Source organism: Rattus rattus, chromosome 1, assembly GCF_011064425.1.
Source record: "Rattus rattus isolate New Zealand chromosome 1, Rrattus_CSIRO_v1, whole genome shotgun sequence".
NCBI lineage: Eukaryota > Metazoa > Chordata > Mammalia > Rodentia > Muridae > Rattus > Rattus rattus.
Window position 1 is genome coordinate 161,483,383 of NC_046154.1, and position 72,089 is coordinate 161,555,471.

General features: G+C 37.1%; 2 protein-coding genes and 1 pseudogene across 2 annotated transcripts; 2 read left to right on the plus strand and 1 right to left on the minus strand.

Annotated features, from left to right (window-relative positions):
- Positions 1 to 20,137: 20,137 nt before the first annotated feature.
- On the minus strand, positions 20,138 to 23,598 carry LOC116910175 (annotated as a pseudogene).
- A 7,335-nt stretch (positions 23,599 to 30,933) lies between these two features.
- On the plus strand, positions 30,934 to 31,829 carry LOC116910254 (olfactory receptor 6C76-like; the record flags this gene model as incomplete). The annotated part of the gene is given in 2 exon segments (XM_032914163.1): positions 30,934 to 31,027; positions 31,030 to 31,829. Coding segments are annotated over 2 exon segments (894 nt in total), but the record flags the coding sequence as incomplete, so codon positions are not given.
- Positions 31,830 to 66,860: 35,031 nt separating this feature from the next.
- LOC116889947 (olfactory receptor 10P1-like) lies at positions 66,861 to 67,784 on the plus strand. The gene has a single exon (XM_032890753.1). It carries the CDS (start codon positions 66,861 to 66,863, stop codon positions 67,782 to 67,784), a length of 924 nt encoding a protein of 307 aa, XP_032746644.1.
- Positions 67,785 to 72,089: the final 4,305 nt, after the last annotated feature.

Sequence of the window (72,089 nt, forward strand, 5' to 3'; positions counted from 1 at the left end):
GTTCCCACAACTGATATAGCAGCTGGATACACAGTTAAACTCAAGAAATCAATAGCCTTCCTTCAAAGAAATGATATCCAGCCTGAGAAAGAAATTAGGGAAACAATGCCCCTTACAATAGCCACAAATAATATAAAATATCTTGGTGTAACTCTAACCAAGTCAGTGACAAGAACTTTAAGACCTATGTGACAAGAACCTTAAGTCTTTCAAGAAAGAAATTGAAGAAGCTATCAAACGATGGAAAAAATCTCTCATGATTATGGATTGGTAAAAGTAACATAGTGAAAAGGATCATCTTACCAAGAACAATCTAAACATTCAATGCAATTCCCATAATTCCAACACAATTATTTTTATGTTTTCATTTTCTTTTTTCTGTTATTGAATATTTTCTTTATTTACATGTCAAAACCTTTCCCAGTTTCCCTTCTGGCAACCCCCTATCCCATCAGTCATCCCTCTGTTTCTATGAGCGTGCTCTCCCACCTACCCATTCTTGCACTCCCTCCCTTCTCCATGCCCTGGCATTCCCCTGTACTGGGGCATCAAGCTTTCACAGGACCAAGGGCCTCTCTTCCCATTGATGCCCGAAAAGGCCATTCTCTGCTACATATGCACTTGGAGCTATTGTTTGTTCTATGAGTTCTCTTTTGTTGGTGGTTTAGTCCCTAGGAGCTCTGGGGTGTCAGGTTGATTGGTATTGTTCTTCCTATGGATTGCAAACCCTTCATCTCCTTCAGTCCTTTATCTAATCCTCCATTGGGGATTCCGTTCTCAGTCCAATGGTTGACTGTGATCATCCACTTCTGTATTTATCAGACTCTGGCAGAACCTTTCAGGTGACAACTATATCAGGCTCCTGTCAGCATGCACTTCCTGACATCCACAATAGCTTTTGGTTTGGTAATGGTATGTGGGGTATATCTCCAGGTGGGACAGTCTCTGGGTGGCCTTTCCTTCAATTTCTGCTCTATATTTTGTCTGTATTTTATGCTGTGAGTATTTTGTTTCCCCTTCTGAGGACTGAAGCATCCACACTTTGATCTTCTGTCTTCTTGAGCTTCATGTGGTCTGTAAATTGTATCTTGGGTATTCCAAGCTTTTGGGCTAATATCCACTTATCAGTGATTGCATACCATGTGTGTTCCTTTGTAATTGGGTTATCTCACTCAGGATGATATTTTCTAGTTCCATCCATTTGCCTAAGAATTTCACGAAGTCGTGTTTTAATAGCTGACTAGTACTCCACTGCGGAAATGTATCATATTTTCTTTGTCCATTCCTCTGTTGAAGGATATTTTGGTTCTTTCCAGCTTCTGACTATTATGAATTTGACTGTTATGTGTCCTTGTTATATGTTGGAGCATCTTTTAGGTATATGCGCAGGAGTGGTAGAGCTATGTGCTCAGGTACTGTGTCCAATTTTCTGAAAAACTGCCAGACTGATTATTTACAACCTTTGAAAGAAAATACTCAAATCCACATTAAAAAATAAGACCAAGTATTTCTAAAACAATCCTCATCAACTAAAAATCTTCTGGAGGTATCACCTGTACTTGATTTCAAGCTGTACTAAAGAGTAATAGTAATAAAGAAGAGCATGGTATTACCATAAAATAAGCAGGTTGATCAATGTAATCAAATTCAAGTCCTAGAAGTAAACACACAAACTTATGGAGACTTTATTTTTAACAAAGAAGCTGAAAGTCTACAAAGATGAATCTTCAAGAAAGCTACCATGATGTGGATCAAGAGGAACACTTTTTCATTATTGGTGGGAGTGCAAACTTATAGGACTTGTGCAAGTATTTGGGATTTGGAGATTTATCTGAAAATTGGAAATATTTTTACCTCAAGACCCAGTTATTCCACTCCTGAACATATACCTTAAAGATTCTTCACCACACCAAACAGATATTTGCTATGTTCATAGTAGCTTTATTTATAATATCCACAAAGTGGAAATAACATAGATGTCCTTCAATGGAAGAATGGATAAAGAGAATGTGGTACACTTGTAAAATGGGATCCTACTCAGTTATTTATAACAAAAATGTCACGAAATTTGCAGGCAAATGAATGGAAATAGAAAAGGTTCTGAGTGAGGTAACTCAGAACCGTAAACACATGGTATGTACTCACTTATAAGTGATATTAGCCAAAAACTACAGAATAACTATGCTATCATCCATAGATCAAAAGAAGATAAGTAACAAGTGGTTTCCAAAGGGTGATGCTTGAATCTCATTGAGAAGGGGAAAAAGAATAGACATAGGGAGTGGACAGCGGAAGGGAGATGGGAAGTAGTATTGGGAATAGTAAAGGAGGGATCAAATATAGGAAGGAGAGTGTACAGGAACAAAAAACTTGAGTACATGGGGATACATTTCTGGGATAAGCTGTGGGAATGGAAACTGTCAGCAATCTATGAGGTTAACTCTAGCTAGGATTCCTAACAAAGAGGAATATGGAGCCTGAAATGGTCATCTGTTAGAACCAGAATAGTCTTCCAAAAGAGGGATGTGTATACCAACTCAGTCAATAAGCCTTAAACCTACAATTTCTCCTGCCAACAAGATACACAGGAGTAAAGGTAGATCAAAAATCTAGGTAATGGCCAACCAATGACTGGCCCATCTTGATATCTATGGCATAAGAGAATGCTCCCCCTCAGCACTATTAATGATATTCTATATTTCCAGAAAATCACCTATCATAATTGTCACCTAAGAGGCTCCTCTAAGCAACTGATGGAAACAAATTCATAGAACCACAGAAAAATATTAGGCAATGTTCACATAATATTGTGGAAGTGGGGGATGAAGGATTGAAGAAGCAAAAGAGATCAAAAACACCACCAGAAATCATATAAATTCAACTAACCTAGGCTGATAAAGGTCCACAGAGATTGAACCACCAACAAAAGAGCATGCATGGGAAAAATATAGGCACTAGTTTATCAGTTGTGAAGCTGCAACTTCATACGGAACACCTGACAGCAGGACCTGTATCTACTGTTGCCCAACTTTGTATCCATTTCTTCTTTCTCTGCTGTAATGTCTAGCCACAGTAGGAGATGTGTCTAATCCTATTGCAACTTGATATGCCAAAATGGACTGATATACATAGCATGCCTTCCTTTTTCTCATCCTTTTCTGAGTAGAATGGGAGGATAGGAAGATTGCAGGGATATGAGGTGAGAGGGAGAGAGTGGAAGGAGAAAAAGCTACTATCAGAATGTAAAGTTAATTCTCAAAAAAAATAATGATAGTCATAATAAAATTATCTTTATAAGGCAATTAAAATCTTGGTGTTTCATGAGAAAAAAGCAATAGAACAAAAATTACTCTGATTTTGACATCCCACATTTAGTTAAATTTTCATCATAATGATATTGAAAATTACACATTGTTTATTTTTGTGTTTTTCTCAATATTTATTAGAATAATATCCTTTATTCCATATATTATTAAAAATGGCAGATTTTCCTCTTTATTTAAGCAGTATAGAATTTTATTTAGCATCGGTACCTCATTTTTATTAATCTATTGATGGGCATTTAGTTTTATATATTGTACAGTGCTTATGATGATGAAAAGAACATGGGCATGCAGAAATGTCTTAAATAACTATAGAATATTTCGAGTATGTATTTCCGTGGATCTAGAAAATGTTTTATAAAAGTTTGCGTAATTAATGTAGAAGTAAGCATAACATTTGATTTTTATACAGAACTCAAATCATTAGAAATTACTACTAAGAATTTAATTTCTACATGAGCCAAATAGCAAAAATTCATTGATGTTTTGACAATATCTTTAATATAGTAATTGTTCTGACTCTACAATTTTTCCTTTTGACTGATATCTAATGAGAGAGTACATTTCCTGTGCTGTTTTAATCTCTAGAAAACCTGTATAGCTTTATATTCCTATTAATTTATTTTACCTCAGCTTCTTCAACCGTCTCCAGTTTATGAAATTTTCACAATCGTTGAGATATTTCTTCATGAATTCATAGTGGATAGTAAGTTAGTCCAATATCTCAGATTCTTTTCTTCATTTGTGTTCTGCTTCCTTCTGCTCTTCTTCCTTTGCTTCATAACTTCTTCTCATATTTATGATATCATATGTGGCCAGTAACCAATGGCGATTATGCATGCTATGTTTTTCGTTTCGTAATCTTGATAAGAGATGAGAAATGTTTGTACCTCTAATAACTTTCTATCACAATCCTCAAACCTGCTAGTCAAGAGAAGGATGACTCCTTCTGAAAATTGGGGCCTTGGCATTAGGAATCTATATTAATTTCTCAAGACATTTTTTCAATTGCTTTCACTCTTTTATAAGTGCAATCAGAAATACTTTGTCTTAGGTCCAAGTATGATTAATCTTTTCAAATATGCTATAAGAAAAATTAGTCTCTTAATTATATTTTGTAAATAATGTATTCTATTTTCTCTAATTCAAGCTTGAAAATGATTGCTTATAAATATAGTTTCAGCACAATTGGAATTTTTATTTCTTATGAAATACACTCTGGAAGAAATCTATATTTTAAAGTTGGAGGATTCATGGATATTACAATGAAGACTTTAGATTATCAAAGATAGACAAATACCTATCTAGTAAGCACCTCTACACAAGTGCAGAAGAAATAACTAGCTGATAATGAGATGGGCTTCAATAGGTTGAGAAATCCTGTTAGACAAGATCATTTGGGAGTTTAGAACAAATATGAAAATTCTGCCATTAGCCTTTCATGTGCTGTCTTAACTTATAGTAGAATTGCATATTTAAAAACCACATTTCTTGTCTGATGAGAAATATCTTTTCCCTTTTGAACCTGAATATGAAAAATGAGTGTTCTGATCAATCAATTCAGTTTAGATATTCTTTCAATGTTGAGGATTTCAAGTTTACTTGTGCTTAGTAGCCATGAGTGACAATATCATAAATATTTTGGAGTTTTCGTGAAGGAAACTTTACATTTTACATTTTACATTTGTATACAAACTGTCATTGTAGGTCACTTCTGTTTGCCTCTAGATTTATCTCTTCTGTGAGGGTACTTATAAATTTATTACAGGATTTTTCTGGGAAATCTGTGATGTTATTGGTACAGATTAAATAATTAGGACAGGTAATATGAACAAGACATGACCATATTCTTCTGGACAATGCATGTATAATTTATTTCCCATGAATCCTATTCTTTCATTCTTAATTTTTGTGGAGAATAAAATGACATGATAATATATATTTCCTTGTCTAACAATGTTGATCTTCAATTTTTCTACCTCTGAATTTTAAAGGAGAAATATGACTACTATAGAGGCTAAGAAAATAGAATGCTAGATGGAGAAAAAAAACAAAGTAATCAAACTAATGCATACTTACTTTTGTGGAAGGCAATCATGACTTTAGTTCATCTATAATCTTGGTTTTTCCATAGGTAAAACTGAAAATATGATCAACTGTGTGCACAAATCTTATGACAATATACATAGCTGTAGAGAATTATTTTGCAGAAGATAATGCTCTTTTTAGTGAACAGGTTCATATTAAAGACTCTATTCTACTCTAAACTCAGTTACCAATTTATTACAACTTAAAACATAAATAAAGAAATATAAAAGATTTTCAGAGTTTTTTGGAAGATAATTTCGAACTTCTCTGTACAAAGATAATTTTAAAATGTGAAGAAAGGTGGTTGTTTTAGTATTCCCATCTTTTATGGGTATATAGATGATAAAGATTAGTATCCTCTGTGGCCAAACACAAACAATTTTAATGAATGGAAAAGTCACTAAATTTTGGCAGACTATCAAATAGCAGCAAGCTTGGAATTTGTGTTGGGATTTATGTCCTTGGGGACAATAAGATGCAACAGTTTTATTAGTCACATTCTAGGAACAAATCAATAATTGACTGACAAGTAGCTATTCAGAATTTTCAAAAAATTCTTTTTAATTTAACTTATAGGTAATAAAAGATAAAGATGTTTATATCTATGTTTTGATTTTAAAGTATAAGTATATTAATAGACATTATCTAAGTGCAAATACCTTTCAATGTTAAAAGTATAAAGTGGTATCATACTTTTTATTAAAATACTCTCCTTATTGGGATATTTCTCTTTTCCTTTCCTGATCCCTACATGAAACAAAAAGAGATGAACATTGAAAAAATATCTGTATATCTTGATTGGAGAAGACAGAAAGGAATATGCAAGGGTGGAGGATGAAAATAATCAAATTGCATTATATATTTTTTCAAAGAAGAGATTTAATTGATAAAAGGAGATATCTATGTTACTCATAATTTGGATAAAAATTCAGCTATCAATGTCACTTTTTCCAATCCAAGGAAACAGATAGAAAGAAGAGTTCATAAAAACTGCTCAAATAAATTTATGAAATTATTTTTGAAAACATAGAAATAAAGAAAAAATTCAAGCATGTGACTTTATATAATTACTGTTCAAGAGGACAACTGGAAGCTATTGAAATTTGCAGAAAAATGTGTGTGTGTGTGTGTGTGTGATTGTGTGTGTGTTTGTGTGCACCCCACCCCCTGCCTCCATGAAGATACTCCCTTACCTACTCACCCACCCCATCTTCCCTACCTGCCATGGCATTCCCCTACACTGGGGCATAAAGCCTTCACAGGACCAAGGGCCTCTCCTCCCAATGATACCCAACAAGTCCATCTGCTGGTATATATGCAATTGGAGCCATCAGTTGCTTCATGCCTACCCTTTGGTTGGTGGTTGAGCCACCGGGAGCTCTGGGATGTCTGGTTGGTTGATAGTGTTGTATTTCCTGTGGGGATCAAACCTGCTTAGTTTTCTTTGTCCTTTCTCTAACTTCACCATTTGGGACCCTGTTCTCAGTCCAATGGGTGGCTTAGAGCATCTGCCTCTGTATCTGTGAGGCTTCAGAAGAGGTTTCCTGTCAGCATGTACCTCTGGCATTCCCAGTAGTGAATGGGTTTGATGAATGCATGTGGAATAGATCATCATGTGTAGTTCTTTCTGGATAGCCTTTCCTTTTGACTCTGTTCAACACTTTGTCTCCTTTTTTTTTAGCCTGTTAATTTTTTGTTCCCCCTTTTAAGTACTGGACCATCCACACTTTGTCTTTCTTCTTCTTGATTTTCCTGTAATCTGTAACTGTATCTTGGGTACTCCTGGACTTTGGGCTAATATCTACTTTTTAGTAAGTACATACTACGTGTATTCCATGATTTTCCCATTGGCATGTATAAAGTGGCCTTCTTTGACATTTTGGATAACTTTTGATTGAAAGTTTATTTTATTAAATATTTGGATGCCTACTCCAGAATGTTTCTTGGAACCATTTGCTTGGTAAAATTTTTTTTCCAGACTCTTACCCTGAGGTAGTTTATATCTTTGTCACTGAGGTGCATTTCCTGTATGCAGCAAAATGCTGGGTCCTGTTTAAATATACAGTATGTTATTCTATTTCTTTTCATTGTTGAATAGAATCCCTTGATGTTACAAGATATTATGGGCTCCCCATCCCATGACTCGCTGCTCCCAAATTCTGTGGGGAAGAGAGTTGAACACACAGAAATGTGGAACATCCTGAGACCACAGGACAAACGGCAACTTCTGGCCAACATTGCTCACATCCCTGGTCCAAGAGGAAACTGCCTAGTCCCTCTGGATGCAGGAATATAGGAACAGTCAGAAGCAGGTACCTGTGGTTTGGTCTGTGCCACCCCCCAAAAAAAACTGAACTGGTAAAACAGCTCCCTACACCCAAACCCCATTGGCGAGAAACTCAGACACTCAGAAGTGTGGAAACTGCTGAGAAATCAGAGGAGACTACCCTCTGCCTACATTCCCAACCCAAGAGGGAATCATCTAGAGCCATCTGTGTCTCCTGGGCACAATGACCCAGGAGCAGTCAGGGCCAGTACCATTCTGATTCCTGCCTGTGCTGAGAGCTGAAAGACTGTCACCAGGAGCACCAACACACCTGAGAGCAGAGAACTCTGTTCCAGAAATGGCTAAAAGAAAACAGGATAACAGGTGTACAGGAATGATGACACAGAGGCCTACAAGAGGGTCAAGCCACTGTCAAAAACAGCAAGAAAAGCTAACACCAGGGACAATGTGATGGTGAGAGGCAAGGGCAGGAACCTAAGCAACAGAAAGCAAGATTACTTGGCATCATCAGAGCCCAGGTTACCCACCAAAGCAAACACTGTGTATCTAAACACACCAGAAAAGCAATATTTAGAGTTAAAATCACATTATATGATAATAATGGAGGACTATAAGAAGGACATAAATAACTACCTTAAAGAAATGCAGGACAACATGAGTTAAAAAGATGGAAGTTCTTAAAGCAGAAACACAAAAATCGCCTAAAGAATTACAAGAAAACACAACCAAACTGGTGAAGGAATTGAACAAAACCATGCAGGATTTCAAAAGGAAAATAGAAACAATAAAGATAGCACAAAAGAAGACAACACTGGAGATAGAAAATCTAGGGAAGAGATCAGTAGTCATAGATGCAAATATCACCAGCAGAATACAGGGGATCAAAAAGAGAATCATAAGAGCAGATGATACCATAGAAAACATTAACAAACTCATAAAAGATAACATCAAATGCAAAAACCTCCTGGCCCAAAACATCCAGGAAATCCAGGACACAATGAAAAGATTAAACCCTAAGAATTGTAAGTAGAGAAGAACGTGAAGACTCCTAACTTAAAGGACCAATACATATCTTCAACAAAATTATAGAAGAAAGCTTCCCTAACCTAAAAAAAGAGATACCCATAGGCATACAAGAAGCCTACAGAACTCCAAATAGATTGGACCAGAAGAGAAATTCCTCCTGTCACATAATAATCAAAATACCAAATGCCCAAAACAAGGAAAGAATATTAAAAGCAGTAAGGAAAAAAGCTCAAGTGACATATGAAGACAGACATATAAGAATTATAACAGACTTTTCACCTTAGATTATGAAAGCCAGAAGATCCTAGACAGAAGTCATACAAATCAAAAGAGAACAAAAAGGCCAGCCCATGCTACTATATGCAGCAATACTCTCAATTAACATATATGGAGAAAAATATATTCCACAACAAAACCAGATTTACACACTATCTTTCTACAAATCCAGCCCTATAAGGGATAATAGATAGAGAACTCCAACACAAGGAGGTAAACTACCCAGCAAGGAAGTTATCTCCTTGCAACGAACCCAAAGGGAGAGAGACACAGAAGCATAATTCCACCTCTAAATATGAAAATAAGAGGAAGCAACAATCACTATTCTTTAATATCACAGCATCAATGGACTCAAGCCCCAAGTTTAACAGATTGGATATGTAAAAAGAACAAAGCATTTTGCTTCATAAAGGAAACACAACTCAGAGACAAGGACAGACACTACCTCAGAGTAAGACTGGAATACAAATTTTGAAGCAAATGGTCTGAAGAAACAAGCTGGAGTATCCATTCTAATATCGAATAAAATTAACTTTCAACCAAAAGTCATCAAAAAGAATAAGGAAAGACACTTCATATTCATCAAAGGAAAAATCCACCAAGATAAACTCTCAATTCTAAATATCTATGCTCTAAATGCAAGGGCACCAACATTTATAAAAGAAATCTTACTAAAACACATATAACACATTGCATCTCACACAGTAATAGTAGAAGATTTCAACACCCCACTCTCATCAGTGGACAGATCATGGAAACAGAAAGTAAACAGAGACATAGAGAAACTAACAGCAGCTATGAACCAAATGGATTTAACAGATATTTATAGAACATTCCATCCTAAAACAAAATAATACACCTTCTTCTCAGCACCTCATGGTACCTTCACCAAAACTGACCATATAATGGGTCACAAAACAGGCTTCAACAGATACAGGGAAATAGAAATAATCCCATGCATCCTATCAGATCACCATGGACTAAGGCTGGTCTCCAATAACAACAATAATGACAGAACGTTCCCATATACATGGAAGATGAACAATGCTCTACTCAATGATAACCTGGTCAAGGAAGACATAAAGAAATTAAAGACTTCTTAGAATTTAATGAAAATGAAGGTACAATATATCCACTTATGGGACACAGTGAATGCAGTACTAAGAAGAAAATTCATACTTCTGAGTGCCTGCAAGAAGAAACAGGAGAGAACATACATCAGCACATTCACAGGACACATAAAAGCCCTAGAACAGAAAGAAACAAATACACCCAAGAGGAGTAGAAGGCAGGAAATAATTAAACTTGAAATCAACCAAGTAGAAACAAAAAGAACTATACAAAGAATCAACAAAACCAGGACCAGTTTTTTTGAAAAAAAAATCGAGACAGATAAACCCTGAGCCAGATTAACCAAAGGGTACAGAGAGTGTATCCAAATTAACAAATCAGAAATGAAAAGGAGACATAATGACAGAATCTGTGGAAATTAAAAAATTGTCGGGTGCCAATACAAATGCCTGTATTCACCAAAACAGGAAAATCTGGAGGAAATGGACAATTTTTCAAAACAAATAACAGATACCAAAGTTAAATCAGGGACAAATAAGCCATCTAAACTTGACCATAACTCCTAAAGAAATCTAAGCAGTTACTAAAAATAAAAAAAAAAAAAAAAAAAAAAAAAAAAAAAAGAGCCCAGGACCAGATGGGTTTAGTGAAGAATTCTATCACACCTTCATAGAAGATCTTATAACAATACTGTCCAAATATTTCCACAAAATAGAAACAGACGGAGCATTATCAAATTCCTTCTATGAAGCCACAGTTACTCTTATAATTAAACGACACAAAGACCCAACAAAGAAAGATAACTTCAGACAAATTGCCACTATGAATATAGATACAAAAAGACTCAGTAAAATTCTTGCAAACCGAATCCAAGAACACATCAAAATGATCATCTATCATGATAAAACAAGCTTTATCCCACGGATGAAGGAATGGTATAATATATAGAAATCCATCAATCTTATCCACTGTATAAACTAAGTCAAAGATAAAAGCCATATGATCATTTCATTAGATGCTGAGAAAGCATCTGACTACTTCGTGATAAAAGTCCTGTAAAGATCAGGAAATCAAGGAATATACTGCAAACCAGTAGCTAACATCAAACTAAGTGGAAAGAAACATGAAGAAATCCCACTAAAATCAGGGACTAAGCAAGGCTTCCCCCTCTCTCCATACTTATTCAATATATTACTCGAAGTCCTAACCAGTGCAAAGTGATATAAATTGGAAAGGAAGACATCAAAATATTATTTGCAGATGATATGATAGTATATATAAGTGATCATAAAAGTTCCACCAGAGAGCTACTAAACCTGATAAACAACTTCAGCAAAGAGGCTTGATAGAAAATTAACTCAAACAAATAATTAGCCTTCCTCTACTCAAAGGATAAACAGGGTAAAAAAAGAAATAGACAACCTACAAATTGTTTCCAAATAATATAAAATACCTTGGTGTGGCTTTAACCAAGCAAGTAAAAAGTCTGTATGACATGATGTCTCTGAAGAAAGAAATTGTAGAACATCTCAGAAGATGGAAAGATCTCCCATGCTCACGGTTTGGCAGGATTGATATCGTCAAAATGTCCCTTTTGCTAAAAGCAACCTACAGATTCTATGCAATTTCCATCAAAATGTCAACTCAGTTCGTCATAGGGATAGAAAAATCAAATGGCAAATTCATTTAGAATAACAAAACAACAACAACAGCAACAAAAAAAATTAAAAACAGGATAGCAAACACTATACTCAACAATAAAGGAACTTCTGGGAAAATCACCATCCCTGAACTCAAGAAGTATTAAAGAGCAATAGTGATAAAAACTGTGTGGTATTGGTACAGAAAAAGGCAGATAGATCAGTAGAATAGAATTGAAGTCTCAGAAATGTGCCCACAAAACTATAGTCACTTGATCTTAGTCAACAGAACCAAAACCATCCAATGGAGAAAAGGTAGCATTTCCAAGAAATGGTGCTGGTTCAACTAAAGTTTAGCATGTAGAAGAAAGCAAATCAACCTATTCTCATCACCCTGTAAAAGCTTAAGTACAAGTGGATCAAGGAACTCCACATCAAACCACATACACTCAATCTAATAGAAGAAAAAGTGGAGAAGAATATCGAACCCATGGGAACTGGGAAAAAATTCCTGAACACACCACCAATGGCTTAAGCTTTAAGATCAAGAATTTACAAATGGGACCTCATAAAATTGCAAAGCTTCTGTAAGGTAAAGAACATTGTCATTAGAAGAAAACAGCAACCAGAGATTAGGAAAAGATCTTTACCATACCTACATCCAGTAGAGGGCTATTATCTAAAATATAAAAAGAACTCAAGAAGTTAAGCTCCAGAGATCCAAATAACCCTATTACAAATGGTGTAGAGAACAAAACAAAGAATTCACAGCTGAGGAATATCGAATGCCTGAGAAGCACCTAAAGATATGTTAACTTCCTTAGTCATCTGGGAAATGCAAATCAAACCAACCATGAGATTCCACCTTACACCACTCAGAATGGCTAAAATAAAAAATTCTGGTGACAGTAGATGCAGAAGAGGATGTGGAGAAAGAGGAACATTCCTCCATTGATGGTTTCAATTGCAAACTGGTACAACCACTATGGAAATCAATATGGAGGTTTCTCAGAAAATTGTACATTCTACTACATGGGTACTCAGCTATAACACTCCTGGGCATATACCCAAAAGATGCTCCCACATGCAATGAAGACACATATTCTACTATGTTTATACCAGCCTTATTTATAATAGCCAGAAGCTGGAAAGAACCCAGATACCCTTCAACAGAGGAATAGATACAGAAAATATGGTACATCTACACAATGGAGTACTACAAAGCTATCTAAAACAATGACTCCATGAAATTCATAGACAAATGGAATGAACTAGAAAATATCATCCTGAGTGAGGTAACCATTCACCCAAAACATACATGGTATGCACTCATTGATAAGTGTATATTAACCCGAAAGCACTAATTACCCAAGATATAATCGACAGACCACATGCAGCTCAGAAAGAAGATGACAAAAATGCAGATTCTTCACTCTTTCTTAAAAGCGGATCAAAAATATTCATAGGAGATGATACAGAGGCAAAGTTTAAAACAAAGACTGAAGGAACAACCATTCAGAGCCTGCGCCACATGTGGCATATGAGAACGGAACCCCTGCTGGAGGAATTAGAGAAAGGATTGAAAGAGCTAAAGGAGCTTTCAACCCCATAAGAAAAACAATCCCAACAAACCAGAGCTTCCATTGACTAAACCACTACCCAAAGGCTACACATGGACTGATCTAGGGCTGCACTGTATATGTAGCAGAGGATGTCCTTGTTGGGCACCAGTGGAAGGGGATGCCCTTGGTTCTTCCAAGGTTGGAACATCAGTGTAGCGGAAATGTTGGGGGGATATTAAGGGGTTGAAGGGGGAAACACCCTTGGGATAGTGGGCTTCTGGACAGGAAACTGGCCAAGGGAATAATATTTGAAATGTAATAAAAGAAATATATTCAATTAAGAAAAAAGAAGCAGCACAAAGAACTTGAAAATTCCTTTCATTTTTTTCCCCAGTAGGCTACCAGTTAACAGTTTATAGACTTGATAACTGACAAGTGCCTTCAGGCAGAAATAAAAGCATGACTTATTCCGTGTAGGGCACTGAAGCTTTATTTGCACTACCTCGTCAGAAAGATAAAGTTTCTCTGGTGCTGATTGAAATTCCATTTCTTCTAGTTGCAATGCTCTAGTCAGGCAAATATTGACTGGTCATCTTCTCCATTCGTCGAACCCTCGCAGAGCAAAAACTCATAGGTACATAAATTTGAGATGACTTGCCTTCCCCACCTACTGCCTCCTTGATATCCCCTCATCTATTAATCCACTATTGACATTCTAGCTCCAAGACCTATTTAATAACCTCAATTCTGTCATAACCTCTGTATATCAGTTGAATGTCAATGGGGGCATAGGCTTATAAATTGTTTGTGTTCACTTGAAATTGATTTAAACAAGGACTGACCCTGAGCTTCAACTTCATAGATAGCAATGAATAGCCTAGTAAGAGCATCAGTGGAAGGGGAAGCCCTTGTTCCTGTCAAGACTGAACCCATAGTGAACATGATTGTTGGAGGGAGGGCAGTAATGGGGGGAGGATGGAGAGGGGAACACCCATATAGAAGGGGAGGAGGAGGGGTTGGGGGATGATGGCCTGGAAACTGGGAAATGGAATATTAATTGAAATGTAAATAAGAAATACTCAAATTAATAAAGATGGAGGAAAAAAGTAAAAATAATAAAGTTATGCAAATGTTTGGAATCTAAAAAAATATATACACTGTAAAGAAAAAAAACCTCTTAAAATTTGAATCTGCTTATTTTAAAGACTATAGTAGTCCAAAAATGATTCTTTCTGCCATGAATCTACAAGGAACACCTTTTAATCATATAAAAATTCATCATGAAATAAACATTTTACATATTTTTATTAAAACATACAGATTATGGAAAACTGTTGCTTTCTGTTATTTTTGTTGTTAGAGTGTGGAATTGTTTGTGTTGCTCTTTTATATTGGGCTCATTGCAAGTAGATCACTTTCTTGCTTTTTCTAGGGTGTAGTTTTCCTCCTAGTGCTTGAGTTTACAATCTATTATCCTTTGTAGGACTGGATTTTTAGAGAGATATTGTGTGAATTTGGCTTTTTCATGGAATATCTTCATTTCTCCATCTATGTTAATTGAGAGTTTTACAGGATTCAGTAACCTGGGCTAGCATTTGTGCTCTCTTAGGGTCTATAGGACATCTTCCCAGAATCTTCTGGCTTTCATAATCTCTGGTGAGAAGTCTGGTGTAATTTTGATAGGTTTGCCTTTATATGTGACTTGATCTTTTTCCCTTACTACTCTTAATAACCTTACTTTGTTTTCTATATTGGTGATTTGATTATTAAGTGACAGAAGGTGTTTTTCTCTGGTACAGTCTATTTGGAGTTCTGTAGGCTTCTTGTATATTCATGGGTATCTTATTTATTTAGGTTAGGGAAGTTTTCTTCTATGATTTTGTTGAAGATATTTACTGGTCTTTTGAGCTGGGAGTCTTCACTCTCTTTTATACCTATTTTCCTTAGGTTTGTTCTTCTCATTGTGTACTGGATTTTCGGGCTGTTTTGAGTTAGGAGATCTTTGCATTTTGCATTTTCTTTGAATGTTGTGTCAATGTCTTTTACAGTATCTTCTGCACCTGAGATTCTCTCTTTTTATCTATTGTATTCTGTTGGTGATGCTTGTATCTGTAACTCCTGATCTCTTCCCTAGGTTTTCTATCTTCTAGATTATCTCCCTTTGTGATTTCTTTATTTTTTATTTCCATTTTTAGATCCTAGATGGTTTTGTTCAATTCCTTCTTCCCCTGTTTTGTTGTGTTTTCCTCTACGTCTTTAAGGGATTTTCATGTTTCCTCTTTAAGGGCTTCTACTTTTTTACCTGTGTTGTCCTGTATTTCTTTAAGGTAGTTATTTATGTCCTTCTTAAAGTCTTCTATTATCATCATGAGATGTGATTTGAAGTCCACATATTGCTTTTCCATTGTGTTGGGATTTCCAGAACTTGGTGTAGTATGATAACTGGTTCTGATAATGACAAATAGTCTTGTTTCTGTTGCTTATGTTCTTACATTTCCCTTTCCCCATTTGATTATCTCTAGTGTTACTGACCCTTGCTGTCTCTGACTGCAGCCTGTCCCTCCTGGTATCCTGGTTGTGTCAGAACACCACAGAGCTGTCTCTCTGATCCTATGATTCTGGGATCCTGTTATCCTGAGATCCATGTTGTGTCCGATCCCTTGGGATATTTGTATCTACTACATGTCCTTTTTGTATAAATGACATTTTATTTTTTGAAAACTATACTTTGTCAAAATGTATATCTACATAGAAAGAAAGAGCAAAAACTGGAGAATATGTGTCTCTTACCAATATTTACCAGAATCTGTTATATAATTGATCATTTTTTCAATAAGATTACCCATAATGTTATTTATTCATATAACATGCAGTTGCTCGGTTACTTTGAACAGATTCATTGGAAAGAGTTCACTCTTTAATTGTTTCTGGATTGATCTTCTCAAACTCATTATAGCTCTTAATTCACTTGAAATATTTCATGTATTTAAGAACATAGAAAAAAATTAGAGCCAGCTGAGTGCAATAAGAGATGAGGAAAGAAGATGCTCGATGAAAGATGATCAAACCTCTTTACAAGTCAGAGATGTAAACACTTGTGTAATTTGTGGTTTTGGAAACAATATTCATATGTTAGAGGAGAAAATGAAATAGATAAACATAAGTTTAAAATGACCCAGGTTGAATTCCTATTTCCAAACTGAAATACCCTACATCTGAACCTTCCCACCACGCTGGGCAAGTAACTCTCTCAAAGAAGAATTCCTAGCTCTGTGAAGTCTGTAATTCCAGGGAGAATTTCCTCATCCTGCCACCTCTCCCTCACCTTCACCAGACCTGTAGATCCCAAACCATATATGTAAGATTCACTTCTCCCACCCTTCTTCCCTGTTCTCTGAGCCCTCTGGGCCAAGCCAAGCTGCCCAGATAGCTTTCTTTCCCAGGTGGACCTCCATTTTCTCATCATCTCTCCTCTACTTTCATCAGATCTGTGATTTCTGAAACAAACACATAAATTACCCCCTACACACACACACACACACACACACACACACACACACACACACACACACACATCGACCTTGCTCTCTGAGCCTTCTAGGCCAAGACATACTGCCCTAAACAACCTGCTATCCAAGAGAAGCTCCATCTGCCTCAAGATCAAATAGTACGGGATGCAGAGATATTTCAATACATGAAAATTTATCAACATGAATCTCCATATAAACAACATGAAAGGAAAACATCATGTGATCATTCTTTCATCTCATTAGATACTGAAGAAGCCTTTGACAAAATCCAACACCTCTTCATGTGAAAAGTAGTAGAGAGATCAGGAATACAAGGCCCAAACCAAACATAATCAAAGCATTATACAGCAAGTCAGTAGTCAACATCAAACTAAATGTAGATAAATATAAAGCAATTCCATTAAAATCAGGGACAAGACAAAGCTGTCCATTCCTTCACTAACTACTCAAGATAGTAGTTGAAATTCAAGCCAGACCAATAAGACCATTGCAGGAGATCAAGGGGATACAAACTAGAATGAAAGAGGTCAAAGTATCACTATTTGCCAAGGATATGATTATATTTCTTTTTCAAAAAATTCTACCAAAGAAATCCTACAGCTGTTAATCGCCTTCAGGAAAGTGGTTGGATACCAAATTAACTCTCTCCTGAGATGACACAAGGCAGGCCAACTAGAAGAATGAATCCCACAGGCAGGCTTTGGGGATAGCCTCCACTCATGTTTTTCCAACTGCACATAAAGACCAAGCTGTACATCCTTTTCACATGTTTGGAAAGCCCAGGTCCAGACATGTATGTTATTTGATTGGTGTTTCAGTCTCTGATAGCCTAAATGTCCAGGATAGTTGATTCTGTTAGTCTTTTTGTGGAGTGTCTATTCTCTTCACTGTCTGTAATCCTTCTCCCAAATCTTTCATAGGAGTTCCCAACCTCCACCCGATGATTGATTAAAGGTTGGACCTACAAGTAAGGCTGCACGTAGAAGGGCTCTCAGTAAGACAGTTACTGTGTGTGCTGCACCCCATTATGCTTCCCACATATCGACTAAACACATTAAGAATGGATCTGGGTATGACAGAATCTGTGTGCTGTACCCAAGTATGCTTATTATGAAATTGACTAAATACATGAATTCACAGAATAATGAGATTACCAGAAATAAGGCTGGGTATTGACAAAATGCTAGAGTCAAGTTATCTGTATGCAGAAGTTCACTAACTTAGGCAGAAGGCAAAGACATTTTTATCTCTGTAAACCACAGGCTTTTAGTTTGAACACTAAAGAAAAATTATATTGGTAAGCTTTAGGAGTAAGGGGCATGTCCATGAGCAAAGATAGTAAACTCAGGCTTCAAGGAAAATATCCATCTACAATATAATCAAAGTACTATTAAAGTATTTCTATGTTGATAGCTCACATAATTGAGTTTTTGAGAAAGAATTCAATTGTTGTAACACAGAGACTCATGGAAGAGGCTCAAAATACTTACTATGGTATTTTATAGGAACAAAACCCTAGCTAACTTTGGTATTTGATTTGCCTTCAATCCAATGATTTTGAACCTTTTAGGAAGAAATGGGATGTGAACCATACCTTCCACATCTCTCTAGCAGTTCTAGGTAGCAGTTCCTGAAGTTCGTATTTTGCCAAAAGAACTCAATTCAGCTATGTATGTTCTTTTCTTAAGGCCTAAATATACTTGCAAATAGATTTGAAAAGTATTTGAGAAAGTCTATATATTCTGTTCACCTAGACCTCTCTCTGACAGTGAAACTCAAACTTCATCAATATTTTGTGTAAAATAAGGAATTCCTCTGTTTAGTCATCAAAAAAGGAACTATATGTTGCCTACCAATTCCCATTAAGTCCTATAAGTCTTGAACCACATTCTAGATGTTCTTAAAAAAGCCAATTTAACCAAGCTACATATTCATAGTTCAAAACCAGCCTCTATTCTTTTGATGACCTCTTAACTGCACTTCTTTCTGCCAAATTTCTCCAGAATCCCCTATCTCACCCTCTCCTGCTGTTTATTTGAGGGTTCTCCCCCACTCACCCACAAACTCAACACCTCCCCGCCCTGGCATTCCCCTACCCTGGGACATGGAGCCTTCACAGGACCCAGGGTCTCCCCTCACACTGATATCTGACAAGGCCATCCTCTGCTTCATATGCCACTTGAGCCAAGGATAATTTCATGTGTACTCTGAATGGTCATTTTAGTCCCTGGTAGCTCTGGGGGACAGGAGTATATTTAGTTGATATTGATATTCTTCCTATAGGTTGCAAACCCCTTCAGCTCCCTCAGGCCTTTCTCTAACTCCTTCATTGGGAACCACATTCTCAGTCCAATGGTTGGCTGTGAGCATCTGCCTCTTTATTCGTCAGGCTCTGGCAGAGACTTTCAGGAGACAGGTATATCAGGTTCCTGTCAGCAAGCACTTCTTGGCTTTTGCAAAAGTATCTGGGTTTGGTGACAGTAGGTGGGATGGATCCCCATGTGGGGAAGTCTCTGGATGGCATTTCCTTCAGTCTCTCCTCCATAATTTCTCCCCATATTCCCTCCTAGGAGTATTTTGTTCCCCCTCTGAGAAGGACTGAAGCATCCACACTTTGCTCTTTCTTCTTCTGGAGCTTAATGAGATCTGTGGACTGTATCTTGGGTATTCTGAGCTTTAGGGCTAATATCCATTTATCAATAAGTGCATACCATGTTTTTTGTTTTTGTTTTTGTTTTTGTTTTTTTTGTGACTGAGTTACTTTCTTATCAGTTGTTCCATCCTGCAGGACAGTCAACAAGGGTGCAGAGGGTACCTGGAGTGGGGGACAAGAGATGCAAAGAAGGATGCCAAGACAAGATCTGATCAAGGTGACAATTTTATTGTTTCCAAGGCTGAACTTATAACATAACAGGGGTAACAGAGAGGGGGGAATTGGGAAACATTTACTTAGGCCAAAGACAGTATTCATGTGGTCAGCTGATGTCAACAGGATGTTGGTTTTTTCACATCATTGGGCATCCTGACGTCGGATGTATTTCTCAGCAAGGTCATAACTTTGTCTTATCATTAGTCACCTTGACCAGCAGATTTGTGTTAATCTTCTGCAGCTGGCTGGGGATTTTCCATGAACCCAGTCATACTTAACTCTAACCATAATATTAACATCAATAATGAGGGTTTTAAAGACATTGCTCCTAACAGGTTACCTCACTCAGGTTGATATTTTCTAGTTCCATTAATTGCCTAAGAATTTCATGAAGTCATTATTTTTATTTTTTCTTTTATTAATAATAGATTTATTTATGCAAGAATAGAATCATCATTGCTAAACTCAGTAGGGGATGTTAAATTTTTTGCCCAATTTTCCTTCCTGGATAAGTCTTTCCTTTCTGTCCCTGTCTGTTTTGAAAACATAATTACAGAAAATGAAAGGCCCAAGACCTGCCACAGCTCCTCAAAGTGAGCTCTTGGGAGTGGGTCTGAAACTAGGATAAATATTTGTTGATCTTGCGAATGAATCAGAGCAGGATTTTCGATGTGCGTTTGGTGTTCCGGATCGTTGTTCTGAAGCATGTATTCCCTTTAAGCTGGGCCCTTATGCTCAAGCGCTCGAACTGAGCCTTTCCTGCCAGGATTGAGGGTACTGGTGAGAGTGGCTAGGGGTGGAGGCTTTTACTTGGAGCCCGATATCTTGGTTGTCCTGTGCTCTTCTTAACAATTTTATAAATGATTACTGTGTTCCCTGTTTTACAAAGATGGCAGAGTCCACAGCCCCAGGCCTGCCCAGTAGAGTGGCAACATCAGGAATCAACTCTGTTACATTTAATCCCAGAATCCCGGGTCTTTAACACACAGACATGTGATAACAGATCTGGCTCTGGGTTTGGAATTTCTGTAGCTATTTCTGTTGCCATAGCAGCATGTTCATGCTTTCTTTGGGCTTTAGTCTAAATATTTTTGAAGAGCAACTGTTTAATTTTAAAATTAGCTTGGTTCCCTAGAGATAAGCTCTTTTTTTTTTATCTTTATGAACTTGAATATTTCTTATTTACTCTTCGATTGTTAATCCCCTTCCCGGTTTCCTGGCCAACATCCCCCTAACCCTCCTCCTCCCCTTCTAGATGGGCTTCCCCTCCCCATCCTCCACCCATTACCACCCTTCCCCCAACAAGAACGTTCACTGGGGGTTTAGTCTTGGGAAGACCAAGGGGTTCCCCATCCACTGGTGCTCTTACTAGGCTATTCATTTCTACCTATGATGTTGGAGCCCAGCGTCAGTCCATGTATAGACTTTGGGTATTGGCTTAGTCTCTGGAAGCTCTGGTTGGTTGGCATTGTTGTTCATATGTGGTCTCGAGCCCCTTCAAGCTCTTCCAGTTCTTTTCTGATTCCTTCAATGGGGATCCCATTCTCAGTTCAGTGGTTTGCTGCTGGCATATGCCTATGTATTTGCTGTATTCTGGCTGTGTCTCTAAGGAGAGATCTACATCAAGTTCTTGTTGGCCTACACTTCTTTGCTTCAACCATCTTATCCAGTTTGGTGGATGTATATGTATTGGTCACATGTGGGACAGGTTCCAAATGGGTATTCCTTCTGCCTCTGTTCTACACTTTAACTACCTATTCCCTCCCAAGGGTATTTTTGTTCCCCTTCTAAAGAAGAACTGAAGCATTTGCATTTTGGTCATCCTTGAGTTTCATGTGTTCTGTGCATCTAGGGTAATTCAAGCATTTGGGCTAATAGCAATTTATCAATGAGTGCATACCTTGTGTTTTTCTGTGATTGGGTTACCTCACTCAGGATGATATTTTCCAGTTCCATCCATTTGCCTATGAATTTCATAAAGTCATTTTTTGATAGATAAGTAATATTCAATTGTGTAGATGTACCGCATTTTCTGTATCCATTCCTCTGTTGAAGGGCATCTGGGTTCTTTCCAGCTTCAGGCTATTATAAATAAGGCTGATATGAACATAGTGGAACACATGTCTTTGGTATATGTTAGGGCATCTTTTGCGGATATGCCCAAGAGAGGTATAGCTCGGTCCTCAGGTAGTTCAATGTCCAATTTTCTGAGGAGCCTCCAGACTGATTTCCAGAATGGTTGTACCAGTATTCTATTCCACCAACAATGGAGGAGTGTTCCTCTTTCTCCACAACCTTGCCAGCATTTGATGTCACCTGATTTTTGATCTTAGCTATTCTCACTGGTGTGAGGTGAAATCTCAGGGGTGTTTTGATTTGCATTTCCCTTATGACTAAAGATGTTGAACATTTCTTTAGGTGTTTCTTGGCCATTCGGCATTCCTCAGCTGTGAATTCTTTGTTTAGCACTCCATGCTTCAAGGCAGTGCTGAATGACATGTGTTGTTTTTTCTCCTGTAAGTGGGGTGGCATGTAGAATGCCAGAACATGTGTCTATAGATACATGCACATTCTGTAATTTTCCAAAAGTAGAATTATGAGTCGCATCCATTTGCCAGATTTGCAATGGCTGTATTCCTCTCGGGTTGACCCCGATGTGAGGAACTGGGAGGAACTGGCAGCACTGTTGGCATTGGGTGACTATATCACGTGCCTCTTTTCTAGTTATAGAGAACGGGGTAAAGTTTCTGAGGTGACATGGAAATTGCCATGAAAAGGCTTTAAGGGATAACTCTAAAGGAGAGGCCAGGGCCACAGCTATCATTTTGTGGCTTTGTCAGCCAAATCATTCTCTGAACTCATTGGGCCAGGAGTGCAGAATGGGCCCGTATATGAGTAATGTATACAGGGAATCTTCTATTTAATAGGATAATTTGGATTTTTCGGAAAATATCTGCCACCTTACTAGTGGTTTTAATTATACCGGCGGTTTCAAGAATACTAACAGCATTAACCACATAGGAGGAATCTGAAACAATATTTAGAGGAACCTGGAATTTTTCAATGACCTCCATGACCACTAGGCATTCCCTGAATGATTTTTGTAAGTTGATTATCAATCCCTCCTCTCCTGGACAGTGCCTTCTAGGCTCTAATAGCCATGCTGGAGACCTGAGCATAGGCGCCCCAGTGGTAAGCAGACTGATCAGCTGCAAAGCGGCCCTGTCCTGTTAAGAGTTCGAAAGTCCATTCTTGTTGCTCAGGTATTAAGGCCGTAGCATTCGCTCTGGCCTGTGTTTGGGCTGCCTCATACCAGAGCGCTTTCCATTCCATGTATTGGCCCATGCTGGCAAGGGCTGCCTTTAGCAATCATCTGCCAATCAGCTGGTGTCAATGCTGTCATGGCCAACCTGTCGAGTTGTGTTAGAGTAAAGTTGGCCGTGACTCCATACTTTCTAACTGATTCCGCTAATTCCTTAATCTGATTATATTCAACAGGGGCATGGACCCGTCCTCCCTCAGAGTCTCAAAGATAGGAAATGTCATACTCAGCTTTCTTCTCACCTTCTCGGGACTAGTGAGAAGGCGTGAGCGTGTCTCATATGGAGGGGGCGCCACAGGTGGCAGCCGTGCTAGAAGGCTTCTATTACTTCCCTACATTCATCGGGGTAATATCTTTCCTCCTCATCTAGCTCAGCCTCCTCCTCTGAGTCTAAGGTTTTATTTTCAGAGCTTTCAGAACTGTCGGGTTCAGCGCTTCTAGCTCTTTCACAGGGTATAGGCTGGCTCCCCCTCCTGGTTTATGTGTAGGGAGGAAGTGCTGGAATCTGAAAATTTCAACGCTCCCTTGTCTTCTACTTACCGGGGGGGCACTTTTCTTTCTTAGGACGCGTCTTTTTCTTGCCTCCCAACCTCTCACTTCGCATCCTTTCTGACAGACTTTCTCGGACTACCTCGAGTGGCCTGTCCTTCTATTACTGCTGCCTTACATGTTTCATCCTTATACAATTCTTAACCAGCTTTCATATAGCTTTGGTCCCTAGGCATAGATCCTCTTCCGCTAATTTTCTGTCAAGGTCTTTTCCAAGTTTGTTCCATGAGGCAATAAATTCTGAGGCCTGAACAGGCAAACCAAGGCGCCACCCTCTCCACCTCCTTCACAAAGTTTTTAAGTGTTCCTCCTCCAATTTTGATGTCCTCTGCTTTAACACTGTTTCCAAGGCCATGACCACAGACTGTGAGGATCCCATGATGGGCCAGGAACGCAGTTTTTATCTCGGGTCCGTCTGACAAGGCGTGAGGTGAAAGGGTAGAGACAGACACGCTGTTCTCTTATGTGCGGGAGTCTTACACGCCCCTCCCAGACCCTGCCGCTTATCTATGTCGGCCTTATCGCTCCTTGCTCCTCAACAGTCAAATCCGGTAAAAAGGGAGCTGCGCCGGGGTTCAGTTATATCGAGACTGAGACTGCCCCTTCAGCTGCTGTGATCGTCCTTTAACAATGCTAAAACAGTGAAAACAGAACATAAAGAGTAGGGTGGCTCAGGACAAATACTATAGCCCCCAACAAATCCTTCCCAAGGCGGTGACAACCCCAGACCAAAGTCTGAGAGGGCTGCCCACTCCTAACGTATCTACCTGTAGTTCTGAATCCTCCTTGTCGCCAAGGGATCTCGAAGGTGCTGACGATGGCGAGGTCTTTCCATTTTTGGCACCAGATGTCCCGCCTACGCGTCGCCAGCAGGAGCAGCTCACACACAGGATCCTTCTACAGAAAAAGCTTTACTGCGTCTTGAGAGGGAGAGCATAACCTTCAATGCGGAGGCGCTTTGAAAGGAATAACTTGTCCCTTATATGGAAACTATCCTCGCCTAGGACGTGTCACTCTTCTGACTGTCGCTGCCAATTATGCCAGATGATTTACCATAACGTCGTGTCCCTATTAGTAGGGAAGTTACCAGGCGCCTCGTATTGCCCTTTTACTAGGTGCGTTCTGGCAGATGCTGGTGCCATCTTGTAATAGAGTATGTAAGGACAGCTCCTCGGACAGCTCCTCACATCTGTGAGGACAGCTCCTCGGACAGCTCCTCCAAGGACATTTGGATTTTTTCCAACTTCTGGATATTAAAAATTTAGCTGTTATGGACATAATGGAGCTTGTGTCCTTGTTGTATATTGGAGCGTGTTTTGGGAATATGCCCAGAAGTGTTATAGCTGGCTCCTCATGTTGTGCTATCTCCACTTTTCTGAGGAATCTCCAGACTGATTTCCAAAGTCGTTGTACTAGGTTGAAATCATTTGAACAATGGAGAAGTTTTTTTCTTTCTGCACAGTCTTGCCTATATCTGCTGTTACCTGAGTTTTTTATCTTAGCCATTCTGAGTGGTGTGATGTGGATTCTCAGGCTTGTTTTGATTTGCATTTCCCCAATGACTTAGACTGGTGAACATTTCTTTAGGTGGTTCATGGCCATTAATTATTCCTCATTTGATAATTCTTTTCTTAGCTCTGTATCCAATTTTAATAGAATTATTTGTTTCTCCTTGGGTCTAACTTCTTGTGTTCTTTTTATATATTTGATATTAGCCCTCTATTAGATGTACAATTGGTAAAGTTTTTTTCCTAATCTGTCAGTTGTCATTTTTTCCCATTGACAGTGCCATTTGTAATATAGAAGCTTTCCAATTTTATTAGGTCCCATTTGTCTATTTTTGATCTGAGAGCATAAGTCATTGCTGTTCTGATCAGAAAATTTTTCTCTCTGCACAAGAATTCGAGGTTCTTCCCCATCTAAACAGTCCCATATCCCCTAACGTAATAGAAGTAATCACTAAAAGACTTTCAAACAAAAAAAGCCCAAGACCAGATGGGTTTTGTGAAGAATTCTATCAATACTTCAAAGAGGGCTACCCAATACTGATACTCTTTAAATTATTCCACAAAATAGAAACCAAAGGAACACTTCATTCTTTGAAACAACAATTATACTTATACCTAAATCACACAAAGACCCACTAAAGAAAGAGGACTTCAGACCAATTTCCCCTATGAATATCAAAGCAAAAATACTTGATAAAATTCTTGCAAACTGAATCCAAGGACATATCAAAATGATCATCCATCACGCCCAAGTAGGCTTTTCCCCAGGAATGCACAGGTTCCAATATATAGAAATCCATCCACATAATCCCATGCTCAAAGAAAAAATATCATTTGATCATCTCACTAGATGTGGAGGAAGCAGTTGACAAAGTTCAACACTCCTTCATAATAAAAGTCTTGGAAAGATCAGGAATTCAAGGCCTATACCAAAATATAGTAAAAGCAATAATACAGCAAGCATGTAGCCAACATCAAACCAAATGGAGAGAAACCTGAAGCAATCACAATAAAATCAGGGACTAGACATCTCTGCCTACTCTCTCCCTACCTATTCAATACAGTACTTGAAATCCTAGCTCAAGAAATTAGACGACAAAAAGAGGTCAAAGTAATACAAGCTAGAAAGGAAGAAGTCCTATCGCTATTCACAGATGATATGATAGTATAATTATGTGAACCCCCAAAGTTCCAACAGAGAGCTCTGAAACCTGGTAAACAACTTCAGCAAAGTGGCTTGATATACAATTAACTCAAACAAATCAGTAGTCTTCTTCTACTCAAGGAATAAACAGGCTGAGACTGTTACTAGGGAAAAGACATATTTCACAACAGTCACAAATAATATAAAATACCTTGGTGTGACGTTAACGAAGTAAATGAAGGATCTGTATGACAAGAACTTCAAGTCTCTGAAGAAAGAAATTGAAGATCTCAGAACATGGAAAGATCTCCCATGCTCATGGATTGGAAAGATTAATATAGTAAAAATGGCCATCTTTTCTAAAGCAAACTGCAGATTCAATGTCATACCCATCAAAATTCCAACTCAATTTTTCATAGAGTTAGAAAGAGCAATTCTCATATTTATTTGGAATAAGAAAAACCCAGGAGAGCAAATTCTATCCTCAACAATAAGAGATCTTCTGAGGAATCACCATCCCTGACCTCAAGCTGTATTACATAGGGTTAGTGATTTAAAAATCTACATGGTATTGGCACAGAGATAGGCAGGTAGATCAATGGAATAGAATTAAAGACCCAGAAATAAACGCACATACCTATGGTCACTTTATCTTTGACAAAGAAGCTAAAATATTCCAGTGGAAAAAGATAGCATTTTCAATAAATTGTGCTAGTTCGACTGGTCGTCAGCATGTAGTAGAATGCAAGTCAATCCATTCTTACTGCCTTATACAAAGGTGAAATTCAAGTGTATCAAGGACTTCCACATAAAACCAGATACACTGAAACTAATAGAAGCCTTATATATTTAAAGATTTGAAATGTTTTCATGTAACTCTGCATGATATTTAAACTTCCTTACTCCAAATAGGTAATGGTGTATCATTGTTCTATATACATGTATATGAAAAACTTATGCCAAAATACTTCAGCATGACAAATTTATAGACTTTTGAAAATTAGAAAAATGTTTTCAAAATCAAATATACCTGAGCAAATTTTGTAAGGAGGGGATTGCATGTCAAAAATAGTATTCATCATAACCAAGATAGCTTTATCCCTGAAACACAGCGATGTTTCAACATGAGCAATTAATGAACTAAATCATTTTTTTTTCAAAACTCAGTTTTGTAGGAATTTTCCATGTAATTTTTGTAAGACATGAGCAGGCTTTCCTGTCTCTGGTACTAGCTCTAAAAATATTGTAGGGCATTGGGTGTTTCTATTACAACACATATTGTAACCCAGTGCACTCTTCCTCCCTCCTTCCCCCCTGTCTCTCTCTGTCTCTGTCCCTCTTTCTCTCTGTCTCTCTCTGTATCTCTCTCTGTCTCTGTCTGTCTGTCTGTCTGACTGTCTCTCTCTCTCTCTCTCTCTCTCTCTCTCTCTGTCACACACACACACACACACACACACACACACACACACACACACACCAGCTCTCTCCTTTACTCTCTCTCTCTTCTCCCTCTCTCTCTCTCTCTCTCTCTCTCTCTCTCTCTCTCTCTCTCTCTCTCTCTCCCTTCCTCCCTCCTTCAGTCTTTCCCCTTGCCTGCATACACACATGAAAATTGATATATATATATATATATTGTTCTATTTTAAAACACAAGTCCTTAAGAGAATCAAAGGGGTTTTGTAGAAATCACATTATCTTGGGAAAGACAGGACCCTCAGAGACATTACCTAAGGAGACAACACTGCTGAATGTGCAGCACACAGGCACACATATATATTCATAACCGTACTCAACCATGTAGACCTTCACATTATTATATGGAAGGCTTTGTAATGCATGCCTCCTCTATCTCCTTTCTAATAGGCAATAAATATGCAATGTTTGGATGCAAATCACATATTAAACTTAGTTAATAGAAAAATTACTTCTCTGTGTGTGCTTTTCATGAACTCATTTAATATGCCTTCAGTGTTTTTGCAAATCTTTATATTTTAATATTTTTCAAATTTATTCAATTTATTCAATTTCAATTTCAAATTTACTTCGATACGTAGTTTCCTTGAGGATATCCTTATGAAAATAATGAGCAATATCCTCTCCATTGTGAAGAAAACTCAGCTTAAGTTATGCATAAGTGGAGTCAGTGGCTTTTAGTGAATATAAATTTAAATAAATTTCAAATTTAGCATCTATGCCAAATATACTAAAGTTAAAAAAATCTACTGCCTCACAGCAATACATTATCTAAAGGGAAAAAATACAGAGGACTCTAATGGAAATAACAGCAAACTGTTTTTTTCTAATATAAATTACAGAATCAGTAAGAAAATGTCTTTGAATATTAATTTTGAGAGCTGTAAAAATATTACCTCTAGTTCTTGACATTCCTATTAACTATACTTAACTAAATTATCCAGTATGCTTTTATTATCAAAGAAAATAATTAAATTTCAAACTTCATGTCCCAGTGGAAAATTACTCTTGCTATTTTGTGCTTTTTAAATGTTTATATAAAATTAGACTAGATTACATTTTTGTATGAAAATATTGACTATATGAAATACAAATATAACTGTTGTTTTTCAGTATTATTTGCATTCTACATTTTTCCAACAATTAATGATTCCACAGACTATTTCTGTAATTCAACTCATTATTCAGCTTAGCTTAGGTCACACTCATCAACCCTATCTCTCTCCAGAGACAATTTATCACTTCTTTGCTAAAAAAGTCCCTTGTGTCTGTTTCAAGGAGGAGGTAAAAACATAGAACAGAAAAGAATATTTAGGCACACCATTTTCTAACAATGGTGTAAAAAGTAGAATTTAGAATTACAGGCCATTGTTCTTTCTTAAGAGTAACCGGAAGACAAAGGGTGAAAATGTTATTTGTCAAATTTCATAATATCCATTGTAAGTACTTTGTTCTTTTTTGGAATTTTAGAAAACATGAGATTCTAGGTACTGGCTGTTATGGTTACAACTAAGAATTTTAGGCGATATTCTATCTCAACAACTTCTACTTATTGGCCACATAGCCCTTCATCTCCCAGGATGCTGATTTTTGATTCTCACTCATCTTTTATGTGTTTTTCCTGATTTACCAATGAAGTTTTATCTAGGTAGCACACCAAATATACAGCTTTATTGCCTCTTAACTGTATGTATTGCTCAAATATCTTGATAATGTAGCTAGCTTCTTCCCTTTCTTTTACTTCATGTATTCCCCTTTCTCCTCCATATCTTCTTCCTCCCCCAAACTTTTTGAGAATCTTAGCTACAGTTCAATATATAATAACTTCTTCTACATTGAATTCCTGTTCTGTTTGTCAATTTACCTGTTTGTTTTCAACAACCTTTGGATTTACTGTTAAATTGTAAGTTGTAGCCCGAGACATTTCTACTCAATGTGAATGAAATAAATACATAAATAATAAAACAAGAATATTTTGTTTTGAGAGTTTTATAAATAGTGTGCACTCTACGGGAGGTGTCCACTGAAATTTTTGTTATTTTTTCTTTTTATTTTTCTTGAGCTGAGGACCAATACCAGGGCCTTGCGCTTGCTAGGCAAGCAATCTAGCACTGAGCTAAATTCCCAACCCCTGAAATTTTTGATGTTCACTGGAACCCAAGTATTTCTCAAGTTTCTTAAACCGCAATTTTAAGAATGGATTCCCTTGGACAATTTGGGTTTTTGCAGTTTCCACCAAAAACCAAGAATATATCACCGATCAGAATCTACTTCAGAGATATTCATTGGCTTCACCCTATAGCATGTTCCTATTACTGTATATAGCTTAATTACCTCCCCAAATTTCAGCTACACATGGTATGAGTTTGTTATGTATGAAAAGCACATAAGGGAGACATAGGTAATAAGTCTGAACAATGATCCAAAATGAGGTAATATAAAAAATTGGTTAAAAATCCACTAAGAATTTGGGTTTGAGCTCTTCAGCTACAACAACTTTGCATTATATAAATTAGTCTCTGATCTTTATTCTTTTTTCATTTTCTAATTATTCATTGCCTAAGTTCTCTATCTGGTTGTTAAAATCTCATATACATAGAGGAAAACTATTATTTAATTTAATAGAGAAACACTAAGAATGCTTTTAAACTTTGAAGATTTCTGAGTTTGTTCCATTAGGGATATAGAAATGTTGGTTTTGATAACCCTGATCTACTTATTAAAATATTAATTGCTCAGAAATTCAAGAATAGTTTAAAACATTTTCTAAAATTGACAAACAAATGTTTGTCTCAAATGCATTCCTTTATTGAAGTAGTTTTGAGAATAAAATTATATTTTTAATTTTAAATATTTTATTTATTTTTCAAATGTTTGCTCATATACCATAGAAAAAGACCTGTCTGAGAATTATCTTCATCTCCCAATGTACTAACAATAACTATCAGATGACTACCTTAACACTAATTATCTGTAGATCCAAGGCAATCACCAGATACATTATTGTCTTGTGACAGTTAATGTTCACTTTTATAACAGTATAATTTAATGAATAAGTTCATGTTTCAGTTACTACATTGCTACAAGTTTGTATGATATGATGAAACAAACACATATATGAGCAAATATAATTCAAACTTATCTGGACTCTCTAATTCATTTCACAATTATAGACCTGACAGAACACAAAAAGAAGTGAAAAATCGAACATCTGTAAGTGAGTTTATCCTTCTATAACTCTTCTTCAATAATTCTTAAATAATCTTTGGGATTAACAAATGACCCAAAGGTAAACATTTTAATTTTTATATTTTTATTTCTCACTTATATTTTGAGCATTACTCAAAATCTGACCATTATTACACTCAGATAGATTCACACCTCAAGATGCCCATGTACTTCTTCCTTCGAAATTTCTCTTTCCTAGAAATCACATTTACAACAGTATCCATCCGTCGGTTCCCTGTGAGCATTGTAACAGGGGATATGACCATCTCCTATAACTCTTGTATGGCTCAGGTGTTCTTCTTCATACTCCTGGGTTTGACAGAATTTTTTCTTCTGACTGCTATGTCCTATGACCGATATGTGGCTATATGTAAGCCCTTGCATTATGCCACAATAATAAACAGCAGAGTCTGCATTCGGCTCACAGTTAGCTCTTGGCTGGCTGGATTTCTCATCATCTCTCCACCTGTGATCATGGGCCTTCAACTGGATTTCTGTGACTCCAACATCATTAACCATTTCACCTGTGACTCTTCCCCCGTGCTGCTCATTTCTTGCACAGACACAGCCTTTCTGGAACTTTTGGCATTCTTCCTAGCAGTACTCACCCTCATGGTAACCTTCTCATTATTGATTCTCTTCTACATGTTCATCCTTAGGACAATTCTAAGAATCCCCTCTGCAAAGCAAAGGAAAAAGGCCTTTTCTACCTGTTCTTCACACATGATTGTTGTGTCCATTTCCTATGGAAGCTGTATAATCATGTATGTCAAAACTTCAGTAAAGAAAGGCGTGGCTTTGACTAAGGGTATAGCAGAGCTCAACACCTCTGTTGCCCCGATGCTGAGTCCTTTTATCTACTCCCTTAGAAACAAACAAGTAAAAGAATACTTTAAGACCTTGGTCAAAAAATGCATTTCAAATAATAATTAATGGTAATGAAATTCACTGTTTCATTTTTCATAAAGTTATATGCCATGTTTATTTGCATTATTGTATTTTCCATCTACTTTTGTATTCAACTTAGAAAATGTTTTCATATTTTGATTTCAGTTAAAATTTTCTGAGTGTGGCTGATTTGTTGTCACCAAAATGAGAATGACATTTTAAAAGAATGAATTTATTTTCAAAGTATTTATCAATTGAGCAACAAACAAATGCTAATAAAAGAGCAACATGCAACTCTGAAAAATACTTCCTACTGTATAAGTACATTTAATTGAGATCTTCAGTGAGCCAATGTCCCCCATGTCTACTGTGCAGCTACTTCTTGCTGTATTTCCTAAAACCTATTTACATTAGGGGCCTGTGCAGTGAAGTGTATAAGTTTTATGTCTATCTTGTGTTTTCTGTCTTTTTTTATCATAACAAATGGGATTTAATTGAGTTTAGTGACAATTTCTAAAAGTTGCTCTCAAAATTAATGTTACTTACATCAGGGTCCTAAACCCTGATCATTAATCTACTGAATAATTCTGTTGATTTGTTAATGCTTAACTTTGAGCTTACCTAAAGTTTCTTTGGAAAAAGATGCTAGCCATTCATAGATTCATCTATAGATTTCTCTAACAGTAAAAGAAATATATGTTCTATGACACAGGTAGTTCTCAGAATTTCTTTCATACTCATAATAACTTAAGTTGTTTTCCAAAATTTATATTGTTTAATTTTTTAAATATTGACACTTTATAGACTTTAGAGTATATGGGGCTAGAAATATTTGCTATATAAGCAGACATACACCATGTTAAGAAAGGTTGTTAAGAGAGAGAGAGAGAGAGAGAGAGAGAGAGAGAGAGAGAGAGTGTGTGTAAAACCAAGTTGCTCAATCTATATAATATTACATCTATAGGTTGTGTCAATAATAAGTGAAAATAAGTATAAACTACTCACCTGGTAGTTACCTGGAGTGATGTATGCAATATCAGTTGATGTACAAAGGCAAGAAATTCACAACTATTTTCATAGCAAGAGTTTAGCTGCTTTTCCTCTTCTGCTTGTTTCTAAACCTTTTTGAAAATTAGATTGTAGAGTTTATAACATTTGTTCAGAGCCAGGCATAGTGGCATTGCTTTTTATTCCAGTATCCAGAAAGTAGAGGCAGGTAGATCTCTGTAAGTTGGACATCAGAGTGGTCTATCTACACAGTGTGTTCCAAGACAGTCAGAGCTACATAATAGAGCTACTCTATCATAAACACAGAAACACACACACACACACACACACACACACACACACACACACACACACACACATCAAACACCACAGGTCTATCAACTCTAGTTACATGGTTTGTTCAGTTTGATGACTGATCCATTGAATCCCATGATCTAGTATATCTGTTTATATCATGTAAAAATATTTAGTTTGATAATGGACAAAGTGGACATCATGTTCTCCAAGTTAACATTTTCTTCAGCTCCAGTTGATTTTAGTTTCTTTAAGATTCAACTTAATTTAAAAATTAAAAAGACTTGCATCAAGAAAATGAAAAGCAGCAATTAGTAGCAAAGATCTAAGAGAAAGGATTTTTATATATTTCATGGAAATGTAAATTTGTTCTACTACTATAAGCATTAATATGGACATTCACATTTGAGCTAGCATAGGATTCAGATATAAAGGTTCCATTTCATCCCCAGAGTTAACCCTGTGACACAGCTATTCACAAACAAATCCCACATGGAGAAAGCTGGTTGCTTACAAGTCCTGTCATTTCTAAGGTCACAGGTGAGACCACAACTATTGCTAAAATAACTTGCCAAGTTTGGAATTTCAAATTTCAGTCCTATGCTGTTTTTCTGAGCATAGGTGTAATTACTTTAGTTTGTTATTTTTACAGTATTAAGAATTTAACCCAGGGTCTCATACATTCTAGGCAAGCACTCTATGTCAGAACTATGACCTAGCCTGTAGAGGTTCTGGCTACTAACATAAACACACATACACACACACACACACACCCGCACACATTTACACACACACAGGTACATAAAAAATACCACAGAAGAAGAATATTATCATCTTGAAGGAGGTAACCCAATCACAAAAAAATATACATGGTATGCACTCACTGAGAAGTGGATGTTAGCTCAAAAGCTTGAATTACCCAAGATAAAATTCACAGACCACATGAAGCTCAAGAAAAAGGATGACCGAAACATGGGAGCCATACTCCTCCTTAAATCGGGGAACAAAAAATCTTCATAGGAGGGGATATAGAGGCAAAGTTTAGAGCAAAGACCGAAGGAATGGCCATTCAGAGCCTGCCCCACATGGGTATATATAATGGGTATATATATGTATATATATATATGTATGTATATATATATATATATATATATATATATATATATATATATATATATATATCCACCAAAACTGGATAAGATTGATGAAGCTGAGAAATGCATGCTGACAGGAGCTGACTGTAGAAATATCCTGAGCATGTCAAATACAGAGGAGAATTCTAGTAGCACACCATTGAACTAAGAAAGGGATCACTGTTGAAGGAGTTAGAGAAAGAATTGAAAGAGTTGAAGATGGCCTGCAACTCCATAAGAACAACAACAACACCCAACCAGAGCTTCCAGGGACTAAACCACTACTCAAAGACTGTACATGGGATCCATTGCTCCATCAGTATACGTAGCAGAGGATGGCCTTGTGGAGCACCTGTGGAAGGAGAAGCCCTTGATCCTGCCAAGGCTGGACCCCCAGTGTAGGAGATTGTTGGAGGGCAGTAATGGGGGTTGGATGTGGAGGGATACACCCTTATAAAAGAAGGGGAGGGGGAGGGAATAAGGGGCTTATGCATGGGAAACTGGGAAAGGGAATAACATTTGAAATGTAAATATAAAATATCCAATAAAAGAAAACAATACGATTATGTCACTTGCAGCAAATAAATAGACGAATATAAATATATAATAAGTAGATAAGTGATAGATAGATAGATAGATAGATAGATAGATAGATAGATAGATAGATAGATAGAAAGATAGATAGATGTTAGATAAAATGCATTGGAAATCATCATGCTTAAAGAAAATATGATAGACTCAGAAAGACAAATATAATGTGGTTTTGCTCCTATGGTAGGTGCATATTTAAATATATGCTTATGCCATTAAAGTAGAAATGGGTTACTATGGATAGAACTGGGGCTAACAGGAAGAATAGGAATACTGTAATGATAAAGAGGTTGACTTTGAACAAAATATTTGGTACAAATGTGTGACATTCCTGATGAAACCCATTATTTTGTATATATGTTATAAAAATTAATTTGGATTTGTTTAATTTTAATGAAAATGCTTTAAAGTAAATAAATAAAGCTCTTTCATATGAACACACACACAAACATGCACACACACACACACACACACACACACACACACACACCATACACACACTATTTGACTGTTAATTTGTTTGGTTGTTAGCTAGAGAAATGCTCCGCTGGTCTTTTTGGTGGTTCTTGAAATTTATACTTCCAACCTGAGTTGTAAGCATGAACCAGCCTGATTCCATAATATAAGTCATAAGAGTTAGACCTTTTTGTTGAGATATTTACACCTTTGAAGGTGAAATTTTATATTCATATGCCACTGAATATTTGGAATAATTGGAATAGTATTTTGAAAGGGAATACATTTATCTGGACTGCAGCAAGATTCATAAGTCATTCACACACTGGAGGGAGCATTTCTGAGAAATCTGCAATTTGAGCCAGTATAGGATTCAGATATACAATCCCTGGGTACTCACCGGAAAGAACCCAAATGAGCATACAACAGAGATCCCAGCATATCTATGGAGTACTGTCATTTGCAAGGTGACAAACACAGCCTAAATGTTCTTCAACAGATAAATGAAGGAAAATGTGTCATACATACATGATGGAGTATTTTTTAGCCAGAAATATTTATTAAAATATTTTATGAAAAATTGGTAGAACTAGATGTCCTCAAATTAAGTGAAATTAGCTAGGGGTTCAGAAAGACAGAAACCCCATGTTTCCTCTCATATACAGATTCTGGTTTTGTTTAGGAAGGAGAATAAAGATGGAGATGGAGAAGGATGATCCAGATCCAAGTGGTCTTAAATTGCCAAGGTAGTTGGGATGGTTTTTTCTAGGAAAATTTATCTTATCTACGTGGGAGGTTTATATCCTTATGAAGTGGTTGTGAGTTTATAGTGTGGATATATCATGGATCAAGTATTTAACATATAAATTTGATTGTTGGGTTGCAGTTTGTTGAGTCTTGTTTTTAACGAGCTGTTGGGAGTTTATACCATAAATATTAGGGGGCAGATGTGGGGAATGTAAACTTAGCAGCAGCAAAGTTATGAGAGGGTAGCTGCCGCTGGGACCACAGGGTAGATGTTAGAAATGTGAGCAGAGTCCACAGTAAGAAAATCATGAGATAGACGGTCTCTGTATGAAACTGTCATGGCATCCACCAACCTGCCTTGCAAACTAGAAGGGTAGTGAGATTGCTGTCTGGGTCAGAGAGTACTTGGGGGTAATGTGAGGCACTGAGATAAATTAGAGCTAGTTCCAATGGCCCACTGAAGCCAGAACTAGCGAGAGCGAGACAACCAGACTATGCATGGGAAACATTCTGCACTTTTTTGTTATTATCACAATATCCTTTATTACAGATAACCAGCAAAGTAAGTGTGGGCTATACTTGAAAAAATGAAGCTGAGTACCTTTGCAGTTTCATCTACGCTGGTACTTAATTTTCTAAATTATGAACCGTCTCTTTGTTTCATTATGCTGTGGATATATTTTGTCAATTTTACCCTCAGAGCTTCTGCCTGGATAGTCCTTAATTTTTCACAGAATATACATGCACACACACCACACACACACACACACACACACACACACACACACACACACACACACATATATATATATATGTATATATATATATATATATATATATATATATTACACCAACTTCATGAGAGACTATTTTCCATCAGTAAGATAAAAGAAAGAACTTTAAAACCCCAAAATTAATAATTTCCATATGGTTTCAACAAAAAGTATGACAGATAACTTTAAAAATGTGAATAAAATATGTTTTAATCTATAAAATACAGGTTGATTATTTGCAGTCCAAACAATTTTAGCTACAAGCTTGCAAGTCAAACAGATAACTAGTTTACCACTTTGTCTTTATAATAACATGCAGATTTTACATTTTCTCATCACTTATTCTATCTTAAATTAAGACACATTTGCACAATCTCCCTCTTCTTGTTGAAGACATCTACTAAAATAGTGTACCCAGTGTAAAAACGCTATCCATGTACTTGAAATGCTGTTAGTAGCTGCCATTCATTTTATCTTCAGATGTATCTGAAACCAGAGACAAGCCCTGCCAACTACAGCATAGATTACAGAATTTATTTTCTGGACTTACAGATGACTGAGAGTGATGATCTGTGAGGTTCTCCTTTTTTATTGTCATATACCTCCCGAATATAAATGTTAACATGACCATTATTACATAGACACTATCAAACATTCACGAAAAACTCCCATGTATTTCATCTTGGGAATTTCTCTTTTTTAGAAGTCTAATTTCTAAATCCTAAGTTCTATGATTTCTGATCTACATACAGACAGGAATACAATTATTTGCTATACTTGCATGTTACTTTTTTTTAAATTTCTCATTATAGGAATGACATATAATTTTCTACTGACTATAATGTCCAAGGATTACTATATGGCCATCTGCAAATCTCAGTGCTACACAGGTATCATCTCAATAATATGTACAATCATTTTACATTAGCCTCCTGGTCCTCTGTACTTTCTCATTGATTTTTCCCTCACTGATCATCTACCTCCAGCTAGATGTTCTGTTAGTGAAACATCACTTTCCACTTGACCCATGACTCTTCTTCCATGTTGTAGATTCTTTGCACAGTTACGAAGACTCTAGAGCTGATGGCACTTTCCTTAGAAATATTTACTCTTTTACTCTCATAGTAATGTTGGCCTCTATAATTCTCCCATTCCTACTCATCCTTAAAACAATTCTGAAGATGCCCTGTGCAGAGCAACAAAAAATAACTTTTTCCAATTTGATTTTCACATGATTGTGATTTTCTGTTTTACAGAGGCTGCATTTGCATATATGTGAAAACATCTGTGAAATGTTGCTCTGCTGCTCCCATGCCAAGTCCCTTCAGTTATTTCTTGAGGAAACAGCATGTCAATCAGACACTTAACAACTTCATTAAACTGTGGTCATCTCCCACACACTAATTATTCTAAAATATGTGGTTGGAGTCACAGATGTGTCATAAATAGAAATTCATTCTAGATAGTAAGAATTTACACAAATGAGGAAAGAATACCAAGATCCATAAACTTGTAGAGTTTTTTTTCTAGAGATAATGTATCAGCCATAATAGAAAAAATAACCTAAGATGTTGATAAGTGGTAAATGCTATGTAAGAAAAATCACAGTATATGGAAGGCGTGATGACTACAATTCAAATTGAGAATTCTGTTCTAACATTTCATGTGCATTTCAAAGATCCTTTATAGTTTATTTTTGTACATCCATATGCATGTTATAGCCTTCTTGATTTTTCTTAAGATCTGAAGTCTCATTCTGTATATTCATCTCTTTCACACATGTCAAGCATTTTGCGATTCTCAATCTTTGTATAAAATAAACTGTAGCCTCCTCTGTAGGGTAGAATGGTTCACTAATTGGTAGCATTTGAGAGCAAGGAGAATAGCAGGGGAACTCTGGGTTCCTTTTAATGCCTGACTTACTCTCCAGTGCTCTGAGAACTCTCCATGGGATGGATTTTACCTATTCCACAGTGCCCAATTGGACAGTCTCTATAAGTGAAAAATCTGCTTAGCTCAGAGACCACACAGATCAGGGTGACTGGCACATTCATAAGGGTCAATTTAACATGAATGCAACTAAGAGAGTTCACTGTATCTTGTCAGATTTATGCTCTACATCAGCCTGAATGTTAATACAGGGATGGGGTAATAGAATAGCCAAGCTTTAAGGCTCTACTCTATCGATCTGGAAGATTTTAATATTGGACAAAAAAGCTTTTCTAATTTCTTTTTGGCTTCAAGTGGGAATTGTTTGTTTAGGCTTTAAAGTTTGTCTTACTGTTTTACTAATTTTAGTATAACTGTCATTTCATTTTTTCAATGATTTTAGGATTAAAAATCCTTTTCTTACCTTTTTCCATATATTTTTTACAAATACTCATATTCTACAAGGAGATTTTTTCTCTTCTTATATTCTTTTTCTCCTAGCCCCTTCTTTAATTTCATTCATTTATTTTAATTACTTTTACTTCAAATTACTTTTAGTGTAGTAGCTGATTTCACATTGCTCTTGCCTCTTCTTTTAAAGCTATAGATGTGATAGTTGGTGATCTTAAAATATATTGAATGTATTTCTATATATGGTTTGATATGCATATTGCTTTTACTCTCTGAGAAGTCTGAATATTACTTCAGAATGAGCTCTCAAAAGAAGACTAATTCTTCCCCCAAATAAAACCAAAGTAAATACCTATTCTAATAGTCACAAAATCACAATATGTAAGAGTCTTGAAAATGCAAAATAAACAAAAAGAAAGATACCATGGATTTGAAAGAAAAGGAAGAAGGCACAAGGGACATATTGGAGTAAAGAAGGGGAAGGGAGAGTTATGCACTTATATTATAGTCTCAAAAATAACACAAATTTTAAAATAGAACTAAAGAAAACCAAAGATGAGTCAATTCTTTTCGTAGCTTAATGTCAGATATCCCATAATGCTCTATGTTTTTATCATTTTGTCACTAACTCTACCCTACTTGCAAAAAATACTCTACTAATATTCCCTTTTGTTTAGTCTGGAAAACCAGATTATGGGATTATACTGCTCACATTGGGTGTATGTAATCCTTCCTCAGTTAAATGTCTAGTGAAATATTCTCAAATATACCTATATGTGTTTTTTGAGTAGTTCCAAATCCAGGGTTATTGACAATAAAGATTAACCTTCTCTACAACCTCCCAAATTATGAGATAACCATTTGTGTTTCAGTGAACCTTTGCAAGTCACAGCTGACTCTGAGATAAACAATCAAAGTTCATCACAAAAGATGGCATTCTCTACTCCACTGCTTCTCAGGCCACATTTTTTTTATTTTCTTTTTCCTTTTTTATTTACATTTCAATTTTTTTCTTTTCTTAACTGAAAATGGATTTTTTTCACACAGCATATTCTGATTAGTTTCTTCTCTCCCAACACATCCCAAATTGTCCCCATTTTCCAACCCACCCCAATCCAAATTCTTTTTTTCAGTATCTCATGACCCTTCCCTCAGAAATCAAGAAATCAAGTTGAAAGAGGGAGAAAAATTCTAGAAGACAAAGGGGATGGAGGATACCAAAATATCTCCCACTAAATCAACTAAGGTGGGTTCACAAAGCCTCACAGAGACTGAAGTTGCAAACCTAGGGTCTGCATAAGTATTCACCGGGTTCTTGGCATATTAGTTTGATGTTTGGTGGGACTCCTCATAGTGGGAGCCTATGTATCTCTGACATCTCTGACTCTTTTGCTTGCTTTTGCGACTCTTTACCTCTTATTGATGCTTTTCTCAGCTTTGATATAAAGTTCTTTGCCTGGTGTTATTGTATAAGTTTTTGTCCTGTTTGGCTAGCATCTCGTGAATATCTGCCCTTTTCTGAAAATGAAACCAAAATAGAGTAGATCTACCAGCAAAAAGACAGAGGAGAAGAGTTGGGAAGTGTAGGAGGGAAAAATGGTCATGATGAACTGCCTAAGAGAGAAATCTATTTTCAAAATAAATTAACAGGCATCTTGTTGCTGTAAAATAATAAAAAGCAAACTGTGTTTTAACTCCACTAGATCTGGCACTGCAGTGCCCCAAGATGTCAGGTAGATATCTTCATCTCAGTCAGCAAAGCATCTCACCTGCTCTGCTCCATCCCATATTACAATGATGTCAGCTTTTCCCTGTGCCTGGCAGCAATCTCTCTTCCCATCTAGTTCCCAAGGCAGGCTTCACCATGCCAGAAATATACATCTCATCTTCATGGTGGCCCAGTGTCTATGCCACCACACAATCCCCCAAACTCAAATTGCCACAAGAAAGAACACATAACACAATAACCTCTGATCCAATTGATAAGACATAATTTTGCACATAAACATACAAAGCCCTATACACATCCATCCCTTAAAAATATTCATAACAACCTGTAAAAACACAGAATGGAATCTTTACATCAGCCTCCATGTTCCTTCCATGGCTTCCTCTGTAGTCTCCTCCTCTTCCCTCAAACTTTTCTCCCACTCATCCTTCCTTCTCATCCAATACGAGGCCTCATTCTATCTTTTACCTGCCTTCACCTGTGTAATGTCGTCATCCTACATTTCACCCTTTCAGCTAATTAAACAAAACCTATATTTTCTCAGATATAAACTGAGCATAACTATTATAATTTTGAAATTAAAACCACAAATATCCCTAACACTCAGTCTAACATTTTATCAGTTAAACAGAACATTTAGTTATCCATTCCAGCTGAAGAAAGCCTTAAAATCTGTTCTACCCTGGCTTGCATCTATACTATCTGATAACGATCTAATAAAATATGTATTTTCAAAGTTTAACAATCTGATAAGCTATGAGACTATAATCAGACTTCAACCTTGTCAGAAATCTGAGAATTACCAAAATACCTATAAACATAGTAAGCTTAAAACAGCTTCCAGAACTGAGTAGTTGCAGAGACAAATCTCCACTAGCACAGTCCTCTGTTAGCAACATGTGAGCGCAAGTCTTCAGCCTTCTTGCCCAACTGACATATTCTTGAAATGCAGAAACCTCAAAGGGCTGATAATTCTGGCTCAGTAGAGATAATCAGTCAACAAATGTTCTGCAGAAGGTTTCCCTTTTGGACACTATTAGTCTGCATATGAAACAGGCAGTTCCTTTTTTATTTTATTTATTTTTTTATTAACTTGAGTATTTCTTATTTACATTTCGAGTGTTATTCCCTTTCCCGGTTTCTGGGCAAACATCTCCCTAATCCCTCCCCCTCCCCTTCTTTATGGGTGTTCCCCTCCCCATCCTCCCCCCATTGCCGCCCTCCCCCCAACAATCTAGTTCACTGGGGGTTCAGTCTTAGCAGGACCCATGGCTTCCTCTTCCACTGGTGCTCTTACTAGGATATTCATTGCTTCCTATGATGTCAGAGTCCAGGGTCAGTCCATGTATAGTCTTTGGGTAGTGGCTGAGTCCCTGGAAGCTCTGGTTGCTTGGCATTGTTCATAAGGGGTCTCGAGCCCCTTCGAGCTCTTCCAGTTCTTTCTCTGATTCCTTCAACAGGGGTCCTATTCTCAGTTCGGTGGTTTGCTGCTGGCTCTCGCCTCTGTATTTGCTGTATTCTAGCTGTGCCTCTCAGGAGAGATCTACATCTGGCTCTTGTCAGCCTGCACTTCTTTGCTTCATCCATCTTGTCTAATTGGGTGGCTGTATATGTATGGGCCACATGAAACAGGCAGTTTCTGTCCAATGACTGTCTAGCCACAAAGTATTGTCTCACATGGAGGTAGAGATACTCAATTTCTTTGTTAAATCCACCAAAGAGGAACTATTAGGAGCAGATATGTCTCAACAAATGATCAATAACTTTAAATCTCATATTTTCTGGATTTCTGACCTTTTTGAAAACCATCTATCAAGTAAGATAATCTGGACTGTTGTCTTTTAATTATGTTATTGTCTTGAAAATATTCTAACAAACTTAGAGCAATGAATTTGATATTTTGCCCTTAACTCACATGTGTAATCAACTCAGAAGTTTGTAATGGCATCAATAGAAAGACTGGCTCTCAACCTTGTACCTTTAAACTTTTTTAAAGATACCTATCTTATACCTGTCTTCACGTGTGTAATGACATCATCCTACAGCAGCCAATAATAAACAATGTAAATAAAAATGTTCAGAATAGGATAAAGCAAACATAAATGGGAATGGGAATGAGAGAGAGGGGGGGGGGAGAGGGAATCCAAAGAAAATTGTTCAGAAAAGGCATTATGAGGAAAAAAAAAAACCCTCCAAAGATAACATCGAGTTTGTTTTGTGTTAGACACCCTCTGCTGGGCATGGAGCTTGCCCTTATATGTTATATGTACAACTAATGAGAATCCTCTGAAGAAAATTATTTTTCCTTTGCAGTAGTTATCAATTAGAGATTATTTCTTGCTTAGGAACAGAGCTTAATCTGTTTCTCACCACACCTCTAGTATCTCACCTGGTATAGATCATTGTATAGTTCCAAGTCTCTGCAAGCTGATATGTGCATCAGTACTCTTACATCTTGAAGGTTTTTTTTCTATATGTTTTCTGTTTCCACTGACTCTTTCAATCTGTCTGCCTCCCCTTATACAGAGTTCTCTAAACCTGATGACAGGGATTGAATAGGACATCTCATTTAGTGCTGAGTATTCTAACATCTCTTGTTCTGTACATTGCACTGTTCTGAGTCTCTATATTTTTTCCCATATAATATAGAATGAACAGACTGAGAAAGACACTGATCTGAGTATATCTTATTAGGAGTCATTTTTATTTATGTATACATTCCTTTAACAGAAGAGCAGTATTTGGTTTTTTCCTAATTCTATGTAGTATGTAGTATGTAGACCTGGACAGTGACAAGCATAGGCTCCATCTCAAGGGTCTTCATGACAATCAGATAGTGAGTGGTTACTCCCACCACTGTATGCCACTATTTCACTAGTGTATTTTTCAGGCAGGTAACTATTTTAAGTTGTAGAGCTTACAGATGGGTTTGTATTGACCTTTTTCACCAGTTAGAATGCAGAGTACATACCACCACCATACTCACGAATCAGTAGTTGTGAAAATTCTACATAGCTACTCACAGTGAGTAGCAGAGCTTTCTGAATTGATGCCTGGGCAAACCAAAAGCTGAATTTGCTATGGGACCATGAAAATGCCTATTTTATATATTGAGACATAAATCAGAAAACCAAAACACCCTAAATCCTGACTGTTTCTTTTCTCAATCTTTTCAGAGTAGTCCTGTGCATCAGCTCAAGCCTCTGTCATCAAATTCTTTATCTCTAAGGACTGTACTAAGAAGCCACCAATAGCCTACCCTCTCATAACTAACATGAAAGGCTACCAACTTCTGCAATTTCCAATGATACTTGGCTCTCAACATTTTTAAACCCAAGGTATTGCACATTGATAACATTTTAGTACTGAACACTATATGAGTGTATCAGCCAAAATTTAGTTCTCCAACAAATAGGTCTCCCAAATAAAAAAAAAACGTTCTGCCATAGCTAGTTTAAGCATAGATATATTCAATTTATAAAATTAAGCGCTTATAGCACAAAAATAGAAGATGGACTAGAAGAATGCATTTTCACCTAAGCCTTTGGTGTCATCAGCACTAGAAAGATGGCTTGACAATTAACATTCCACCACTGTCAAGACATGAGAAATTCGATTAATACACATAATATACAAAGAACTCAAAAAGAAAAAAGAAAAAAAATAACTAAGTAATGTCTCTCAAAAGTGAACATTATCTACAGCAATTAGGGAAATATAATTTTGAGATTTCATCTCACTCTAATCAGAATGGCACAGTTCAGCAAAACAACCAACAACAAATGCTGGTGTGAATGTAGAAAACAGTAAATACTTACTATTGATGGGATTGCAAACTACTACATCCATCTTTAAAAAAAATCACTGTGGAGAACTCTCAAATGAAATCAGATGACCATATTTACACTCAACTAATGGACAGAAGCTGCTCACCCCTGCGATTGAGGTAGAAAAATACTAGAAGAAGCTGAGGACCAACAAGACTCTGGGAGGGAGTAATATCAATTAACCAGGGACCCCGAGATCTCTCAGACAGAGGACCACAAACCAGGCAGAATACACCAGCTGATATTAGGCTCCCAACACATATACAGCAGAAGACTGCCAGGTCTGGATACAATAAGAGAGAATGCACCGAACCCTCAAGAGACTGCAGGCCCCAGGGAGTGGAGAGGTCTGCTGGGGTGGGTAGGGGTGGTGCAGTGGAAAATTCTTGTGGAGTAGGGTCAGGTGATGAGGGATTATGGGAGGTAGAACAGTCAGTGGGTGGGCCACAAGAGTGATAAAACCTGGAGTGTAAACAATAAGATTAAATAAATATTTTTAAAAAGCTAACATTTAATCTCCTCCAGGATCTAGCTATATCACCACTTAGCATATGGCAAATTTCTCAAACCTAAAAAAGCCATTTGTTACATTACCCAGCTATTCTACTTCTGGAAATATGCAAAAAAGAACAAAATATCCTACTGTTCAGAAACTTGCTCAGACATTGTCATTGCTACTCTATACCCAAAAACTAGAAAACACTAAATTACCTATGACTGATGAAATATGTTCTAATTGTGGCACACATACACTACGGAATGCTATTCAGCTATAGTTATAAGTAAATATGAAACTTCATTCTGCCTAGTCCTTTCTGCTGGTGCAGAGTGCTAGCCGGTCTGATCCCTGGAAGAGACTATATTTTCATATATCAGATGATTCACTGCACACAGCATTTGGTAATAAACCACCCAAGTCCCACAGCAACTGCTGGAGGCCAGTGTACTCAGGCACCCACCATCCCCCAAAACACTACCCACTAAATGACAATCCTTTTCTGCTTGGTCCTTCCTGCTTAAACAGAATGCAAGCAAGTCTGCTTCCAAGAACATACCAGAGGATCTACTGCACTCAGAATATTTGACATCATATCCTGAAGCATACCAGAAAAACTAATGTACTCAAAATATTTGCTACAACATCCTGAAGGATCCCAGGAGATCTCCTGAACCCAGGACACCAGAGCTTGAGGGTATTTGATTAATTCTTCTGTGTACAAGGCAACTGGACAATTGACACCATAGTCAGAAGATATCCCACAGGATATGAAGCATGCAGGGCAACTGACCTAAAAGACTGAAAGCCTCTTTGGAGTGTGGCTGCACACAAGGAAACAGAAACCACAGTTCATTAATGACACCCCACCCAACTTTTGGAGAACAGCTTCAGATAGGACAACAGTTTCACTGATCCTCTGAAGACTTAACAGGGTAAAGACCTCCCAGAAGACCAGCCAGGGCAAAATATCAGCACTTTCTCTGCCCCTCTGAAGACCCTCCTGTTGGAAGGCCACACAGAAGATCTGCTGCAGTCAGGGCTACAGGCCTACAAGGAGATCTGTTGGAACTCAGGGACAAAAGAGTCAGACTCCAGACAGAGTCACCTAGACCAGGGATAACCAGATGGCAAGAGGCAGACACAAGACCATAAGAAACATAAACAAATATACATGGGAATAATTGGAACACATTTGTCCCACCACAACAAGCCCTAAATATACCAACACACCCGAAAACTAGGAAGCTTACCTAAAATCCTATCTCATGAAGATAATCGTGTCCTTTAAGGAGAATGTAAATATCTCAATGAAAGAAACACAGGAAAAGACAGGTAAACAGGTAGAAGCCCTTAAACATGAAACAAATAAGTCCCTTAAATAAATATAGGAAAACACAGTCAAACAGGTAAGTGGACTGAATAGATCAGTCCAAGACCTAAAAGTGGAAGTAGCAACACTAAATAAACACAAATGGACACAAACCAGGAAATGGAAAACCTAGGAAAGAGGTCAGGAATTACAGATGTAAGGATCACCAACAGAATACAAGAAGAAGAAGACAGAATCTCAGGTGTAAAAGATAACTATTAAAAAGATTGACACAATGGTCAAAAAAATTCAAAACATAAAAAAAAAAAACTTCTAACCAAAAACATCCAGGAAATTCAGGACACAATGAAAAGACCAAAATGAAGCCTACAGAACTCCAAATAGATTGGACCAGAAGAGAAATTCTTCCCTTCACATAATAGTTAAAACACAAAATGCACAAAACAAAGAAAGAATATTAAAAGTAGTAAGGGAAAATGTCAAGTGACATATAAAGGCAGATCTATCAGAATTGCACCAGACTTCTCACCAGAGACTATGAAAGCCAGATGGTCCTGGACAGATACCATACAGACCCTAAGAGAACACAAATGCCAGCCCAAGTTACTGTATCTAGCAAAAATTTCAATAAACATAGATGGAGAAACCAAGATATTCCATGACAAAACCAAATTTACACCATATCTTATTACAAATCCAGCCCTACAAAGGATAATAGATGGAAAGCTCCAACACCAGGAAACTACACCATACAGAAAGCAATAATATAATTTCCTTGCAGTAAAACCAAAAGAGAGACAAACAGACGTAATTCAATTTCTAACAATGAAAGAAAATAACAAGAAGCGATAATCAGTATTCCTTAATGTCTCTCTACATCAACGGACTCAATTCGCCAATAAAATACATAGACTAACCAACTGGAAAGGTAAAGAGGACCCAGCATTTTGCTGCATGCAGGAAACACACCTCAGAGACAAAGACAGACACTACCTCAGAGTAAATGGCTGGAAAGCAATTGTCCAAGCAAACGGTTTGAAAAAAACAGCTGGAGTTGCCATTCTAATATCAAAAAAAAATTGACTTTCAACCAAGAGTCATTGAAAAAGTTAAGGAAGGACACTTCATATTCATCAAAGGAAAAATACACCAAGATGAACTCTCAATCCTAAATATCTATGCTCCAAATGCAAGGTCACTTACATTCACTAAAGAAACCTTACTAAAGCTCAAAGCACACAGTGCACCTCAAACAATAAGAGTAGGAGATTTCAACAACCCACACTCATAACTGGACAGATCATTAGACAGAGACATAGAGAAACAAACAGAAGTTATGAGCCAAATGGCTTTAATGGATATTTATAGAACATTCCATCCTAAAACTAAAGGATATATCTTCTTCTCAGCACCTCATGGAACCTTCTCAAAAATTGGCCATATAATTGGTCACCAAATAGGCCTCAACATATACAGAAGATAGAAATAATCCCATGCATCCTATCAGATCACCATGCACTAAGACTGGTCTTCAATAAAAAAAAAATAATGACAGAAACTCCATATATACATGGAAGTTGAACAATACTCTACTCAATGAAAACTTGCTCAAGAAGGAAATTAAATACTTCCTAGAATTTAATGAAAATGAAGATATGACATTCCTAAACTTATGGGACACAATAAAAGTGGTATTAAGAGGAAAACTCATAGCTCTGAGTACCTGCACAAAGAAACAGGAGGAAGCATATGTCAGCCGCTAGACAGCACACCTTAAAGCTCTAGAACAAAAAGAAATAAATGAACTCAAGAGTACAAGAGGTCAGGAAATAATCTAATTCAGAGCTGAAATCAACCAAGTAGAATAAAAAAAGTATTACACAAAGAATCTACAAAAGCAGGGACTGGACAAGGCTGCCCACTCTCTCCCTACTTATTCAAGTAGCCTACCTATTCAAGTTCTAGCCAGAGCAATCAGACAGCGAAAGGAGGTCAAAGGGATACAAATTGGAAGGAAATAAATCAAAATATCACTATTTGCAGTAGATATGGTAATGTACATAAGCGACTCCAGAAGTTGCACCAGAGAACTACTTAACCTGATAAACAACTTCAGAAAAGTATTGGGCTATGAAATGAACTCAAACAAATCAGTAGCTTTCCTCTACTCAAAGGATAAGCAGGCTGAGAAAGAAATTAAGGAAATGACACCCTTCACAATAGTCCCAAATAAAAAAAGTATCTTGGTGTGACTTTAACCAAGCAAGTAAAAGATCTATATGACAAAAATTCAACTCTCTGAAGAAAGAAATTGAGGAAGATATCAGAAGATGGAAAGATCCTCCATGCAGGATTGGCAGGAATAAAATAGTAAAGGTGGCCATTTTGCCAAAAGCAATTTACAGATTCAATGCAATCCCTATCAAAATTCCTACTCAATTCTTCATAAAGATACAAAGAGCAATTTGCAAATTCATTTGGAATAACAAAAAACAAAACAAAACAATAACCCAGGATAGCGAAAAGTATTCTCAACAATGAACGAATTCCTTGGGGTAATCACCATCCCTGACCTCAAGCAGTATTACAGAGCAATATTCATAAAAACTGTATGGTATTGGTACAGAGACAGGTAGATAGATCAGTGGAACAGAATTGAAGGCCCAGAAATGAACCCACACACCTATAGTAACTTGATCTTTGACAAAGGAGCTAAAACAATCCAATGGGTGAAAAATAGCATTTTCAACAAATGGTGCTGGTTCAACTGGAGGTCAGCATGTAGAAGAATGCAAATCAATCCATTCTTATCACCATGTAAAATCTTAAGTCCAAGTTGATCAAGGACCTCCACATAAACCAGATGTACTCAAACTAATAGAAGAAAAAGTGGTAAAGATTCTTAAACACATGGGTACTGGGGAATTGTAGAAAGCTGCGACATGCCGCACCTCAAAGATGGCACTGGTTTCTGCCTTCCACCCTCCCAATGGTGAGTGCTCCCTGCAGTAAACAAGTCCTTATTTGGCTATGTCTGCCTGGCCCGCTAGCTTCCCCATAGTGACAGCCTATCTACGTGACCCACGTGGCTTGCTAGGACTACCCAGTGCTAGCTATTTAAGTGTGGTGCAGGGTGTTCCCAAGAAGAGAGAGAGTCAGAAGAGAGAGAGTCAGAAGGGAGAGAGTCAGAGGAGAGAGAGTCAGAAGAAATAGAGGTCAGAAGATTGTATCAAGGTTCCTGAGTAAAACTGCTTGAAGAAAATCTCCTGTGGTTGTGTCTTCCTTGCTGGTCGAGGTTGGGCGCAGCAGGGAATATTTCCTGAACAAAGCACTAATGGTTTATGCTATACGATCAAGAATTGACAAATATGACCTCATAAAACTGCGATGCTTTTGTAAAGGAAAAGTCACTGTCAATAGGAAAAAATGGCAACCAAAAGAGTGGGAAAAGACCTTTACCAATCCTCTATCTCATAGAGGGCTAACATCAAAAATACACAAATAACTCAAGAAGTTAGACTCCAAAGACTGAAATCACCTTATTAAAAATGGGGTACAGAGCTAAACAAAACATTCTCATATGAGGATTTTCTAATGGCCAAAAAACACATAAAGAAATATTGGATATCCTTAGTCATAAGGGAAATGCAAATCAAAACAACACTGAGATTCCACCTTACACCAGTCATAATGGCTAAGGTAATAACTCAGGTGATAGCAGATACTGTTGAGGATTTGGAGAAAGAGGAACACTCCGCCATTGTTGGTGGGATTGTAAACTACTACAACCATTCTGGAAATCAGTCTGGAGGTTCCTCAGAAAATTAGACATTACACTGAGGACCCATCTATACCACTCTTGGGCATATACCCAACATATGCTCCAACATACAACAAAGACACATGCTCCACTATGTTCATAGCAGCTTTCTTTATAATAGCCAGAAGTTGGAAAGAACACAGATGCCCTTCAACAGAGAAATGGATACAGAAAATGTGGTACATCTACACAATGCAGTACTACTCAGCTATCAAAAACAATTCATAGGTAAATGGAATGAACTAGAAAATATCATCCTGAGTGAGGGTACTCAATCACAGAAAACCACACTTGATATGCACTCATTGATAAGTGGATATTAGCCAAAAAGCTCAAATAACCCAAGATGCAATCTACAGACCACAGGAAGCTCAAGAAGATGGATGTCCAGAATGCAGATGCTCCCACTCCTTTTTAAAAGGGGGGAAATATTCATAGGAGGGGATATGGAAGCAAAGTTTAGAGAAGTGACTCAAGAATGGCCATTCATAGCCTAACACATATTTGGTCCTTGTATATATAGCCACCCAAACTAGATAAAATTGATGAAGCTAAAAAATGCATGCAGAAAGGGACTAGCTACAGATCTCTTCTGAGAGACAGATCCACAGCACATCCAGTACAGAGGTCAATGCTAGCAGCAAACCACTGACCTGAGAATAGGACTCCCTTGGCAGGAATTAGAGGAAGGGTTGAAAGAGTTGAAGGAGCTTGCAACCCCATAAAAACAACAATGACAAAAAGCTAGAGCTTCCAGGGACAAATCCCTACCTAAAGACTATACATGGACTGTCCCAGGGCTCCAACAACATATGTTGCAGAGAATAGCCTTGTTGGGGCAACAGTGGAAGGGAAAGCACTTGTTCTTGCCAAGGTTGCACCTTCAGTGCTGGGGAATATGTGGGAGGGCAATAAGGGGGATGTACAGGGCGAACACTCATATAGGGGAAGGGCAGGGAATGGACAGGAAACTGGGAAGGGGAATAACCTTTGAAATGTAAGTAAGTAAATATATAATAAAAAATTAAAGAAAGAAAAGATTAAATCTAAGAATAATTGGAATCATGGAATATGAAGATTCCCAGCTCAAAGAATCTGAAAATGTTTACAACAAAATCACCAACCTAAAGAGAGAGATGGCCATAATGGTACAAGAGACCTATAGAACAGCAAATACTTTGAACCAGAAAAAGAAATTTTCCCATCACGTAATAGTCAAAACAGTAAATGAACAGAACAAAGAAAGAGTATTAAAAAGTTGCAAGGGACCTCAGGGAGACAAATACTCCTTTTAAAAATGGGGTTCAGAGATAAACAAAGAATTCATAGCTGAGGAATGTCGAATGACTGAGAAGCATCTAAAGAAATGTTCAACATCTTTAGTCATAAAGGAATTGCAAATCAAAACAACACTGAGATTTCACCTCACACCGGTGAGAATGACTAAGATCAAAAACTCAGGTGATAGCAAATGCTGGCAAGGATGTGGAGAAAGAGGATCACTCATCCATTGTTGGTGGGATTGCAGACTGGTACAACCATTCTGGAAATCAGTCTGGAGGTTCCTCAGAAAATTGGACATTGAACTACCTGAGGACCCAGCTATAGCGCTCTTGGGCATATATCCAAAAGATGTCCCAACATATAACAAAGAAACATGTTCCACTATGTTCATAGCAGCCTTATTTATAATAGCCAGAAGCTGGAAAGAACCCAGATGCCCTTCAGCAGAGGAATGGATACAGAAAATGTGGTTCATTTACACAGTGGAGTACTACTCAGCTATTAAAAATAATGACTTCATGAAATTCATAGGCAAATGGATGGAACTGGAAAATATTATCCTGAGTGAGGTAACCCAATCACAGAAAAACACACATGGTATGCAATCATTGATAAGTGGCTATTAGCCCAAATGCTTGAATTACCCTAGATGCCCAGAACACATGAAATTCAAGAAGGATGACCAAAATGTGAATGCTTCACTCCTTCTTTAAATGGGGAACAAGAATACACTTGGCAGGGAATAGGGAGGTAAAGTTTAGAACAGAGGCAGAAGGAACACCCATTCAGAGTCTGCCCCACGTGTGGCCCATACATATATAGCCACTAAATAAGATAAGATGGATGAAGCAAAGAAGTGCAGCCCGACAGGAACCAGATGTAGATCTCTCCTGAGAGGCACAGCCAGAATACAACATATACATAGCCGAATGCCAGCAGCAAAGGACTGAACTGAGAACGGGATCCCCATTGAAGGAATCTTAGAATGGACTGAAAGAGCTTGAAGGGGCTTGAGACCACATATGAACAACAATGCCAACCAACCAGAGCTTCCAGAACTAAGCCACTACCCAAAGAGTGTACATGGACTGACCCTGAGTTCCAACTTCATAGGTAGCAATGAATAGACTAGTAAGAGCACCAGTGAAAGGGGAAGCCCTTGTTCCTGCCATGACTGAACTCCCAGTGAACGTGATTGTTGGGGGGAGGGTGGTAATGGGGGGAGGATTGGGAGGAGAACACCCATATCAAAGGGGAGGGGGAGGATTTAGGGGGATGTTGGTCCAGAAACTGGGAAGGGGAATAACAAATGAAATGTAAATAAGAAATACTCAAATTAATAAAGATGGAAAAATAAACAAAACAAATCAAAACCAATAAATGTAAATAAGAAATACCCAATTTAATAAAGATGGAGGAAAAAAATATTGCAAGGGAAATTAGCCAAGTAATAGACCAAGTCAGACTTACTAGAATTACACTAGACTTTTCAACAGAGACTATAAATGCCAGTAGTCATGTCAGAGATCATGCAGATTCTAAAAGATCATAGATGCCAGCCCAGTATACTATACTCAGCAAAAATCTCAATCAACATAGAAGGATAAACCAAAATATTCCAGGTCAAAACCAAATTCAAACAGTATCTATATACCAATCCAGCCCTACAGAGGATCCTAAAAAGAAAACTCCAATACAAGGAAGATACCTATACCAAAGAAAAGACAAGATATTAAGCATCTTATCATAAAAAAAGGAGAAAACCACAAGCACACAAAGTTCCTGACAAAAGCAAATATAACAGGAACCTAACATTTGTCTTTAATATCTCTCAATATTAATGGATTCAACTCACTTATAAAAAGACATAAGCTAACAGACCAGATACACAAACAAGATCCAGCATTTTGCTGCATACAAGAAACACATCTCATCATCCATGATAGATACTGTACCAGGGTAAAAGAATGGAAAAAGGTCTACCAATCAAATGGTCTCAAGAAACAAGCTAAAGTTGCCATCCTAATATCCAATAAAGTACACTTTCAACAAAAAGTTATCAAGCATGATGAGGAAGGACACTTCATATTCGTCAAAAGGAAAATTCACCAAGAAAAGTCTCAATTCTGAACATCTCTGCCCGAAATGCATGGTCACACACATTCATAAAGGAAACTTTAGTAAGCTCAAAACACACATTGAACCCCAGACAATAATAATGGGAGAATTCAACAGTCTACTCTCACAAATAGACAGGTCATTGAAAGAGAAACTAAACAGAGACACCGTGAACCTAATAGAGATTATTAACCAAATGGATTTAACAGATATCTACAGAACATTTCGCCCTAAAACAAAAGAATACTCCTTCTTTTCAGTACCTCATGGTAACTCTACCAAAACTGAGCATATAGTTGGTCCCAAGACAACCCTCAACTGATACAAGAAGATTGAAATAATATCATGCACCCTATCAGACCACCATAGCCTAAAGCTGGTCTTCAACAACAACAAAACCAACAGAAAGCCCACATATATGTGGAAACGGAACAACTCCCTACTGAATAATAATTTGGTCAAGGACGAAAGAAAGGAAGGAAGGAAAGAAGGAAGGAAGGAAGGAAGGAAGGAAGGAAGGAAGGAAGGAAGGAAGAAAGAAAGAAAGAAAGAAAGATGTTAAATACTCCATGAAATGTAATGAAAATTTTGACATACCATACCCAAATTTATGAAACACAATGAAAGCAGTGCTAAGAGGAAATTTCATAGCACTGGTAAAGAAACTGGAGAGATCTTACACTAGCAACTTAACAGGTCATCTGAGAGCTTCAGAACAAAAACAAGCAAACTCATCCAAGAAGAGTAGAATGCAGGAAATAGTCAAACTCAGAGACTAGTAAATCAAATAAAAACAAAGAGAATGCTACAAAGAATCAGCAAAGCCAAAATCTGGTCCTTTGAGAGAATCAACAAGATAGATTTATTTATTTATTTAACTCCTAGCCAAAATAACTAAAGGAACCAGAGGAAATATCCACATTAACAAAATCAGAAATGAAAGGGGAGATATAACAACAGTAATGGAAGAAATTAAAATAAAATCATCAGATCCTACTACAAAAACCTATACTCAACAAAACTGTAAAATCTAGATGAAATGGATGATTTTCTAGAAAGCTACCACATACCGAAATTAAATCGAGAGCAGGTAAACTTTCTAAACATACCAATATCCAATAAGGAATAGAAGAAGCCATTCAAAACATCACAACCCAAAAAAGCCCAGGGCCAGGTGAATTTAGGTCAGAATTCTACCATACCTTCAAAGAAGACCTGGTACCAATATTCCTCAAACTATTCCATAAAATACAAAGAGAAGAAATACTACCTAATTCATTCTATGGAGCCAAAATTACTCTGATACCTAAACCACACAAGGACCCGACCAAAAAAGAGAAGTTGAGATCAATGTCGCTTATGAATCACAATGCAAATATACTCGTTAAAATTCTTGTAAACTGAATCCAAGAATACATAAAAAGCATCGTTCTCCACCATCAACTCGGCTACATTGCAGGGATATAAGGTTGTTTCAATATATGGAAATACATTAAGGTAATACACCATATAAACAAACTCAAAGAAAAAAATTACATGATTATCTCCTTACATTTCAGAAAAAGGATTTGACAAAATAAAACAACCTTTTGTGTACAAAGTTTTGGAGAGATCAGGAATTCAAGGCCCATACCTAAACATAATAAAAGCAATTTACTGACAACCAACAGGCAATATCAAGTTAGATCGAGAGATGCTTGAAGCAATCCCATTAAAATCTGGGACAAGACAATGATGCCCACTCTCCTCATATCTATTCAATATAGTACTCGAAGTGCAAGCTAGAAAAATAAGACAACAAGAAGAGATCAGGGTGATACAAATTGGCCAACGAGAATAAAAGATATCACTATTTGCATATGATATGATAATATACATAAGTGACCCCAAAAATTCTATCAGAGAAATTCTTTAGCTGATAAACAACTACAGCAACTGGGCAAGATATAAAATTAACTCAAATAAATCTTTACACAAATGATAAACAAGTTGAGAAAAATTAGGGAAACAATTCCCTTCAAAATAGTCAGAAATAATATAAAATATCTTGAGGTAACTCTAACCAAACAAGTGAAAGATCTTTATGATAAGAACTTCAAGTCTCTCAAGAAAGAATTCAAAGAAGATCTCAAAACCTGTAGAGATCTCCCATGCTCAGGGATTAACAGAAGTTACATACTGAAAATGGCCATCCTACCAAATGCAATCTACAAATTCAATGCAATCCCTATCAAAATCCCAATTCATTCTTCAAAGATATGGAAAGAGCAATTCTCAATTTCATCTGGAAAGGCAAAAAACCCAGAATAGTAAAAACAGTTCTTAACAATAAAAGAACTTCTGGGTGAATCACAATCCCTGACCTTAATATCTATTACAGAGCATTAGTGATAAAACTGCATGGTATTGGTACAGAGACAGACTGGTTGATCAGTGGAATAGAAATGACGATCCAGAAATAAAACCACATACTTACACACATTTAATTTTTGACAAAGAAGCCAAAAATATACAATGAAAAAAAGAAAGCATCTTCAATAAATGGTGCTGGTTTAACTGGATTTCTATATGTAGAACAATGAAAATAGACCCATATTTATCACCATGCACAAAGCTCAAGTCCAAGTGGATCAAGGATTTCAACATAATACTAGAAACACTAAATCTAATAAAAGAGAAAGTGGGAAAGAGCCTGAACCCATTGGCACAGGCAGAAATTTCCTAAACAGAACTCTTTTGACTCAGACTCTAAGATAAAGACTTAATAAATTGGATCTCATGGAATTGGAAATCTTCTGTAAGGCAAAGGAAATAGTTAATAAGACAAATCGGCATTCTATGGATGGGGAGAAAACCTTCACTAATCCCACATGTGATAGAAGGCTAATATCCAAAATATGTACAGAACTTAAGAAGCTTACCACCAAAATCACCTAACAGCCCAATCAAAAAAATGGGGTATGAAACTAAGCTGAGAATTCCCAGTAGAGGAACCTCGAATGGCTGAGAAGCACCTAAGAAAATGTTCAATGTCCTTAGTGATCAGAGAAATGCAAATCAAAACGACCTTGAAATTCTACTTAGACCAGTCAGAATGGCTAAGAACAAAACCTCAGGTGACAACACATGTTTGCAAGGATGTTGAGAAAGAGGACACTCCTCCATTGCTGGTGGGATTACAAATTGGTACAACCACCCTGAAAATCAATTTGGAGGTTCCTCAGAACATTGAAAATCAAACTACATAAATACCTAGAAATACCACTCCTGGGAATATGCCCCAAAGATGCCCTACTATGCCACAGGGACACCTGCTCCACTATGTTCATAGTGACTTTATTTGTGATAGCCAGAAACTGGAAACAACCCAGATGTCCTATGGCAGAAAAATGGATACAGAAAATGTGGTTCATTTAGACAATGGAATACTACTCAACTATTAAAAACACAGACATTCTGAGTTTTGCTCACAAATGGTTGGAACTAGAAAATGTCATCCTGTGTGCGTATAAAGGACTAAAGCCCTGAAGGCCAGGAGAAAGAATAGAAACAGGAGACCGTGGGAGGAATGAAGTTTGGAGGAGGACCCTCTAGAATGTATCAGAGACCTGGGAAGTGGGAGGCTCTCAGGATTCAAAGTGGGAGACCCTACATGAAAGGCCCTACAAAGTTCCACCTCCAACAGGAAAAGTGAGGGGTGGGGTATCAAACAGACAAAGCACTGACTTTTAATTTTTTACATCTGAAATATATGCAAGGATGGAAATGGAGAAAGCCTGAGGTAAAGAAGCTCCAGCACCAGTCCCAAAGTGGGTTCCAGCTCAAGGGGAGGCCCAAAGACCTGACACCACTACTAAATCTATGGGGCATTCACAAAAAGGGACCTATCATGACTGCCTTCCCAAAGTTCCAACAAACAGCCGAAAGAGTCAGATGCAGATATGTGCACCCAACCAATGAACAGAAGTTGCTGACCCCTCTGGTTGAATTAGGAGAAAGCTGGAGGAAGCTAAGGACAGCAAGTCTGTAGGAGGACCAGCAGTTTCAAAAACGTGGACCCCTGAGTTCTCGTAGACCCTGGATAACCAACCAGATAGCATACACCAGCTGAGATGAGGCACCAACAAATATACAATAGAGGAATCCCAGGTCTGGGTTCAGTCAGAGAAGATGCACTGAACCTCAAGAGACTGGAGGTCCCAGAAAATTTAGAGGTCTGGTTGGGTCTGTGGAGTAGGGGAATCCTTGTGAAGATGTGAATGGAGAGAGTTCAGGGGTGTGGGTAGGAGTTATGCTATTTGGAACTCTCAGGGGTAGACCATGAGAGGAACAAAATCTGGAGTGTAAAATTAATTAATTAATTAGTTAATTAATTAAGAATAAAAACTAAGGAACGATGAACATTGGAGGTAAATGGATAGAAGCCATATTGATTGAGATAAACTGAACTCAGAAAGATAAATGTTGCAACTTCAATTTCACTGGAGGCCCCTATCTCCAGATCTCCAGATATGACTATATATACTCATATATAGAAATCAGTAGGATCCTTTGTCAGGATAGAGGTTGTTTGGAAGCAACATAGAGGGGAATTACAAAGTTAGAAGTAGTCTGACCAAGGAAGCAGAAAATGTGGTTTTCTTCTTATGGAAGAGTGAGGGAAATAAATATAGAAGAATGATGCAGGGTGGTAAGATAATAGTAAGGACATCAGAAAAGCATCTAAGAATTATTTACTACTACTTCTCTACTGAAAAATCTGACTTTCATAACTCAGTGTATAAATATACTTGTATTATTTAACGATTTTTCTCATATATCTTGATAATACTCCCTTCAAGTGTCAAAGATCACCTACAAAAAACTGGAACACAGGATACAAGAAGCCTTCCTTTCAATTGTTACTCAGAGTTGTCCAAAAGGTGTCAAAAAATTCCAGGCTCCTGCTTTTGCTTTTTGTAAAAATTTAAGTAACTTGTTGGAAGACACCATGCCCATCAGAGAGGGACCTCAGGGAACTCTCAGGTATAATTGAACTGAATGCCTCTTCCATGAGGACTCACTTTTAGGGTACCAAAAAATTACATGTAAGATTCCAAAGTCAAGATACAATCACTAGGCTGACCCAGCTATTATACCTATAACCGTTACTATCATCATGGCACAAAATGCCTACGGGTGCAGTAGTGGCACACATACTTTGGTGGTAACCAACAGCCTTCTCTTGGACTTAAAACTGCTCAACAAGAGGAAACCATTACCCAACTTTTCAGAGCTAGTGAAACCATGGATCTTCAAGTAGTACCTGAAAATGTGATTTACTAAACCAATATAACCTGTAACAACAAGCTAAGCATTTATTCTTAAACCCACAGATAAGAGCAGTACTCATAGCACATCAATCAAACTTCTTTTTGCACAGAGGGATACAATTAAAAATAAAAACCTAGTGTGAATCAAAATGCATTGATGTGGATCCCTGCACCAATGGATATTTCTACAAAATATTCTTATGTTAAGACTCAGGGAACATATAGAAGAGGGGGAGGAAAGATTTTAAGAGCCAGAGTATCAGGGAGTTTGTTGTGAAACTACGACTCCTAGCAATGTCAGAACCTAGACACATAAAGTCGCAACAAAAATATCTCCTAAACATGAACTTAACAAGGACAATAAACATGTCTGAGAGATGTGGACATATTATGAGATTTCAACCATACACACACACACACAGAGAGAGAGAGAGAGAGAGAGAGAGAGAGAGAGAGAGAGAGAGAGAGAGAGAGAGAGAGAGAGAGAGAGAAGCGAATAAGGAGACCTGAGAATGAAAGAAATAGTCTTTCTTAGGGAAGAGCACAGCAATTGGTTGTCCAATGATCATCCCTAAAAATATAATACAAGTAATACATAGATTGAGGGGGTTATATTTATAAATATATTTGTTTATAAGTTTAAATTGCATTAATCTAAAAGAGAAAAAAGAAGGTATAGGGGAAGGTTTGGAGGTATTAAAGGGAAAGTGGAAATTAGCTAAATCTTTTATCATAACAAAAGAGAAAAGAAAAAATTAAAAAGGAGGGAGAGACATTGTTCTTACTACTATATTCAAATCCATGTCATTGTTCCATTTACACATGCATAGAAAATCATACGTGCCATAGCATGTGTTTTCAGTCCACATCATGACAGTTCTCTCACCAGAAAAATCAGAGCTAAACTTACAGAGGGAAAGAGCATAAGCAAGAGCAGCCTCTACCTCACTTCTGCTTCCTATCATTCCTGAAAAAGCTTCAATGTGGCAGAGGAATGCCCTATGGGGAACATGAGGTATGACCCAGCTTGAAAAATATAAAAGTTAGCTTTTGAAACTCCAGACGGTATAAAAGCAGATGTGCAGTGTGAGTTACCATATAATTAAATAAAAAAAACCTTTAATTTATGCCAAAACAATTCATATACTAGTCTCTTCAAACCTAAAATAATCACTACAAATAAAAAACCTGTTTCTTAAGGTAGAAAAGAGCTGCACTAAGCACCCGAATAAAAAGAAAATATTGAAGATGTGTGAAAATAACACTATGAAATAAGGTAGTCATGATGCATTCAAGATCTTTTCATTTATTTTTTATTAGTTATTTTTTTACACTTCAAATATTGTCTCCCTTCCTGGTCTCCCCTCTGCAAGCCCCCTATCCTATTCCCCCTTATACTTTGCCTGTAAGAGGATGTTCACCCCATACCCCTACTCCCAACTCACCCCTCTAGCATCTCCCTATGGTGGGGAATCAAGGCCTTTTTAAATAAGGAAAATTTCAATCGAGACTTCAGTAATAAAAATTCATGTATAACAACTAGTAAAAGGGGGATAGCAACTTGAAGAAGAGGGGGCAGAGTATATCATAAATCTTGGAGGTAGAAAATGGAATTGATAAATGTAATTAAATTATAATTTCAAAAATCAAAAATATTTTAAAAAATTAAAAAGAAAGGCCATGTGCAGATAGAGCTCTGTCTCTGTCCATTGTGAGACCTCTTGGGCAGAACTAAAATAAAGTGCTAAATAGTTCAATGCTAAGATAGAGATATTAGTTAAACTTATAAGTTTTATTTTGTCTAAACAACATGGTATAAATTGCACATCTACCTCGTAGAAAGCATGGGAGGTAAATAAGAGTCACTAGAGACAGAGTAACTTTGGGATACATCTAAAATATCCAAGGAAAGATATTCAGTTGTATATATATATAATGAGAATCCAGGACCAATGACTTATGTGTGAAAATCATAGACATTGAAGAAAGTACTTAAGAAAAATCAGGCAACAGGTGGTACCTGTATTAAGTAAAATGAAGATTGAAAAGTCACATTTAGGCAATGCGGGGCTGGCTGGTTATTTCAAACAGAGATTTTATGAACAAGAATAAATATCCCAGTGGAGAATCCACACATGAGGCAGGGAGACAATAAAGCTTCATGTCATTTTTGACCAAAGAAACACAAAATAGAAAGCCATGACATCAGCAGAGGGAACAGGAGAGAGGGGAGCAAGGGCAGCCATTAGAAAATAACTGACATTGGAGACAACTACCTCACCCATGATACTACCACATCTCAGGGCCCCCAAGGTCTCTTGGGAATGACGGTATTATAGCAACCTCAAAATAGTTGGGGACACTATAGAGATAAATACGTTTTAAGAGGAGGAAAGAAAGTATAGCCTCTCCGGTGCCGAGCATCTCTTGCCCTGACTGGGGTAACATTTCTATATATCCTAGGTAAGGGCCCAAGATAATGTGGTACACTCTTTGGGCTTTTATCTGATAAAGCTAGACACTATCAGAAATATAAGAAGACGGCAAAGAGAAGATCAGTATTGGGGAACAATAACTGTTTCTGAGCATAGGAGAAAAAATTCTGGAGAGGTTTTTTTTTTTTTTGAGTTGTAGCTATTTTCTTTATAGATGTATGTTTCAGATGTCACCATCCTTGCTTGGCAAGGAAAATAACCTGAAAATATATATAAGCATGGGGAATTTATTCCAGATAAAATTAAACTTTAAAAATGTACAGATTTAAATCTGTAATTCATTCCAGATAAAATAGGAGAGAAAGGAGATTATATATATACAACAGACATGCAAACCTTTGAGGTATAAGGTAAGCACATATTCTATTGTTGGGAAGGTGTGCCATTTGATGTGTTATGGTAATAAGCTGTGTATATTTCTGCTGTGTAGGGTGAAACAATGAAGTGTATGTGGACTTGAGAATTTTCATGTGACCGGTCAGTTGGTAATCATAGCTTCTTTATTTCTATGACCAATATCTTTCAAGTCCCTCCTAAAGGTTTCTATCTCAGTATTTACAGAGAGATCTGCATTCTACTTTGCGGTTCTATACCTGCCCTGATGAGTGTATACACACACACACACACACACACACACACACACAGACACACACACACACAGACACACACACACATACACATACACACTGCATGCAATGCACACAAACAAGCTCACATTACAGCCATAGTTCCTATTGATAACTTAGGCAAAAATGTAAAGGCGAAATCTGATAGACCAAAGAAGAAATAAATGTCTTGCAGTGCTCCCATCCCTTGTTGATCCAGAAAGGCAATGACCCGTTTACTTCCTTATTCCCAAATATTCTATAGAACATCCATTTTCTTTGTACTCAAGATGCCCAGTCTCACTCTCTAAGACCCTCAGTGTCTACGTTCAGAGATAACATATCTAACAGAAATCCTCCCAGCCAGAAACATAGTGTCACAGGGGCACCACTGTGTCTCCATCTGAGTTTTCACTAGCTGATCAAATTATATGGTTGGCTGTGTTCGTTAGGGATTTTTTTATTTACTGTAGAAAATTTAGAGCAAAAAATCATTAGTTGGTACAGTGTTCTAGTTTTAAAAGAATAAAAATTCCAGAGATTTATTGCAGAGAACTTCAAATCTTCTCAACAGTCCTGAAATATGAACACTACATGGTAAGTTTTTATGTGTTTACCAAAATTATAAGTAAAACTTTAAAACTCAGACAGGAGGATAGTGGTTTCTTGGTAAGACCTTCTCTTCCAAAGAAAAATAAAAAAAGATAAAAAGTAATAATCCTCACCTCTGTCTGTGGTTCAGAGTGTAGTAACTATTATACCTGGCCTTCTGCGGGAAATTTCGAATAGTGGCTTGAATGCCAGAATCTCTGTGAGGTATGCCCAACCATTTCAGACAACAAGCTTAGAAGACAATAAACAGTCAAAGAGCATTAGGAAGGGGACTGAGATATAGGGAAAGGGGAGCTAAGGACTTGGAAGAAACCCTGGCACTTACCTCTTAGATGACATATTAAGGTTAAAATTATAGTCATAGGATTGAGAATGAAGAAATAATCCACTGTGGTAAAAATGACAAAGGAGGAGACAGACAGGTTTCCACAGCTTTCCTTAAGAATGAAGATGGGATTGTTGTCCGCAAATCTTTCAGAAATTTTAAAATATATAACATGACACAATACAAAAATAAAAAAACTACCCTCAACCAATACATCAAGTTCTGGAAATTTACCTACAAAAAATATGTGAACCAAAATAGTGATACATACAGAGATATTACTTGTATCAAATATAATATGCTCAAAAGGAACAATTTGAATTACAAAAATATACATAGATTTTGCTAAATATTATTAGGAAAATCAATAAATTACAAGATAAAATGTCTAGAGAAAAAATTTAAGTGATTGGAAGAAATCAAGATAATGTAGCTACTATAGCTACAAGCATGTAACATGTGTTCTGTGGATCAGGGGCTTGGGAACAATTCATATGGAGGAAAGAAATGCAGCAAAGATGATCAAAATTCTTTATTACAAATATTTTAAAATATTTTAATTGAAAAAATAACACTTGAAAATTCTGAAAATAATGGATTTATTATTTGTTATTTATGTGGATGTCGACACTGGAAGGATCTGTGATCACTGAGGCTGCCTAACCCTGTTCAAATGTACTCATTCATTTTTTCCAAAATGCATGGCTCAAAAATACAGTCCTTTCTCTCCTGCCCACTATGTGTCCCTAGGAGGATAGTTTAAACTTTGAAGAATTTTGCTCCTTTTCTACCATGACAATTAGATTAGGACCCAGGTTTTGTTTTTTTATAGACAAAGGAGAAACCATAAAATTTCCAGCATGTAGCAGTCACAAATTGTAAGTTTTAGGCAAGATAAATAGTGAAAGGACAAAGGATGCTGGAAAGGTTAGTTACTTGCACAAAGGCAGAAATGAAAACCTCTTGCCTGAGTAACAAAATAAGTAAGCAAAAGGTTGGACTAAACTCATGTAGGAGATGGCCATATGCCACGTACCATTGAGGCAACCCAGGGGGACTGGTTTCAGGAGTGCAAGGAGTTGGCAAATGACAAACAGACACAGACACAAGGTTGTCTTGGATCTGAAAGCAATTTTACTATTCAAGCATCAGACTTTTATAATCATAAAGCAAAAAGAAAACCAATGTTGCATATACACAGGAACAGAAAGGACAAAGGTTCTCAGGAACATTTTTTCAATGTTCTTATTAGATATTCATATATTGGACACAATTTGAAGAAATCAGTAAACCACTCATTTGCAAGGAACATGTGAAGTTGATGTTATCTCTAATGTTTGAGACAGTAGCCAAGTTGGCAAGTCACTCAGTAGTACTTGTGGTCAGCAGTTCATTATCTGAGATTCTAGAGTAACCCTCTTCTTGTTGCTTTGTGAGCTGACTAATTAGAGTCATCATATATGTGCTTCTTTCTAATTTCTTCTAATATATGTAATTTTAACACTAACTCTACTTAGGGACTGTTGTAACCGTGTAATGATACTATCTCTATTCTCTTTAAATAACAAACACCATGGGGGTCATAATTGTGCCAAATTCTTCATAAATGGGAATGAATAATATCATACCTTTTCTCCATTGTTATTGGTCCATCCACTCCCAGATTCATCATAAACTCCTATATATGGCAAGGGATCAAGGGGAGCATGCTGTGGCCCATCATGCTTACAGGAGGGAAACCACCATCTCCCTGCTTTAAGCCATTGCCATCTGCCATCCATGAATCTTTTTGGAATGCCACAAAGTCCACTCTTTTTAGATATTTCAGGGACTTATGAAGGAAATTCATAAGAGTGAGTGAATGGAATTTCCTATCTAACCATCCCCACTTTTACGGGCTATATGTCTTTACAGAGAATTCTAGTAAAGCAATTCTTACTGCTGTACTTCAGTCAAAAGTCCCTATTCCATAAGATAAATGGTGACATTTTCCCACATAAAGGCCAAATGCAAAATTGGGTCAGTAGTTACCTCTATTGCACTTTCTGTGATCTTTCTTTGTCCATGGGAGGATAGTATGGCAGAATGTGCCCTGAGCAAAAGTACACAGGATAGAAAAGATCTTCCAAGCACAGCAGCCATGACATGTGAAGCACATATCCTGAGAGTTCAGTCACCCCTCCAGGAGATTGACTTCCTTGAAGTCGTCACCTCAGGTGAGTGTGCCAGGCTTTTGCACCGTCACACAGACTTTACTGGTGGGAGTGTGGCGGCCACAGAGAAGGAATGACTGGTAAATCTTCAGACCTGGACTTCTGGAACCTGGGACACAATGTTCCATCTTTTCATGAGTAGTTACCTAACTTTAAATAAGTCATTTAATCTTTCTGTTCATATGTTCTTATCTATATAGCTGGAATTCTTTAATTCATCTTTCATATTATCTACAGAAGATATGATATGTGTCAAGTACTGCCCTAGTTCATTTCACCTCTGCGATATTTGATAAATTAGTGGCTGTGAATTTAGAAAGACTTGAGCTGAAGCACAGTCTTACTTAGTAAGTAAATGGCTTGGCGACATTACTAGGGCTGTCTGGCATTCTATTCCCTCATCTTCAAAACAGTAAAAGCAGGTTTCTGTGTTGTAACACGATTTGATAAATACTAAACCCTAGGCAGAATACACTGCAGCAATGAGGCACATGGGAAATGTTAGCAACCTCTCCTTGACTTGTCCTTTTGGATTTCAAATTGGAACTAACACTAAAAAATCCTGCCTCTGTGGCGTGTATCTTGGGAGAGTAAGGATAAACGTGAAAGCTTTTCTTCAAAAAATGTGTTATTCAAATAGGTGAGGACTGTCTAGTAAAAGGGGAATTAGAAATTCAATAAACCACTACATGTTGTTGAAACACACTTTAATTCAGACTTTCCCTATAGGCAGAGGAGATTAATACTGGGAGGCACTGCTTTATTTCATCAATGAGAATAAAATAAAATCAGTGAGTCCCCTGTCATCAATCTTGTTCAAACACACCAAACAATACCTTTCTAAATTATTTTACATAAAATGTTATGGTTTGTCATAGAAATATTTACACCTACCTCTCTCCTTTAATCCTGAAATGGATAAATATTTCAAAGTGTAGGGAATACACATATTGCCACGGAACTTCAACTGAAGCTTGAAGGGTAGGTGAAAGTTTAACAAAATACTCATAGAGAGTATTCTATTCTGGGGCAGTGTACCTAGTATAGCTGATCATAGGCACCCAGATAAAAAGGCAAGAAGGGAATCATGGCAGGTATCTAAAGCCTAATTATGACTTTTCTATGTTGTTATAAAACAAATATTCACATTATTATATCGCATGCTTATCCTACTTCTAGATACATTGTGGTGATCATTAGATACTACCCTGTTCCTGGCCCTGGTCTGGCCATTTGGGTTTCAGTTTCAGTGTGTTGAGTAAAAAGGACACAACTGTTCCACCTAAAGTTCTCCATATGGAAGGTAAGACAGAAAGTTAAAGTGAAAGATACATAGACTGTATAGTCAAAATTCCTGGGTAAAATCACAGCCATTCTATTTCCTCGTCATTAGTTAAGATGAGTTTAATCGCTGAGACTCCTGATTCATTTGAAAATGAAAGACACCAGCTGCTTTTGATTTGAGAAGAAGCTGTATGGAAAGTGTTTTGCTGCATTGCAGAAATATTGGTTATTTCAAAAACTATTTCTCTTTCTTAGTTGTGCAAAGCTTGTGCGCTGGAGTAATGGCCGAGGAAAATCAAACTACAACATATGAGTTTCTCCTACTGGGATTCTCTGATCTCAGAGTCCTTCAGGGGCCACTGTTCTGGTTGGTACTTCTGGTCTACCTGATAACCTTGCTAGGGAACACGCTGATCATCTTTCTGACCCAAACCAGCCCTGTGCTGCACTCTCCCATGTACTTCTTCCTGCGACACCTCTCCATGGTGGAGCTTCTCTACACCACAGACATTGTGCCTAGAGTCCTGGCTGATTTGACTTCTTCACATCCCCAGGCCATCTCCTTCAGGAGCTGTGCAGCCCAGATGTACTTCTTCATTGTCCTGGGTATCTCAGAGTGCTGCTTGCTCACAGCCATGGCCTATGACCGTTATGCAGCCATCTGTAAGCCCCTGCACTATTCCACCCTAATGAACCACCGGGCCTGTGTAGCCATGGTAGGAACCTCATGGATCATGGGCATCATCACAGCTACCACTCACTCCTCCCTCATCTTCACTCTGCCTTTCCCCAGCCGGCCCACCATCCCACACTTCCTCTGTGACATCCTGCCAGTACTGAGGCTAGCAAGCGCTGGGAAGCACAGAAGTGAAATTTCCGTAATGACAGCCACAGTGGTCTTTATCATGATCCCCTTCTCTCTGATAGTTACTTCTTATGCCCGCATCCTGGGAGCCATCCTGGCAATTGCTTCTAGCGAGAGCCGCCGCAAGGTCTTCTCTACCTGCTCCTCCCACTTGCTTGTGGTCTTCCTTTTCTTTGGAACAGCCAGTATCACATATATCAGACCCAGAGCAGACTCTTCTATCACCACAGACCGCATCCTTAGCCTCTTCTACACAGTGGTCACACCCATGCTCAACCCCATCATCTATACACTCCGCAATAAGGAGGTGATAGGAGCCCTAAAACACATAAGAGGGTAGGTTCCCTAACCTTAAGGGGAAGTGAAGTGTTTCTATTTATTCACTGTTCCTGCTCCCAAGAATTAGGTATTCAAATTCAACCTAACAGGATCCATAAAGAAATCTCAAGTAAGTAAGTACTCCTAGTACAAGGTTCTGAAATTGAGAATGGCCTGTGTCTTACCTTTTATTCCAGATTCCAGATTCACTATCAAAGTGGGGCTTACTAAGACGCATCAGAAAAGATGGCATTCTTGGGAAGTAAACATCCTCTAGATTATCTGGGTTCTGGGCAAGGGGACAGCTTTGGCCATATCAGTAGCCAGAGAACCATGTAAGTCGTGAAACTGACTTTCAATAGACCTTTAGAAGTCAAGAAGAAATTTACTAGCTTTTTGTTACATTTATTTTCAATTATGTATTGTGATACATTTGCTCTTCTGAGCCCTTCAATAAGAAGAATGTCTGAAGAAACCAGTCACACCATTCTCCCTCTCAAGATACCTCTGTGAAGGGAAGACAGGTTAGTCTGTACTGGGAAAGTAGGGTTTGAGAAATCATTTTCAAGAGTTACTTTCAATAGCCCTTCTGCCTCATAAGCATTCTCTTCTGGAAAAGTAACTTAATCATAGGAATTCTCTGTTTGTTTACCTGTCTCCTATTCCAAGTTTATTTCCAGAGTTTCTTGTTCCCATGAAGTCTTCTTATATATGTGTCTTCTGAAAAGCAATTCTTTCAAACTTAGTCATACACATCTTAGCCATCATGTCCACTTACCAAGTTTTCATTCATCCTGTAATGTTCAACACAATTATCCCTCCTTAAAATTTGTTTTCTCGATGACTCTAATTACATTTTTTATTCCACAACCATTACAAACCTTTTTCTCAATAAATTGTAATTATATTTTGTTTCTTTATGTTACTACATATGGGAAATGCTATTTGTATGTCACTTAAGGGAAAACTGAAATAGCTTCTTCATTCTTTTGCTTCATAATTATAAGGAAAATAAATTAAACAATAGAGAAATCTTTTAATGATTTTATAGAAAGCATTCCCCAAAAGATTGCCTTTATTTTGTATGATATTTTGTATTTCAAAATTGTAAAACATTACTTTTTGATTTATACCTAAGTGAGTATGTCAGCATATTCTAAAGAATTACCTGTAAAATGTTCATTGTAATAATATCCATAATAGATAAGATTCAATTAAGGCGCACATCAATAAGTAAGTGGATAAATAAAATGCGATATATATATATATATATATATATATATATATATCACATGCACACACACATGCACACACACACACACATACACACACAATGGAGTTTTACTCAGTCATAAAGCATAAAATTGTGCTATTTGCAAAATAATGGATATCACCAGGGCTCATCATGTTAAGGAAAATAAGGAAAGTTCATATATATATATATATATATATATATATATATATATATATTTTCCCATATAGAATTATGACCTTTATAAGTAAGACATTAAAATAAAGATTGAACCATTTGGGAGAAGAAAATTTATTATCAGTTAGGGGAGACAACAGGTAGTAATAGGAGAAGTAAATATGATTAAAGCACATTATACACATATTTGAAAATATTATACTGAAACTCAATTTTTATAAAAATATAATTAAAAGGAATAAAACATTTTCAGAGAAAAGGATTTAGTACTTTTAAAGTATAAGGACTACTTACAAGGTCTTAAAATGTTTCTTCTTTGACGCTTCAAAGAATATTCATGAATATTACGTGGTATTATTCTCAATTATTCTTTCATTCTGCATGATCCTCTTGATTTTCTTTCTGATATACCAGAATTTTGTTTCTTCTGCCCTCTTGTATATAATAAGTCATACAGTTCCCTGCAGACTCTAACTCACTTTAAAATTTTTTCTTTTTTTTATTTTAAATATGATGGGAGCTATCATGATACATACTTGATATGCAAGAAAACGCATTAAAGGATGCATAATTTGCTGTTTTGATATATGTATACATCCCCCATCATCACACTCAAATTGATAATATCTTTTTCTTTTTATTGGATATTTTATGTATTTACATTTCAAATTTCATCTCCTTTCCCAGTTCCCCCCACTCCCATGCTCCCTCTCCCTGCTTCTATAAGGATGCTCCCACCTCACTGCTCTGGTATTCCCCTACACTGTGAAATTAAGCCTTCACAGGACAATGGGCTTCTATCAGTGCCAGATAATGCCATCCTTGGCTCCATATGTGGCTGGAGCCATGGTAAAAAATATTGACTAATCCTACATCCAATAGAGGGCTAATATCTAATAAATACAGAGAAATCAAGAAGTTAGACCCCAGAGAATCAAATAACTATATTAAAATTGCTGGTGGAGGGGTAACTGGGAAGTGGGATATCATTGGTTGGGAATTTAGTGGAGGAGGTAACCAGGAACTGGGATATCATTTGAGATGTAAATGAATGGAATGATTAATTTAAAAAAAACTATCACAAAATATGGGGTACAGAGATAAACAAAGAATTCTGAACTGAGGAATATCATGTGGTTCAGAAGCACCTAAAGAAATCTTCAACATCCTTAGTCATCAGGGAAATGCAAATCAAAAAACAACTCAGATTCCACCTCACGCCACTCAGAATGTCTAAAACCAAAAACTCAGGTGACAGCAGATGCTAGCAAGGATATGGGGAAAGACAAACATTCCTCTATTTTTGGTAGGATTGCAAGGTGGTTCAAACACTCTGGAAATCAGTCTGCTTGTTCCTCAGAAATTAGACATAGTTCTACCTGAGATCACAGCTATACCACTCCTGAGCATATACCCAAAAGATGTTTCAACACATAACAATGACACATGCTCCCCAATGTTCATAGCAGCCTTATTTATAATAGCCAGAAGCTGGAAAGAACCCATATGTCCCTCAACAGAGAAATAAATGCAGAAAACATGGTAATTTACACAATAGAGTACTACAGAATTAACCAGATCTCCCAGGGACTAAACCACTACCAAAGACTGTACATGGACTGACCCATGGCTCTAAGTGCATATGTAGCAAAGGATGGCTTTGTTGGGCACCAATTGAAGGAGAAGCCCTTGGTCTTGCAAAGGTTGGACCCCCAGTGTAGGGGAATGTCAGGAGGCAGGAAAGGGGGTTGGTGGGAAGGGGAACACCATTATAGAAGAAGGGGAGGGTGATGGGATAGGGGACATATGTCCTGGAAAGTGAAAAGGGGATAACATTTGAAACGTAAATAAAAAAAAATCCAATAAGAAAGAAAGAAAGAAAGAAAGAAAGAAAGAAAGAAAGAAGAAAGAAAGGAAGGAAGGAAGGAAGGAAGAAAGAGAGAAAGAAAGAAAGAGAGAAAGAAAGAAAGAAAGAAAGAAAGAAAGAAAGAAAGAAAGAAAGAAAGAAAGAAAGGAAAAAAATTACTTCATGAAGTTCTTAGGCAAATGGACGAAACTAGAAAAACATCATCCTGAGATAACCCAGTCATAACAAATAATAATATTTCTAAACTTCAAAACTCATGCATGTCTTTGTTTATCTTTGCTTTATAAATAAATAAATAAATTCTAAAGAAATAATATTTAACACGAAATATACAGTGTTAACCATCTAATATTGTCAACTATGAACATAATGCTGTAGCTCTATAAGACTTATTCAACTTGATAACTAAACTGATATAACCCTTGACCAGAAATGTTCAAGTTCTCCAATACCTCACATTTGGCTACTACTCTTCTACCCTCTGCTCTGAGCTGGTTATAGTGACCCCTGTATTACTTGTCAGTCTGTGATATGATTGTTCTCTTTAGAAACATCTTCAGGTTCATTTGTGTGTTGTATATGTCAAGATTTTCTTAGAATATAAGGCTGAGTAATATTTCACTTTATGTATTTTACAAATTTTAATTTTTAAGTCATTAATTTTTATATTATATTATGATTTTTTCACTAATCTTCAGATAGACATTTAGGATATTCCTATATCTGCCTAATGTAAATGATGATGAAAATACATGTGTATAATAATGCCTGTTAAAGGTCATAGTTTTAGTTCTTTTGCAAATATATCCAAGGTGATATTTCTGGGTCATATGCTATTTCTGTTTTTAACTTTCCATTAACAGTATATATGTTGTTAATAATTGTTTGCTTGTTGTCATTTTTGTTGCTGAGACAAAGTCAAACTATATCTTCAGACTGGCTTGGAATTTATGCTCCTTTAATGTCAGCCTCTCCAAAATCATCAGTTAGAGGTATGAGCATGGTGTGACCACCACTTCCATGTTTCCTCT

Bases quoted from the DNA above. Each gene is read 5' to 3' on its own strand.
- LOC116889947 (XM_032890753.1), top strand. From the start codon at position 66,861: ATGGCCGAGGAAAATCAAACTACAACATATGAGTTTCTCCTACTGGGA.